The sequence below is a fragment of the Lipotes vexillifer genome, unplaced genomic scaffold (genome assembly GCF_000442215.2).
Source record: "Lipotes vexillifer unplaced genomic scaffold, Lipotes_vexillifer_v1.1 scaffold1594, whole genome shotgun sequence".
In the NCBI taxonomy this organism is placed as follows: domain Eukaryota; kingdom Metazoa; phylum Chordata; class Mammalia; order Artiodactyla; family Lipotidae; genus Lipotes; species Lipotes vexillifer.
The window spans coordinates 590,218-655,067 of record NW_006788783.1 but is presented as its reverse complement, the minus strand read 5'-3'; the positions used below and the strand labels follow the sequence as shown (position 1 = coordinate 655,067).

At 40.0% G+C, this 64,850-nt stretch overlaps 1 protein-coding gene across 1 annotated transcript; it reads right to left on the bottom strand.

The window, feature by feature from the left end:
- Positions 1-21,646: 21,646 nt before the first annotated feature.
- Positions 21,647-56,955, bottom strand: RSPH3 (radial spoke head 3). Its single transcript, XM_007461775.1, is given in 11 exon segments — positions 21,647-21,686; positions 21,688-21,958; positions 22,373-22,459; positions 24,850-25,012; positions 26,591-26,794; positions 28,138-28,283; positions 29,853-29,994; positions 35,840-35,927; positions 40,936-41,438; positions 41,440-41,600; positions 56,919-56,955. Coding segments are annotated over 11 exon segments (1,842 nt in total).
- Between the last annotated feature and the right edge of the window lie 7,895 nt (positions 56,956-64,850).

Genomic DNA, 64,850 nt, shown 5'->3' with positions numbered 1-64,850 from the left:
AAGAGTGTATCTTATTGATTCATCTTATTAAAAAAGTGATCAGATACTAGAAATTTAGGAAAATCCAAAGTCATAAGAAAGCATGAAAATTGGTTGACACAAAAATATTACTAGGTATATGAAAAAGTAAACAAGGCATTGGTCATTTGGGCAAGCACTGTTCATACACTACAAGTGTGAATGTATGAGTTGAGGTGAATTATAAGAATGGGTACCGGCAAACCAAGGGGTCAGAAAAATACGGAAAACAATTAAAGTGAGCTTGATGTAATAGCTTTGTTGAAGTTTAAGCCAGACGAATGTTGGCTAATCCTTCCTTGGTTTTGTTCACGTGGTGGACATTTGTTGATGCCCACGATGTGGATCCAAAAATTCAAATGTAAAGCGTATCTTGGTCCTCAGGGAGCTCACAGTCTAGTGGTAGAAACCGGCTGATGAACAGTGATACCACCACGTGATGGGGGCTGAATCTGAGGTAACATAGTGCCAGCAATGGACCTTTGGCCCTGGGGCTGAGCAGGCCATGCTCAGTCTGCCAGGATGACAGGGACGCCACTGGAGAATGCTTGAGGGCAACACTGCTGACCTCAGAGAGCCCATTCTCATGGCATCGCTGTGCCCACTGCTGGGGAGAATGGCCACTGACCAACTGATCCCTGTGACTACACGTGACACTTAACCAGAGCAGCCGGCCCCCGGCCCCAGTGTGAGTGAGCAACCTTCCTGTGATGGTGGAATATTCCGGTGGAATATAGGAGACACCACAATTGCTCAAGTGGCTTCATTCTTGGCTGGGGGTAACTGAGCTGACAACAGTGATACCGATCTGTTAGCTGTGCTTAGACAAAGAGCCAGTGAGATTTTCCAAGGCATAAAGATCCAGCAGGTTGGCCTGCTTCCTTGGCCAGGGTGGTTCTAGATGAGAGGATCACTCCTGACATTCTGCTGGCTGCCTAAGGGTGTGCCTGTCTGCCCACTGGCCAACACGTCATGCTGAATATGGATCAACCCAGCAGTGAGTTAGAACAGTCAGTCTCCCACGTGTGAGAATGAGAAGGACGCTTGTTTCCGATGTTCCAGGGAACACCCTGGACAGGACTGGCTACATTAGTTTGCGGGTGCAATGCAAAATAAAAATGTGGCGCCCCTGTGCAAAAACTATTAAAAATTTCAAGATAGTGACAACAGGGCATTAAATCAAACTCGAGCCCCTATAAAAGCAATGGGACACAGGTGCCACAGCCATGATGCTGGCTCTGATCTTGTGACCTGTCTTCTTGCCTGGATCTGGATCTTATGGCCTCTAGTCTGTTCTGCAATGCCCCTTTAGAGTATGTCAAGGACTGGCATCTCAGTCCTCATGAGTGAAATGGCATGAGATGCTGATGGAACAAGGAATGAGGCAGCTTTTGGATGTAGGAAGGTGAACGGAGGTAGGGGTCAACCTACCAGGACTCCGCCTCTGCAGAATTGGCCTTTCAGAGACAGAGTTGGCTTTCCATGGAGACCACTGGGATCTTCATGCGGCGCTAAGGAAACTGGCCATAGCTGAGTGCTTAAGGCAGTGCAGTCAGTCCTGATGGAATGCCGAGTGGCAGATCAGAGCTGGAAATCACGGATCCACCACGTTATACAGCCGCAGCTATAAGGCCTGGATCCCAGACCCTGATCATGCTAGGGGAGGGCCCAATACTTACCCTATTATGCAACTGATCAGATGCATGTCATAACACAGGGCTGAGGTTTCTCTCCTGGAGTCTAATTACAGCTCTGCTCAATCCCTGTCAGCTCCCCCAGATTGTGATGGAGAATATGGGGAAACTCTGCACTTCACTACTCCTGTTTCTAAGTTTTTCTCCCATAAGTACTATTCAGGCTGGTATGTGTGCTGCCAGAACGCTACAGTCCTAAGGCAGGCTTCATGAAGTGGGGACACTTTAGCTGAGTATTTAAGGATGAGAAGTTTGCTAAACAGGCAAATGGTGTGTGTGTATGTGTGTGCATATGTGTGTATGTGTGTGTGTGGCAGTGGTTGGTGGCGGTTTATAGGCAAGAGGAACAACACGTGCAAAAGCAGAGAAGCAAACCAGAGGAAATAAAAATCAGGAAGTCATTAGTAATTTGATTTGGTAAGGACAAAGGGTTATGTGTGCGAGAGTCATGGGAAATGTGCCTGGAAAGATAGGAAGAGGCCAGATCACAGAGGGCCTGGCGTGTCCTATTAAGGACTTTGTACTTTGTACACTATGGTTAAGACAATGAAGGATTTTCAGGAGGAAAGTGACACAATCAGATCTAAAGTTCTGATGGATTGCCAGAGTACAAGTGAGAGGACGGTAAGACTGGAGGCAGGTGGTTGCAATGGTCTAGAAGAAAATGATGGGAGAGGGAACGCTGTCGAGTTGAATGACTGCACGTGTGATTAAGCCAAAGAGACCCTGAAGCCACAGGATTGTGTAGCCACAAAACAGGAACAGCCTGGATATTTGATTTATTTTTTTGTAAGGGAGATTCTCAGGAGAGTCACCATCCCAGGAACATCTGAACTGGGTTTTACAAGAGTAATATAAAGTTTTATTGGGTTTAAGCCATTGAGATTTTTGGATTTCTTTTTAAGTATTTCAGCTTTTAGCCTATATTGATGTATAGAAGTAAGGAAATCAATGGTGGGTAGTACCATTAATTCAATATAGTGAAGACAGAAAGGAACCAATTCAGAAGATGATGATGAATTTGTTTAACTATGTCTTGCATTTGAGTGGCTGGTGTGAGAGCAAAATGGAACTTGTACAGAAACAGTTCTCTGTGAGTCACCTGTGCATCTTGAGAGCAAGTCATGGACTGCCCTTTGCTTCAGACTCTATCTTTTTAGGGATGTTTAGATAGCAAATAACCTTTGAAGAAAACTTGAACAACATTTTTTTTTTTTTTTTTAATGTGGACTGTTCTTAAAGTCTTTATTGAATTTGTTACAATATTGCTTCTCTTTTATAGTTTGGGGTTTTGGCTGAAAGGCATGTGGGATCTTCGCTCCCCAACCAGAGGTCCCTGCATTGGAAGGTGAAGTCCTAACCACTGAACCATGAGGGAAGTCCCAAAACACTTGAACAACTTTTTTTTTTTTTTTTTTCCACTTGAACAACTTTTGAAGAAAAAGACAGTGTCTCCCTCTGGAGCAAAGAGCAGGCATGCTTGCTGCCCACTATAGAAGACTGGAGTTCTCTAAGTTCACGTTCCTCTCCCATAAGGCCACTCACCTCATGTGCAAGTTCCATCTGGCCTTCATTTTGCTTTGTGGGAACTAGAGCTCCAGAACCAGCACAAAAACGCTGATATTCTGGGTGCAACTCTTGCTGTGAGTAACATATCACCCTATGTCTCTGACTCAGGAGTCTTATGTCAAAATTTACCAGCACCCATGAATCTCTGGCAGGCTAATTTGATAACCTGGAAGCAGTTCATAGCTCTGGACAGAGCTGTCTAGAGATGGTTAGAGATACAGATTTGGAGCTTAGGCCCGAGGTCTCATCAGAGTGTAGGTGGGTTGAGTCGTGGGTGTTGATGAGATTACCTGCGATTTGGGGAGTAGAAGCACTAAGTGAGAGATGAGAGAGAAGAGAGCCTTGAAGAACACTGACTACTGGCAGAGAAAGGAAGGGAGAAGCGCATGTGGGACAGACCAAGACAGAGACACGTGAGAATTAGCTTCAGCTTCACACAGGACGGCTTAGGAATGTTAATTACCGTGAAAGTCAGTAAGATAAGCAAGTCTGTATCTGAAACTTGAGAAGTCACTGGAGACTTTAGGATGACCAGTTTCAGGGGAGTGATGAAGACAAAATCCAGATTGCCATGGGTTTGAAAACAGTAGGAGGTAAGAACACGAGGACAAGTGCAGTCCCTGTTTCAAGAAGTGGGTGTGAAGGAAAGGAGAGAGAGGATTGATTATACTAGTGAGGTGCCTAAGGTTTGGAAAAGTGCCTCTGATATGATTTTATATACATATATATATAAAATACACACACACACACACACACACACACACACACACAGACAGACACAGACACATGGCTATACCTTATCCTTATATCCAAGCTTTTCCAGCCTGGCTCTAATTTACTTTTCTTTTTTCTTTTTATTTGGCGTGGCTTGCAGGATCTTAGTTCCCTGACCAGGGATTTGAACCTGCGTTCTCAGCAGTGAAAGCAAGGAGTCCTACCCACTGGACGGCCAGGGAATTCCCTCCAATTTACTTTTCTAAACCAATTTCATACTGGTTTCCACCATGAAATGTTAGTGTAAGTCTCATAGGCTTACTAACCCCATACTTCCTTCCCAAGTATTTTGCTTATTCCTACCTTAATGCCAATACAAACCCTAACCATTGTTCAATGCCCTGTTAAAATCTCCCCCTCTACATTAAAGGTTTCCCTGTTTCTCTGCAGTCCACATTGATCTCTCCTCCCACTAGCACTGCAGGCTCTGGTCACTATCTCTCTTCTGGCATTTCGTATTTCCAGATGTGTCTCATACCTTATAGTCCAAATAGATGGGAGGCAGCTCAGTATAGGGAGTTGAGAGCCTGGGCTTGAGGATCAGGCAGAACTGGAATCAGGTACTGGCTCTGCTGTGAACGAGCAGGCCAGCCATCGGCAAGTCATCTAAGTTCTCACAGTCTCAGTTTTCTCTAATGTAAAATGGGAATTCTTATCTTATAGGACTGTTGTGATAATTAAATTGATGCATGCAAAAAGGCTTGATATGGTGCCTGGCATATATTAAGTATGCAATTTTGTTCTCAAAGGTACTCATAGACCTTTGCTGAGTAAACATTTAATTATTTATTATCAAGGACAATTTTTATAATTTTTGCTTTAAACAGCTATAAGACTTATACTGTATAAAGAATTTAAAAGTGGAAAAAGCAAAAAGAAGAAAATCATCTTTTACATGTCTCGATATTTATCCTTTCTCATTCTCTTTATTATTTTTTGAGGATCCAACTTTCTATCTGGTATCATTTCCCTTCAGCCTGAAGAACTTCTGTTAGCATTTCTTGAAATGTAGGTTTCTTGGTGATAAATTCTGTCTTCTTTGGTCTAAAAATGTCTTTATTTCACCTTTATTCTTGAAGGGTATATATTTCCAGGTCATCTGTTTCTTTCACACTTTAAAGATGTTGGTCCATTCTCTTCTGGCCTGAATAGTTTCTGATTTGAACTCATTTGTTAATCAAATCATTTTTCCCCAGTATGTAATGTGTCATTTTCCTCTTATGACTTTCAACATTTGCTATTTATTTTTGGCTTTCAACAGTCTGACTATGATGTGCCCTGGTGTGAAATTTTTCCTGTTTATTCTGCTTGGTGTTCACTGACAATCTGATATCTTTCACTTTTTTCTCTGTTCTTCACACTGAATAATTTCTATTGATTTCAAGTATACTATTTATTCTGTCATCTCCATTTGTCTGATAAGTCCATCCAATAATTTAAAAACTTCAGAAATTGTATTTTTCAGTTCTAGAATGTCATTTTGTTCTTTCTTTAATCATTTCTACTTTTCTCCTAATATTTCTTAGGTTTTACTTACTGAAAGCATCTTTTATTTTACTTCATTGAAGAAGATAGCAGTTTAAAATCACTGTCTTCTAGTCCCAGTGTCTGGAACATCCTGGTGTTGGACTCAGTTGATTTTCTTTCACCTTGAGGATGTGTTCCATTCTCTTGGTTCTTTATATGACAAGTAGGTATCGACTGTATCCCAGTAATGATAAATATTAAATTGGGGAAATTCTGGATTCTTTTATTTTTTTCACATGATTGTTTCTTTTGTTGAAGCAGGCAACTACCTTGTCTGTGCTTGAATTGTAAAATCTATTTTTTGGGTGACAGTTCCAGTCTCAGTTCAGATATTTTTTCCTTAGATGAGCTGCTCAGTTTGGTTTATATATACATGGTTCAGGGGTCACTCAGATGTGAGTAGACACATTTGGTGGAACCCTTTCTTGTTCCTTCCCTTCCAAGATTCCTCTACTCTCTTCAGTGGCCATGATTCTCTGGCCAAAGAGATTGCTGTTTTCAATTAGCACCTCCTCCAAGACCATGTACTACTTACTCATAGACCACGTTTAACCCCAGAATAGAAGCCATAAAACAGGGAACTTACTTTGTGCAGCTCCCTCCTCTCCTACTCTGAGCTTGTCCTTTCCACCAAATTCTGTCTGCTCTGTTCACTCTCCAATTCACTGAGATAGTTGCTTTTTGTATTATGTCTAGGGCTTACAGTTGCTTTCTGTGGGGAGTTCTCCAGTCAGGTCTTATTCTGTCATTACTGGAGGTTGAGATTCCTATTTGCCTTTTAGCTTAAAGGTGATTTATTTCAAGAAGGGAAAAATATAACATCCAAATTACACTGACCTTGATGGGAGGGTAAAAAGCTGGGACAGGGCTTCCCTCGTGGTGCAGTGGTTGAGAGTCTGCCTGCCGATGCAGGGGACACGGGTTCGTGCCCCGGTCCGGGAAGATCCCACATGTTTGCGGAGCAGCTGGGCCCGTGAGCCATGGCCGCTAAGCCTGCGCGTCCGGAGCCTGTGCTCCGCAATGGGAGAGGCCACAACAGTGAGAGGCCCGCGTACTGCAAAAAAAAAAAAAAAAAAAAAAAAAAAAAAGCGGGGGCAATCTTTCTGGAAAGCAGTTAACATCAATATGTATTGAGCCTAAAGTTCTTCAAGGACCAACAGTAGGACATCATTAAACCAGTAATTGCACTTTAGGTACTGTTTGTAAAGAATACTGAATAAAGTGTGAAATGCAAGAGAGATTAAATGATAATAGCAGAAAATGAAACTATATTCAACATGATCCCAATTTGGTGGAATTATAAACATACACATTCATGTTAAAAAAAAAAAAAGACTGGAAGAAAATATTATAGGTGATAACTCCTATTAGCTTTTGGTGGTGAGACTATAGGTGATCTTTTTCCTTTTTAATAATGTTTAATAACTCCCAAATAGTCTCAATGAAATAAAATAATGGAATAAACAACAGCAAACTGGGGCTTCTCTGGTGGCGCAGTGGTTGGGAGTCTGCCTGCCGATGGGGGGGATGCGGGTTCGTGCCCCGGTCCGGGAGAATCCCACATGCCGCGGAGCGGCTGGGCCCGTGAGCCATGGCCGCTGGGCCTGCGCGTCCGGAGCCTGTGCTCCGCAGCGGGAGGGGCTGCAGTGGTGAGAGGCCCGCGTACCGCAAAAAAAACCCCTAAAAACCTCCCAGCTAACGAAAGTCCAGAACTGGATGGCTTCACAGGGGAATTCTACCAAACTTATAAAGAAGAGCTAATACCTATCCTTCTCAAACTATTTCAAAATATTGAAGAGGAGGGAACATTCCCAAATTTATTCTATAAGGCCACCATTACTCTGATAACTAAAATCAGACAAAGACACAACAAAAAAAGAAAATCACAGGTCAATATCTATGATGAATACAGATGCAAAAATCTTCAACAAAATACTAGCAAACAGAATTCAACAAGATTTAAAAAGGATCATATACCATGATTAAGTGGGATTTAATTCCAGGGATGCAAGGATGGTTCAATATCTACAAATCAATGAATCTGACACACCATATGAACAAAATGAAGGATAAAAATCACATGATCATCTCAATAGATGCAGAAAAAGCATTTGGCAAAATTCAACATTATAAAAATTCTTAACATATCTTAACATAATAAGGGCAATTTATGATAAATCCATAGCCAACATTATACTCAATGGTGAAAAGCTGAAACCTTTTCTTCTAAAATCAAGAATAAGACAAGGATATCCACTCTTGCCACTTCTATTTGACATATTATTGGAAGTCCTAGCCACAGTGCTCAGACAAGAAAAAGAAAAGTCATCCAAATTGGAAGGGAAGAAGTAAAACTGTCACGTATTTGCAGATGACATGATACCTTATATAGAAAACCCTGAAGTCTCCAAGTCTCCACCAAAAAACTATTAGAATTCAGTAAAGTTGCAGGGTACAAAATTAATATACAGAAATCTGTTGCATTTCTGTACACTATAATGAACTATCAAAAAGAAAAAGCAATAAAACGATTCTGTTTAAAATTACATCAAAAAGAATAAAATACCTAGGAATAAACTTAACCAAGGAGGTGAAAGGCCTATACTCTGAAAACTACAAAACACTGATAAAGGAGACTGAAGATGATGCAAAAAAATGGAAAGATATCCCATGTTTATGTATTGGAAGAATTAATATTGTTAAAATGTCCATACTACCCAAAGCAATCTACAGATTTAATGCAATCCCTATCAAACTTTTCATAGAACTAGAACAAATAATCCTAAAATTTATATGGAACCAGAAAAGATCCTGAATAGACAAAGCAATCTTGAGAAAAAAGAACAAAGGTGGAGGTATCACATGCCCTGACTTCAGACTATACTACAAAGCAACAGTACTCAAAAAGTAATGGTACTGGCACAAAAACAGATACGCAGATCAATGAAACAAAATAGAGAGCTCAGAAATAAACCCACACAATTATGGTCAATTAATTCATGACAAAGGAGGCAAGAATATACAGTGGAGAAAAGACAGTCTCTTCAATAACTGGTGCTGGGAAAACTGGAAAGTGAATGAAATTTGAACATTTTCTCACACCACATACAAAAATAAACTCAAAATGGATTAAAGACCTAAATGTATGACCTGAAACCACAGAAGAAAACACAGGCAGAACACTCTTTAACATAACTCATAGCAATATCTTTTTGGATCTGTCTGCTCAGGCAAAGGAAACAAAAGCAAAAATAAACCAATAGGACCTAATTAAACTTAGAAGCCTTTACACAGCAAAGGAAATCATTGACAAAATGAAAGACAACCTACGGAAAGGGGGGAAATATGAAAATATTTGCAAATGGTATGGCTGATGAGGCGTTAATATCCAAAATATATAAACAGCTCATAAAACTCAATATAGAAAAAACAAACAACCCAATTAAAGAACTGGCAGAAGACCTTAATAGGCATTTTTCCAAAGAAGACATACTGATGGCCAATAGACGTATGAAAAGATGCTCAACATCACTAATAACCAGGGAAAAGCAAATCAAAACCATAATGAATATCACCTCACACCTGTCAGAATGACTTTTGTCAAAAAGACCACATATAACAAATGTTGGCAAGGATGTGAAGAAAAGGGAACCCTAGTGCACTGTTGATGGGAATGCAAGTTGGTGCAGCCATTATGGAAAACAGTATGGAGGTTCCTTAAAAAACTAAAAATAGAGCTACCATATGACCTAGCAATTCCAATCCTGGGTATATATATCCAAAAACCCCACAAAACACTAATTTGAAAAGATACATGCACCCCAATGTTCATAGAGCATTATTTACAATAGCCAAGATATGAAAGCAACCTAAGTGTCCATCAACAGATGACTGGATAAAGAAGATCTGGTATATATATGATGGAGTATTATTCCAACATAAAAAAGAATGAAATTTTGCCATTTGCAACAACATGGATGGACCTGGAGGGTATTATGCTTAGTGAAATAAGTCAGACAGAGAAAGACAAATACTGTGTGTTATCACTTATATGTGGAATCTAAAAAATAAAACAAATGAATGAACATACCAAAACAGAAACAGACCCACAGATATAGAGAACTAATCAGTGGTTACCAGTGTGGAGAAGAATGGGGAGGGGAGGGGCAAGGTAGGGATAGGGGATTAAGAGGTATGAGCTACTATGCATAAAATAAATAAGCTACAAGGACATATTGCACAGCACGGGATATAGCTAATACTTTATAATAACTTTAAATGAATTACAATCTATAAAAATATTGAGGGCTTCCCTGGTGGCGCAGTGGTTGAGAGTCCGCCTGCCGATGCAGGGGACACGGGTTCATGCCCCAGTCCAGGAGGATCCTGCGTGCCGCGGAGCCTGCGCGTCCGGAGCCTGTGCTCCACAACGGGAGAGGCCACAACAGTGAGAGTCCCGCGTACTGCAAAAAAAAGTCTAAAGATCTTGAAAATGATAATAGAAAGTAAAATTTCAAGCCTCCTCTCACTCCCAATGAAAAGAATTTTTGCTAGTTTCATTTATAGGATAGGAATTGTCAGGAGTTATTAATATATGTACCCTACTCAAGAGATGAGGGAGGTCTGGACAAATATTCCTACAGTTTTAGATTCCACAGACTCATAACTTTTAAAAAACAAGTTTAAGAATGCACATGTAGAGGGAAAAATACCAAGCAACTACCCTCTATTACCTTTATTTCAATTTCTTTCATCACCCCCTTCCCAAATATAATCTCAGAATTAAAGATCTTTAAACAAAAAACTCATAGCGTTGTCCTTATTTTTCGACATTTGCCATGCTTAATGAAGAGTTTTTGTGGACTGAATCGAATTTTGAGATCCACAGGATTAGAAAGGTTCTCAAGTCTCTTTCTTTTTTTTTTTTACAGTACGCGGGCCTCTCACTGTTGTGGCCTCTCCCGTTGCAGAGCACAGGCTCCGGACGCGCAGGCTCAGCGGCCATGGCTCATGGGCCCAGCTGCTCCGCGGCATGTGGGATCCTCCCGGACCGGGGCACGAACCCATGTCCCCTGCATCAGCAGGTGGACTCTCAACCACTGCGCCACCAGGGAAGCCCGATGGTGTCCTTTGAAGAACAACATTTAAAATTTTGATGAAATCAAATTTATCTGTTTTTTTCTTCTGTCATTTATGCTTTTGATGTCATATATAAGAAACCATTTTCTAATCCATGGTCACACAATTATACTCCTATGTTTTCTTCCAAGAGTTTTAAAGTTTTAGCTTTTTACATTTAGGTCTCTGACCTAAATCCCCATGACTTCATCCATTTTGAGCTAATTTTTGCATATGGTGTGAAGTAGGGGTCAAACTTCATTCTTTCACATGTGGATATACAGTTGTCCTAGCACTATTTGTTGAAAAGACTATTCTTTCTCCATTGAATAGTTTTGAACACTTGTTAAAATGAATTGGCCATAAATGTATGGGTTTATTTTGACTCTCTGTTGATCTATACATCTATCTTTATCCCACACTACACTGTTTTCATTACTGTAGCTTTGTAGTAAGTTTTGAAATTGGGAAGTGTGAGTCCTATGACTTTGCTCTTCTTTTTCAAGATTGTTTTTTTTTTTTGGTCCTCCTGAAATTCCATATGAATTGTAGGATAGGCTTTTCCATTTTTGAAAAAGACTGTTGGGATTTTGATTGGTATTGCATCGAATTTGTGGCTCACTTTGGGGAGCACTGCCATCTTTCCAATATTGTCTTCCAACATGAACATACAATGTCTTTCTATTTATTTAGGTCTTTAATTTCTTTCATCAGTTTTGTTGTTTTCATTATATACATTCTGCATCTCTTTGGGTAAGTTTATACTTCAGTATTTTATTCCTTTTGATGCTATTTTAAATAAAACAGCTTTCTTAATTTCCTTTCTGATTGTTCATTGCTAGTGTATAGAAATACAATTGACTTTTGCATACTATTGATTTCATAGGCTGAAAACTTGCTGAACTCATTTATTAGTTCTAGTAGTCTTTTCATAGATTCCTTAAAATTTCTGTACACAAGACCATGTCTTCTGCACTTAGAGATAGTTTTACTTTTTCTTTCCAATCTGGATGCTAGATGCCTTTTATTTATTTTTTCCCGCCTAACTGCCATGGCCAGAACTTTCAGTACAATGTTGAATAGAAGCGGCAAGAGTAGACATTTTTGTCTTGTTCCTGATCTTAGGGGGAAAAAGCATTCAGTCTTTCACATTACATTATGACGTTAGCTGTGGGGTTTTCCTAAATGCCTTTTATAGGGCTGAGGGAGGTCTCTATTCCCAGTATTGTTGGCTGCTTTAATTTAAAAAATTGAATTTTATCAAATGCTGTTTCTGAATCTACAGAGATGATCAGGTTTTGTTATTTTATTAATATGGTATACGACATCGATTGAGTTTCAGATTTCACAACTTTGCATCCCTGGGATAAATCCCACTTGGTCATGATACATAATCCTTTTTTTTTTTTTTTTTTTTTGTGGTACGCGGGCATCTCACTGTTGTGGCCTCTCCCGTTGCGGAGCACAGGCTCCGGACGCACAGGCTCAGTGGCCATGGCTCATGGGCCCAGCCGCTCCGCGGCATGTGGGATCTTCCTGGACTGGGGCACGAACCTGTGTTCCCTGCATCGGCAGGCAGACTCTCAACCACTGCACCACCAGGGAAGCCCTGGTAGTTATATTTTTGTTTTCATTCATCGCAAAATACTTCCTAATTTTCCTGTGATTTCTTCTTTGGCCTATTTATTTAGGGGTATGTGTAATTTCCATATTTGTGAATTTCCAAAATGTCCTTCTGTTATTGACTTCTAATTTAAATGTATTGTGGTTGGAGAACATACTCCGTACGACTTTAATATTCCAAATTTATTAAGGCTTATTTTATGGCTGAACGTCACCTATCCTGGAGAATGTTCCACGTATACCTGAAAAGAATATATATTCTGTTGCTGGGTGGAGTGCTCTACGGATGTGTAATCCTAGGTGGTTCATAATGTAGTTCCTATGTTCTAATTTTTGTTGATCTGCTGCCTAGTTGTTTGATCCATTACTGAAAGTGGGGTTTTGAAGTCCTCAACTGTTGTTTTCAAATTGTCTGTTTCTCCCTTTAGTTCTGTCAGTTTTTGCTTCATTATTTTGGAGTTCTGTTGTTATATTCCTATGTGTTTATAATTGTTATGTCTTCCTGATAACTGATACTTTTATCATCATATAATACACTTCTTTATCCCTTGTAACAATTTCTGTCTTAAAGTCTATTTTGTCTGATATTAGTATAACCACTCCAATTCTCTTTTAGTTACTATTTGCATGTCATATCTTTTTCTATCCTTTTACTTTCAACCCATTGGTTCTTTCAATCTAAATTATGTCTCTTATAGATAGTATAGTTAAATTGTTTTTTAAAAATCCATTTTGCCAATCTCTGCTTTTTGATTGTAGCATTTCACCCATTTAATTTTGATGTAATTACTGACCAGTTAGCATTTCCATGTGCCATTCCATTGTTGTTGTTGTTGTTTTTTTTTTTTTTTTTTGCGGTACGCGGGCCTCTCACTGTTGTGTCCTCTCCCGTTGCGGAGCACAGGCTCCAGACGCGCAGGCTCAGCGGCCATGGCTCACGGGCCCAGCCGCTCCACGGCATGTGGGATCTTCCTGGACCGGGGCACGAACCCGTGTCCCCTGCATCGGCAGGCGGACTCTCAACCACTGCGCCACCAGGGAAGCCCCCTATAATTCTTTTTATACGTTGTTGAATTCAATTTGCTAATATTTTCCTGCAGATTTTTGCAACTAGGTTCATGAGAGATATTGGTCTGTAGTTTTCTTGTAATGTCTATGTCTGATTTTGGTATTAGAGTAATGCTGGTCTCATAGAGTAGGTTAGGAAATATTCTCTCTGCTTTTATTATGTGAAAGAAATTGTAGAGAATTGGTATAATGTGTTAAATGTTTGGTAGAATTCACCAGTGAACTCATGTGGGCCTGGTGTTTTGTTTTGTAAGGTTATTAACTATTGATTCAATTTATTTAATAGATATAGGCTTATTCAGATTGTCTACTTCCTCCTTTTTTTTTTTTGCAGTACGCGGGCCTCTCACTGTTGTGGCCTCTCCCGTTGCGGAGCACAGGCTCCGGACGCGCAGGCTCAGCGGCCATGGCTCACGGGCCCAGCCGCTCCGCGGCATGTGGGATCTTCCCGGATCGGGGCACGAACCCGTGTCCTCTGCATTGGCAGGTGGACTCCCAACCACTGTGCCACCAGGGAAGCCCCCTCCTTCATTTTGTAAGAGCAGTTTTGTTGGATATAAAATTCCTGAATGGCAGCCTTTTTCTTCTGGCACTTTTGAGTACATCATTCTACTGCTTTCTGACCTCCATGGTGACTGAATAAAAATAAGCTGTTAATATTGAGGAGCCCTTGTATATGATGAGTTATTTTTGTCTTGCTGCTGTTGAGGCCCAGGGCATGCTGCCCCCAAATATGTCTCAAGTGGTATATTGATTATTTTGAATTAAAGTTACTTGAGAAACAGTCAGTGAAAAAAATGATGTAAAAAAAACCCACTATGGGGCTTCCCTGGTGGCGCTATCTCAAAATTGTCTTTGTCTCTGTCTCTTGGCAGTTGGACTATGATGTGTGCAATTGTGGATCTCTTTGAGTTTATTATACATGGAGTTTACTGAGCTTCTTGGATGTAAATATTAACATTTTTTCCCCATCAAATTGAGGATGTTTTCAGCCATGGTTTCTTCAAGTGTTCTTTCTGCCCCTTTCTCTCTTTCCTCTCCTTCTGGGATTCCCACTATGTGTCTGTCAGTGTTCTTATAGTGTCCCACACGTCTCTGAGGCTCTATTCAGTTGTCTTCATTCATTTTTCTTTCTATTCCTCAGAATGGATAATATCAATTGATTTAACTTCAATTTCATGGCTTCTTTCTTCTAACAGTTCACATCTGAGGCCCTCTGGTTAATTTTTCATTTCAGTTATTGTACTTTTCAACACCAGAATTTCTGTTTGGTTCCTTTTTATGATTTCTACCTCTTGATATTCATTCTTGGGTGAGAATCATTCTCATACTCTAAGTCTTTAGACATGGTTTCCTTTAGTTCTTTGAACATATTTATAATTGCTGATTAATGTCTTTGTTAAATAGGTTCAAAATTTGGACTTTCTCAGGGACAGTTTCTATTGACTGCTTTTGTTTTTTCTTCTGCATGGGCCATACTTTCTTATTCTTTGCATGTCGTGTATTTTTTGTTGAAATTTGAACATTTTATTTTACTTATTTATTTTTGGCTGCATTGGGTTTTTGTTGCTGTGCATGGGCTTCTCCCTAGTTGCGGTGAGCGGGGGCTACTCTTTGTTGCGGTGTGTGGGCTTCTCACTGCAGTGGCTTCTCTTGTTGCAGAGCATGGGCTCTAGGCGCACGGGCTTCAGTAGTTGTGGCATGTAGGCTCAGTAGTTGTGGCTCGTGGGCTTAGTTGTTCCACGGCATGTGGGATCTTCCTGGACCAGGGCTCGAACCCGTGTCCCCTGCATTGGCAGGCGGATTCTTAACCACTGCGCTACCAGAGAGGCCCTGAACATTTTAAAGAATTAAAATGTGGTAGCTCTGGACATCAGATTCTTGCTCTACCCCTTCAACCTGTGTTTTTTGTTGGTGTTTGCCTGCTTAATGGCCTTCCTGAACAAATTCTGTAAAGTCTGTATTCTTTGTGTTGCCACTGAAGTCTGCTCAGTTAGCTTAGTGTTCAGCTAACGATCAGAGAGATTTCTTAAGTGCCCTGAACCAATAAGTCTTACACCCTTTGCTGAAGGGCTCTATGTGTGTCAAGACACACCCTCAGTATTTCAGCAGTTTACAACTCTGACTTAGCTTTTAACTCCTGCTTGTGTAGATCCTCAAGGTCAGCCAGGGATGAGAGATAAGGGCCTTCCCAGGTCTTTCCTGGGCATGCAAACAGCCCTACAAAGCACCCTATACATATAGATTCCCAGGAATATGTTGAAGCTTTTCAAAACCTCCTGTGGACATCACATTCCTCAGATTTCCTTTTCAAGTTTTTTGGCCAGCCTCCTGTTTGCTCCAACTGGCATTTCCACCTCAGGCAGCTGTGATGTTAGACAATTACTGCTAATTATTTATTTATTTTGAAACAAATGCCCTGGTGTTGGGACTTTCCTCACCCAGCAAGCTCTGAGTCAGGTCAAATAAAGATAAGCCCTGTAAAAGGACTTATCCAGGGAGCTAGCCCCCAGACAGGTCAAATACTGACAGTTTTCTGGGGATATGGCTTTTCTGGAGAACTCTAGGGCATGTTTTGCTCCCTCCAGTGGCTGATAGGCTGTTTGTTTTCTCAGTTACTGTGGTTTTGAGTCTGTCGGTTTTCAAGGCTATTGTGGAGCTGGGAAGAATGAGACGGGAGTAGGGTAAGTTAAAATGCCACAAAGCTTACTCTTCTGTGATTCAGCTCCTTTTCTTGAATAAATACTCTTCATTGTTGCAAGCCTTTGGTTAATTTCCAGAATTCTGAAAATGTTATTTTTTTGAAAATTTTTGCCCGTGTTCTCATTGCGTTTATGGAGGAGCTGAGTTTCAGAGGTCCCTACTCCACCATTCCAGAAGTGCTTCTTCCATAAACATTAATTTCTGTACTGTGCTGTAATGTAATCATGTATTCAAAAGCTGATGAGGAATATTCAATTTTGGCCCCAGACTGCTGTGTCTTTTGAGCTATCTATTTTTCCCTGCCTTTCTTCTACCATTTTTTTCTTATAAATGTTAGCCCACGGTCTTCCCATAGCAGTCTCTCTCTCCTTGTCAATATGCTACTTCTAATACACTGTGGGGTTAATAAACAGCCAAATTGGGTAGCAAGGTTAGCATAGCTTTAGATGGTCCATGGCAAAATGTGTGGACCCTGACATTGTGACTGCTCAGAAGTCACTTTGGCTTTCTTTCTCTTATGCTCTAAACATGAGGTTTCTAGATATCTGAATTTAGAAGAAGTGAGTTGGTGATGTCCAAATCATAGGAGATAATAGTCCCACAATACTCCTTGCTGAGTCAGATTATATTTATAGTAGTATACCTAATTTTGGGAAACATGTTTTAAGATGACTTTGACCAGATAGGAATTTCAGGGTAACAGTAACCAGGACGGAGAGTGAGTAGTTCTAAAACTATGCCATACAAGGAATAACTGGGAAGAGTGGTGGTGCTTCATTGGGAGAAAGAAAAACTTGGAAAAAAGAAAAAACTATTGGAGTACCGGACAGGGCTGGTATGGTAATAAAATTATTCTGTCTCCCTCCACCATAATCATGCCAATTGATTACAGGTTATAAACGAAAAAGAATAGGTTATAATGGGACAGATTTTGACTCAGTATAGAAGAGATTTCTAATAATGAGAACTGTCAAACAATGTAATTGACTAAGTCTTTACCATAGCTTGAGCCTGGGGAGACAAAACTGAATAAGATAGAATCACTATTCTAGGGCAGCTCATAAAGGGAAAGCCCCATCCTTAGTGATTAAACAAAGACTAAGTGACCACCTGTTAAGGATGCTGTATTGGATAGAAGACTGGAGTACATACAGCTAAAGTCCATTCTAACGCTACCATTTTAAGGGTCTGAGGTACAGGGTGGAGTCTGCTGCAGTCCCTACAGAGCTGGCAGATGACTTTAGGGCAAAATAAAATATTCAGTGTGAGTCTAGAGCAGCAGTCCCCAACTTTTTTGGCACCAGGGACTGGTTTCATGGAAGACAATTTTTCCAGGGATGGGGGAGGTGTGAGATGGTTCAGGCGGTAATGTGAGCGACAGGGAGCGGCAGATGAAGCTTCGCTCGCTGGCCCGCTGCCCACCTCCCGCTGTGCAGCCGCTTCCTGGCAGCCTGAGGACCGGTAGTGGTCCGCGGCCCAGGAATTGGGGACGCCTGGTCTAGAGTCTCCAAGGAGTACAATATATTTTTGAACTCTTTGTCTACCAAGGTCTCTTTAGGGTCATTAAATTATGTATGACGTTGGAGGCAAGTCAACTTTACTTTAGGGATTTACTGACACCTAGTGGTAAAAATAGACATCAATATAATCCAAAATGTTAGAAGTCCATACACACAAGTTCATTATAAAGATGTATAACAACAAAATGTATAATTTACAAAAATTATAAATGCACATTGTGATAAAAATGTATTAATGTTTCAAATTCTATTTTCAAAAAGAATTTTAAATTCTTTAAATGTATTTTTATACTGAAATTTCAAACTTCAATACCTTGATTGATTTTATTTATAAGCAAACCTATAACACCATTACTGTATCTTTTAACTCATATATTTCATTTATTCTATTTCCATGGTTTATGAAAAACAGAAAAACATCACCTAAGCTATCAATTTATTAAATTTTAATCTGTAAGTTGAAAGCACTAAAACAGAAAGGTTAATATGCTCTAATTCAAAGGGAGAATTAGAGACATCAATCTAATACCATTAACAGTAGTTTTTCATGATAGTGACACCTGATCTGTAACATTTTTGTTTGGGTCTCTGTGAACAAACTTGGAGAAGCTTGGAGAAGGTTGGTTCTGGTTAGACCTAGGAGCTATGGCTAAAAAACAATAGGTGTTAATTGGGCTATGGGGAAATCAAACCCATATTTGGGCCTCTTCAGAATGCCTTTTTGCTAAATAAACTGAGATAAATGGCTATGGCTACTGAGCTATAGAATACATAATAAAACTTTCTGTGATTCACCTACAAACAAAAGAGAAAAGCAGAATGTAACAAATTTTGCATAGTAAATAAAACATATGAAAACTAAAATTATAGATAAAAAATTTAGCTGATGTGGTTAATATGTTTGAACAACATGACAAGAAAATGAAAGTTTTTTAGGTTAGAAGAAATGAGTACCATTAACATTCGGATTGATATGATATGCAAAATGCCACTTCTCCCACACCCATCATGAGTTTTAAAGGAACTATCATGTCCAAATACTTTTTCCTTCTGCAAAACCTCCACTCTCCTACATGTTTTCAAAATAAACCACAGTCTGATAAAACAGTTCTTTTTCCCAACTACAGAGGCAAACCCCTTATGCGTGGTGAAGAACTCAGGACCAGGCAGTCTGGCTCTGGTGTCTGCTTTCAGTCACCACCGTGTGATGCTCTGAGTGACTTCTCAGCCCACGCCAATATTCCTCAGCTCAAAAGAAGTCAGAATGGCTTAAACACCATGATACCTACACTAGAGAAAATCACTTCTACCTTTTAGATCTATTACAGTGATGTGGGAATTTTTGTCAGGGATGACAATCTCTATAAAGTTATTACATATTATCCGTTTTGTTACTATTTAGCTTCTGTTAGCTTAGTGTTGGTTGAAAATAGAAAGGAACAGAACTCGTAAGAAGAGGATTAGCAAATGTGAGCACAGCCAATTTAAAGTTTCCATTCAGTATTTTTTTTCTACAGATAATATATAACCGGCTTCACGGGGCAGTGCCCTAACTTCTCAACTATTTTTTCTCTCTCTAGGATGGAACAGGATGGCAGTTAAGCTCAACCAACTTCAGTGTGGGGTCTACAGATGTAGGTATATTTAATAAACTGAATTAACTTATGGAATTATAGAGCTCAGAACTGGATGTTTAGCAAAACATCTGCAGAGTGTTTAACGGACTGGCTACTGTACACGAAGGTTACAACTGTAGAAGACCATCAACCTCAAGTCCATCTAGAAAAGCATATCCTTAAAACTGTGGGTATTTAACATATGCCACAATAAAAGTGGTCCACGACAACCCCAATTAAAAAAAATTTCCTGGTCTTACTACCAAAATTAGTATTTTGTAAAGTTTAGGAGGATCATAAAGACTGTTTAACAAGATGGAACTAACCCAGCAATGAATAACAGAAGTGATTCCAATTTTTAAAATGCTGTTAATGCAATCACTTATTTGAAGTTATTCTTTGCACCTCACAAAGGTTCAAGGTTGTTCAGAAGAAAGTATAGTAAATTAGAAGGAAGGAGATTTGGGCTCCAGCTTTCATCCCATTACTTACTAGGCTTGTCACTTAGGGCAAATCACTTAAAACCCCTGAGCTGTGGTTTCCTCATTTTACCCCTGCTTCACTCAGCTCCACTGCTAGGCTGTATCTGCAGCCTCCTCAAGGTGCTCCACACCCAGAAGGCACTCAGTGAATGTTTGCTGGCTGCACAAACCAAAGATTGATTGAAAATGAAAATAAAAATATTGTCACATACACCGCAGAAGTTGCTCTGAGGTTAAAATGGTGTGGGGTTATAATATGTGGGGAATTAGCTTGAGAATCATGAAAAATGCTATAGAGACATACAGTGCAGTTCTTTTTACAAATGGAGAAAGATTTTCTTTATTATATATATATATATATTCCTTCATATGTCCTTGAATAAGAATATTCAGAGCAGACCCTAGAAACTCACCTTACAAAAGTAAGATTAAATCTAATGGGCAAGGATCTTCCCAAAACGGGGCACGAACCCGCGTCTCCTGCATCGGCAGGCGGACTCTCAAGCACTGCGCCACCAGGGAAGCCCTCTTATATATTTTTAATACCTAATTTAAAAAGAAACTAAGGTTGGGACTTCTCTGGCAGTCCAGTGGTTAAGACTTCGCCTTCCAATGCCAGGGGTGCAGGTTGGATCCCTGGTCGGGGAGCCTAGACGATATGTGTTTTGTGGCCAAAAAACCAAAACACATAAAACTGAAGCAATATTGTAACAAATTCAATAAAGACCTTAAAAATGGTCCACATCAAAAAAAATCTTTAAAAGAAGAAAGAAACTAAGGTAAGTGTGTTAATAACTGCAAGCTATTTCAAATAGCTTATATATTTATAAATATTTGTATATATTTATAAATATTCTGAGAAAAACAGACTATATCTACCTAAAGCTTCAGAAGACTTCAGTGATTAAAGATTAACATAACTTCAGAAATAAAATATCTGTGATTTTCAATAGTACAGGTAAATTCACCAGAGAAGTTCAGATTAAAAAGTCAAATGGTAATTCCCTACAACACAGTCATACTAGGTAATATCTTACCATATTTTAAAAAGAGATTTATATGTACTAATGTTGAAAGGTCTAATATATACTGTTAGGTGAAAAATGCAAATAATACATCCCATATATTTCCAGGTGTTCAAATCTATATCTATAAAAATATCTTGAAAAAGGCCTGGAAGGTACACACCTGATGGATGACAGTGGTCGTCTCTGAGGAGGGACTTTTAGCTTTATTGGCATTCCCTGAAATTTTTTAATAGCAGGAATGTGAAAAACTAGATGAGAGCATATTACTAATTCATAGAATCCCTTGAGCGTTACTTGAATATTGAAGATTGAAGGGGTAACTATCTGTTTAATTTTATACAAATATGGGTATACTTCTTGGTCTTTGCAAGGAGAGAGCACTATAGCTTTCAGTTACCCAACATTTAGGGATTCTTGGTTAGAGTAAGTTAAACAGTTTTTCTGCAGAGAAGAAAAGCTCAATGGCTGACAGCGCTGATATCTAACATTAAATAGCATACTTACTAAAAAAAGAACGAAACCACAAAACTAAGGAAAAATATATTAGCTATATATAGTGGTAATGGGAAGAGTAAGTAAAAATATATTAGTTACACAGTGGCGATGGAAGGGCTAAGGAAAAATACATTCATTAGTTATATATACTGGTAATGGGAAGCTTGTAATTAGACATAATTCTCATTAGACTTATAATATAGCTTCTAAATAGTCTACTATTAAATAAAGTTTCATTTTAAAAATTAGTTTTATTATTTCAACGTATTTGATTTGCTCAGTCCATTAGACAAGAAGACATGTTGACTAAACACAACCTAGTGCATAACCTGAGGGGACTCGCGCATCATTACCTGATTGCTCGCAAAGCTGACTGGCTGCTGATGGGTTCCATGGCTCCGAAGCTCCCCTCTATTGCAACAGTTCTTCACTCCTGAAGGATTTCCTCATTTGTTTGCTCATCCTCTTCTTCCATAAGCTTCCTGTCTTGGGATGACACTCTCTCCATATACCTTGCATCATACAGTGTTCTTTGCAGGGAGTCTGTGTCTGGAAGTGGCCTCTGTGCCTGTGATGCACCGTGATCCTGGAACTCGTAGCCCACCGGTGGGTCTCTCATTACTCCAGGATCACTGAGCCCATCCTCAGGTTTCAGAGAAGAGTGCCTGTCCTCCTTACGCTCATACAGACTCAGTCGTTTCCCAACCACCTCACGAATCAACACTGAGAAATTATAGGTGCAGAAATCACTGTGATTTTTCGTATTTTGGTAGTTAAAATGCTGACTTACAGATGAGTACAAAATATTCACCAGCCCTCGTCCCTTCCCTGTATCATCACCTTTTATATAAAGTCAACATACTTACCTTCTGTGCCACTTAATGCGCTAAATATGCATTATATTCAATGCCCATTTTAACAGAATATAATTTATAAAGTAATGACAGAAGATATTAATTCTGATCAAATTATAAAAGAACCAAAATTAATATTGAGGGTAAAAATATGTACCTTTGTTAATATAATTGATATACTGAAAATTTAAGAACCAAAACTTTAAAATATCTTTCTTCTATATATTCTTTCTACTGAAAAATTTCAGAGATGACTTTTCAATAATAAAATAAAAGAACTTACTGTCAACCACTGTTCTTCCAACCATGCTGCACTCCATGGTTTTGTCAACTTCATTCATTAGCCATGGAAGGAATCCTATCTCAATATCTGTAATTTAAAAAGTTAATTAAGTGATTTTTAGGAATCATTATAGATTGGAAGAATCTGTGCTTTCCCCTAATGTTACAGATACATCAATATTGTTTTCTTATTATAAAATGTCAAATAGACTCATACAGCATCACTTTTGTTGTTACCACATTCTCTATATATCTTCTGGTCCATTTCCGTTCAATTGCAGTAGAAACAGTATTTTTAGAACTATGAGGCCTTCCTTGGCGTCAAAGCTGTTAGAACTGACTTTATAGGTGCAACGTGAGATGAATCAAGGAGGCGGGGGGTGGAAGCAGGGGGTGTGGAACTGGGAGCAGAACTCCAATCCAAATGCAATGCAAAGCCAGGACTGAGCAATGCTGGCACCTCCACCTGAAGCCCAGCTGAAGCCTGGGGACGACAGAAGCTGATCAAGATTCAGAGGAAAGGGTCAGAGGGCATCTATGATAGGGCCATGTAGAAATGGGTCGGAAACAAGGTGTTTCCATTAGTGATAAATTTGTTCAAACTGAAATGGAAATCTACTCTACGGTGTAAGCCTTTAAAAAATACGGTCCCTGGGCTTCCCTGGTGGCGCAGTGGTTGAGAGTCCGCCTGCCGATGCAGGGGACACGGGTTCGTGCCCCAGTCCAGGAGGATCCCACATGCCACGGAGCGGCTGGGCCTGTGAGCCATGGCCGCTGAGCCTGCGTGTCCCGAGCCTGTGCTCTACAACGGGAGAGGCCACAACAGTGAGAGGCCCACGTACCGTAAAAAAAAAAAAAAAAGGTCCCTTACAATATACATTTTAATGTTTTAAAATGGCTTTTTTGGAGGACTTTTCTGGAGGTGCAGTGGTTAAGACTCTGCACTTAAACTGCAGGGGGCACAGGTTCGACCCCTGGTTGGGGAACTATGATCCCACATGCCGTGCGGCATGGCCCAAAAAAAAAAAAAAGGCTTTTTTTGGGGGCAGGCACCTAATTGTTATTTTTCAATGGGTGACAAGAGAGAGTGTGATAGAATATATATTCACTACTATAAATAGTCTTAATCTGAAGCATGAATCTCCTTTGCAAGCTTTTAAATGATCTATAACTGACTTTTCCAGCAACCCATGAATGCAGAAATGGTTGCTGGCCTCTGTGACTAACAGCAAGAGGCCCAGCTGGACCCTGGGAAGCTGGCAGCAGGGCAAGGGCACTGGACCTGGAGTCAGAGTCCCAGTCAGTCCAGACCTAAGCACCCACCGAGTGTCCAAGAGCAATTCAAGTTCTCTGAGCTTCAGTTTCTACTTCTGAAAAATGGGACTTAATCTGCCGTACTCCCTCCCTCACAGCCCTTTCGGATGGGCCAAATGGTATCATGTGTGAAAAACACGACAAAAATTGCAAAGTACAATAGAAATGTAAACTAATAATATTTGTCTGTAACCTGACCCTTATGTATTGAATTCAGTGTGTCATCGGTGAAAACTGACATTGCTAATATCTGCCCTCAGACAGTAATAGCCATTTGAAATAGGACCTGTGTACAAAGCAACATGGATGTAAGTGCTTTTGAACCCGAGGAAGGAGGGCGGCAGTGAGAAAGTGCCAACTCTTCCCCTCCGTTTGGCCACACTAAGCTGAGAAGAGTGGCTCTGAGGGGATGCTGGGAGATGGCTAACGGGTACGGGTTCTATCAAGGCCGAGATCAGGTTGGTTTGGCTGTTGTTGAAGCCTCCAACACTTAATACAATGCCTGGGATAGTATAAACACCTCATTACATAACTTCACTAGCTGTCCCCAAAGAGATTTTGATTGGAATAGGAAGTCTACTGAGAAAAACTTAGCGACAACTACTTACACATACAGATTACATATACAACTGACCCTTGAAGGACATGGCGGTTGGGGCTGCTGACCGCAGGCACAGCCAAACATCTGCGTATGACTTCACAGGCAGACCTCTGTATCTGCAGGTCTGCATCTGCGGCTTCAACCAACCACGGGCTGTACTATGCTGCAGTACGTATTGGGTGAAAAAGTCCGTGTTTAAGTTTTATTTACATTATGACGTTTAGCTCCTAAATAATCCTCGTGTCACACAGGAGGAGACTGAAGGTCATAGAGCTTAGTTAATGATAAAACTGGGATTCAAGCTCAAGTTTTTGACATCAAGTCCGTATTTCTTTCTACTATCCAATGTTGTTTCTCAATGAAAGTAAACATCCTAAAATCAAGATCTTTATAATGCACCTCTGACTAGTAACAGTTCTTTCTTAAAACAACTGTAATTGATTTTAAAATTTGTTTCAGAGATAGGAAGATTCCAATTCAAAATAAAAATGGGCACGCGATAAATCTGCACCATGAAGAGGATGCTTATTGTGACAGTTAATCCAGCAAAGACCTCCACAGACCTCTTTCAACAGGATCATAAAAGTAGCCACCATCCCTGAGGCTGCTGAAAACAGAAGGGAGAAGGTCGGCCAGGTAACGCTGTGCAGACGCTTGGGCGGCGATTTTCTGTGCAGTCTCATTATGCTTGTGAACCACTTGCCACTGCTGTTGCTTACGACGTTCCTGCCCAGAGAAAAACGCCGCCACAGGTGGTTATTCAGCTATTACATCTTCCCCAAATAGTGACTCTAGTGAGCGGAAGAATTTGGACTCATATTTGTATCCAAAGATGAACAGTGAGGTGCCTATTACCAGTTGACGTTTTTCACCAAGATTTTAATGAATTTCAACAGCTAGGTAGGTACTGAATTCAGAGGACATGAAGCTTAAGGTAAAATTTGTTTCCTGATCCATTTTCAAGTAAAATAATTTCAAGATATACATGTTTGACTGTATGGCTGATATCAAAGAATAATAATAGTTATATGTATTCTTAATTAGTATTTTAAAGTATTGCTGATATGAAAATTACAGCTGCTTATATATCTTTGTTTAAAAACTTGGGCCAATAAATTATCTCATTTGTAATGATTCTTTGAGTTCATAAAGTTCAGAAAATTATAAAACCTCTTTCTGTTGTTGTTGCTTCTTGTAGCTCATATGAAATCTGTGAAGCTAATGAACTATTCTCTACTCCTATGTACAAGTGGGAACATTAATATATTTTCTAATTAAATCTACTTTCAAAGTTTAAGCAAATATAACTCTAGATGATTTGTAGGCTTCATTTTTTAAAATATATTTCCTAACAGTAAATAAACACATTTAAATATTTTTTGATAAAGTCTTCACCAATTATTTCAACACTGCTAATTCTGTCAGTGTTCATTTTATAATTGTGAACAAATAATCGTGCATTTGCACAATCTTTACCATCAGCCCCATGCTCTTTACACAATTAATTATTCACTTTGGAAGAGAACTGAAAGTCCATTTGACTAGGTTTTGGGTAGAATGTCCCAACAGCTAAGCTATTCTGTGTGGTAAGCTAGACTCTTTGAGCCCTTTCAGGTGTTTGGGAACTCTTTCATCATTTATCCAGCCAGTGTTTAATACAGGGTGACAGTTATTGCCAAACCCAGACAGACTCTTATCTAAAGATTACTGAGCCTCGTGCTTCCTAACTAGAGGTTTCTGGCATATTTAAAAAATTGGATTCTAAAACTTTTCTTATTAAAGGTTCTAAAAACCTATAATCTAGAGAAATATTCTATAAAGACCCAAGTATAAATATTTTATAAAGACCCAAGTAGTAGCCTCTACAGATGTGGAGCAAGGCTCACCACAGAGAAGGAGATCCAGAATTCTAGGCAGATCCTCTGCTTCTTGCCGCCCACCTACCCAAAGATACTCCACTTTTTCCTGCCACCTTCTCTGCCACTGACTTGGGGCAAATTGACGTTATTTCTTTCTCTAGCACTCTGGATATTTAAGAGTGCCTTTCACTGGAACATATGTAATTGAAATTGTTACATTTAGGAACTTTGGGAACTCTGTGTAGGTACATTTATGTAAACTGGAATTTAAAAACGTAATTCAGTCCAGGAAAGATCTGTGATCTACAGGAGAGACCTGAGCAACAATTACTACAGGTCTTTTCTATATGTTTGCAAAGATCTTGAGCTCTGTTCATACTACATGTGATTTTGAACATAGTCTATTAAATAACCAAAATCTAAGAGAGAAACTAAAATTCTATACTTTTTCCTCTCGGTGTCGTCTCTCTCGCTCTTCAAGTCGCTGAACTTCCGCAAGCTCGACGTTGCGTAACTCCGCATGTGCGCGCTGACGGGCCCGCAGGCTCGCCAGCTCTTCTTCTTCCATTACTTCCAGAAGAGACTGCTCGACGGTCTTTCCCACCAAAACTTCTAACATTGGTTTAACTTCAAGGTCAAAGTCAAAGAGCTTAAACACACAAAACAAAGCAAGTTTAAAATTGTAATCATGAACCAAAGCCTCAGTGAAAAAATATCCAAAAGAGTGGCAATAACAGGATACTATTTATTGAGTGTCTTCTGTGTGCCAGACACAGTGCTGGTGTTTTATTATGGTTTCTGATCCTCAAAATAGCCTGAAGGGCACACAGGCTGTTTACAGGCAAAAAATGATTGAGTCAAAGTTATAAAAAGACCTATGCAATCATCAGAATGAACCTTGATACTCAACAATTTTCAGATAAAACTCTGAAACCCAAGGGAAATATCTGTCTTTCTTATTCTCTGCTTTTTCTGCTCAATTTTTACTGGTTGTTTTGATGACAGTTTGAAGAACAAAGGAACAAGAATAATGGATATTTTGGTGATTCATCTCTAGGATTTTGAGGCAAATATACCCTTCTACGTAGATTATGAAAACTTACTTTATTTCCCAATTTCAACGACAGTACTTTCAAGTTCCTTCGAATCTTAAATCTCACTGAAGTCATTAGGCACATAAGGGTTGCCTTCTCTTCTTCAATTTCATAAACTGGCCTATTTATGCATATTCCACACTGATATGAAAATGTAATTATTTTAGGATTATTTTCCTAACATTGATTATCTTCATAAAATTTATGTAATCTACAAGGAACTAACAGTGGAACATTTTATACCAGAGATATTACTTTTCTTTATTTGGTACAATCTACTTTATATTCCTACATTAAGCAAGTATGCAAACACACAAAAATTAAACATGTAAATATTCTAAAAACATTTCTAAAAATTTTTATTTCTGAACAGCAAAGAGGGAAAATGAGATCATGGTATTTAAAAACATGCAGACCTACTAGAGAATGGACTTGAGGATACGGGGAGGGGGAAGGGTAAGCTGGGACAAAGCAAGAGAGTGGCATGGACATATATACACTACCAAACGTAAGGTAGATAGCTAGTGGGAAGCAGCTGCATAGCACAGGGAGATCAGCTCGGTGCTTTGTGACCACCTAGAGGCGTGGGATAGGGAGGGTGGGAGGGAGATGCAAGAAGAGATATGGGGACATATGTATATGTATGTACTTTGTTATAAAGCAGAAACTGACACACCATTGTAAAGCAATTATACTCTAATAAAGATGTAAAAAAATAATTAAAAAAAACATTTCTGGGTAGCTCAGGATAAAACTACTATAGATAAATTTGGAAAGAAATGCAGTAAGTAGAATCTTCTTGACTGTGAAGTGGTTTGTATTCATGCTAAGCTTTTAAGTAAACCTAACGTTAACTATTTATAAAGAAGATAGAGGGAAGTCCAATAATGTACTATACCTCTCCTTCTAGAATTTGGGTGGCCACATCTTTGCCAGTTTTGGCAGGAATAAAGAGCAGTGTTGGTGGTTTGTCCAAAAATGCATCTGTTTGGCATTCCATGTCAACTTCTATTATGCGGTCAGCAATTTCTTCAAGGTATAATTCTAAGAGAACACCATATACATTGAGTTTGAAATTCTGGTCTATTTCAAGTATTTGAAACTACAGTCCCTTCAAAATAGAATTGAATGGATCAGAAAACAAGTCGTGGAATAAAAGTACTCAAATGTGGGGTTCAATTCACATAGTGTACTAAGCGTTTTTATAAATATTTGGAAGACTACAGAGTCACTCAGGCTAGGACATTAATTAAATGTTGAGAAAGCACTGTGCTTTGTATTTGAAAACAGAACTAAAGAAGAGCATGAAACCATAGATGTACGTAAGACACGAAGTATAACACAGGATGCAAAGTTAACAATCCATTTATTTAACGAGTCCTAAGATAGTCAACTTATAAAGATTTGAAAATTCCTGGATATTTAAAAAAGCTATGCACCATGTCACTGTGTTACCTGATGCTCCCTCTAGCCTACATATTATAAACAGACATATGAAACCAAATTTCACCTTAGGAATAATTTATATGAGGCAAGGGCAGTATGGTATCAGGCAAAGAACATGAGAACCGGAGTCAGATGTTGAACCTAGCCAAACCTAGCCAAATTACATCCTCTTTGGGCCTCAGTTTCTTTATGTGTAAAAGGGATCATAATTATCAGTCACATGGAGTCTTCGTAATAATAAAGGAGATACATAGGAAAAGGACCTGGTATAGTCTCTGAGATATAAGAAATACTCAACAAAAAGTACCTGCTATTCCATCACTTAATATTCTGATGGTATAAATAAACACTAAAATTTAGCTGTCTCAGAATTACAACTATGTTGGCTAATCACAGACATATACTCATTCTATACTTGGCCTCAGCGTAGGGAAAAAACACGGAATGGTCCTCTTCCTTTCATCCTTATTATCCAGAAATATCTCAGATGAATCCACTCACCATCTTGGCGGGGTGCAAGGTGAAATGCCGAGTAGTTACACTGGTCCAAGGAGAACACCAAGTATTGTTTGAATATCAAGATTCTGTCAACAACACAGCTAGACCCTATAGGTCTAGGTAAGCCTCCACAGCTGACAACAGTCAAACAAGCAGGAAAAGCCTGGCACTAGCCTAGGAGAGCCCGAATGGCCCTGGGGAGTATGCAAAGCGAATGGAGAACAAAAGGAGAGACAAGAAGAGGCCATGGTGAGAGAAGTGGGGGACTCAGATCTAAATGGGTTTACTCTCCTCAAAAGACAAAACACCAAAATAAAACTAGATTGCTGTCCTCTCCTGTTGGTCCAACACTGATTCATGTTGGGCTATAAAAAGTAAGAAATAATGCCAGTTTGAGAATAGAATATGTGAAAAGGGCTAAGAGAGAACTTAATTTGGTCATTAAATTCTTTTTTCAAAAACCCCATCTCATACTTTCAGCCATACCCAATATAATAATAATATATAGTCTATGAGTTTGTTTAATGAAGGGACTTCTCCTACCATGTGACTGGGGACGTACTGGACAGCATAACAGATACATAAATAATATAAAGGCCAAATAAAATGAACTGACTTAGAAAACCAAGCACACCCAGGAGCCACCATGCCAATGGCGGGCCCACATACCTGTCTGTACATCTACATGCTTTCTGCCTTCCACGGGTTCAGGCGTTCGTGGTCTGAGCTGTTCTTGGGCTCGTTTTTTGGCAAGAGCCCTCCTCTTAGCCTGCTGCTGTCTCTGAATCTCTGCAGGATCGGGCTGCCCAGGCTGAGTGACAGAAAAGGCTTCTAAAATTTAGAAAATATTTCTCAAAACATATAGGACTGCTGTTCCAAAAGTGATTCCTGGATGGTATAAAAGCCTCTGTCATAGAATGCCTCCTGATTATCAGTGACTTGACGATTAAAAATTTATTTGAACTTTGTCTGGTAATTACAAAGGTATCTGACAAAACATATAAAGTAACTTCAATTTATGACTGTTAATTAAAATGGGTGCAGAATCCCATCTAATAAATTGTTTTTCCTCATTCAAGGATTTTTACCATGAACTCCTCTGGTGCTTAGTAAACCGATACAACCATTCAGTCACAGTAAATTTTAATGTGTAGTTAAGAAATTGAAAAGCGCTCGAGTTTTTTAAAAATCTGATTTCATGGACAGAATTTCCTTAAAAAAATATATTCGCTCACAAAGAAAATATCCTCAGTCCAAACGAAGCCTGTCCAAGTACACAAAATAATAGCTGACTAAGGGATTAAAAGTATAATTATTCACAGTAGTTCTGCAATATGTGGCGGTCCTTGATTTCATATTCATATCTAATTCTGTAGTCCTTCTCTATAGCTAACTTGTCTTATCTCAAGGTAAATATGAAAAGAAAAGGAGAAATATAAAAGTACTTTACATGAAAACTTTTAATATTTAGACTTCTAAAAACATTTTAATTGAAATTGTAGTTTTTTTAAAAAGAAAAAAGAAAATTACCTATAATCCCATCTTCCTAATACAATGACTATTGCTATTTAAATGCATACAGTTTTTTTTTAAGTTGTGGTGATACCATACATTTTATACTGTTTTCCTAACTTAACACTACCTATCGTAAATTTCCCCCATATTCACATTATATAGTGGAAAGAAGAGCATTGGCTCTGAAGCTCAAATTCCAACTCCTTAATTTATTAATTACTAGGATTAGTAAAGCTTGGACTAATAACCCACATTTTCAGATATTCAGTTTTCTCATCTGTACAATGGGAATAACATCTGTTAAGTTTTAGATTATAAGGAACAAATCAGATGATAATGTAACAAGTCTAACACAATTCCTGTCATAGAATAGCTCTTCCCTTACATAGTTATCATTTCCTTTTATTATAAAATAACCACCCAAAAGAAATAGCTTTACCAAAAAGAAAGAAATATCACCTACAGTTTTGTTTTTCTAATACAATTACTAATATCATTTTAGGATTCTTCAGTGGAGGGCTTTTCCTTTGTATAATGTGTATATTCTACATTATTATAAATATCATGCTTGATTTATTTCTATTTTTTAATGTAATAGATTATAAATGTCAGCCTTGAAAGATTTAGGGTAAGAGAAATACAACAAGTGCATTTTAGAAATGCATTGCCTAACTTAACTGTTTCAGATCTAGTTATAATCTCTTTTTAAAAATGTTTTATTTTGAAATAATTCACAGAAATTTGCAAAAACTGTACATAGCGTCCTGTGTATGCTTCACCCAGCTTCTTTCAATGGTGACATTTTATACAATTATAACAAAACATCAAAATCAGGAAATTAACATGTAAGATATTAACAGATCTCACTCAGTTTTCACAATTTTTACAGGCATTGATTTGTGTCTGTGTATATTATTCCATGTGATTTTATGTATAGATTTGTGCAACCACTACCACAATAAAGATAGAGACCTATCTCATTGCCCCAAAGGAGCCTCTTTTATATTTCTCCAAGTCCCACCTTCAATTCTGTTCTCCATCTCTAGATTTTGTCTTTTTAAGAATGTTATATACGAGGAATCATTCAGAATGTAACCTTTTGAGAGTGCCTTTTTTTCACTAAGCATAATGTCTTTGAGGTCCGCCCAGGTTGTTACCTGTATCAATAGTTCATTCCTTTTTAAAAAAAAATTTATGTATTTCATTTATTTATTTTTGGCTGGGTTAGGTCTTCACTGCTGCACTCTGGCTTTCTCTAGTTGCTGCGAGCAGGGGCTACTCTTTGTTGCGGTGCACAGGCTTCTCATTGCAGTGGCTTCTCTTGTTGCAGAGCACGGGCTCTAGGCGCATGGGCTTCGGTAGTTGCAGCACATGGGCTCAGTAGTTGTGGCTCACGGGCTCTAGAGCGCAGGCTCAGTAGTTGTGGCACACAGGCTTAGTTGCTCCGCGGCATGTGGGATCTTTCCAGACCAGGGCTTGAACCTGTGTCCCCTGCATTGGCAGGCGAATTCTTAACCACTGCACCACCAGGGAAGCCCTCATGGCTTTTTGTTAGTAGTACTTGATTGCATGGATGTACCAGGTTGGTTTAACCATCTACCTACTGAAAGACACTTGGTTTTTTTCAGTTTTTTGGCTATTATGAATAAAGCTGCTATGAATGTTCATTTGTGAATAGGTTAATATGTGAACATATGTTCCCATTTCTCTGGGATAAATGTCTAAGAGTTAAATTGTGGACTTGAATGGTAAGTGCTTGTTAGTTTTTATAAGCAGCCACTTAACAATTTTCTAGGGTCAATGTACCATTTTACATTTCAAACTGCAATCTACCAGAGCTCCAGTTGCTCTACATCCTCACAAGCACTTCATCTTACTATTATTTTAAAATTTTAGCTTTTCTAACAGGTGTGTAGTTACATCATTGTGGTTTTAATTTGTATTTCTCTAATTTGTATTTCCCTAATCTTGGTTTCAAGACTTTTTTTGTTTTTTGCTTTTGGAAGTTTGATTTTGATGTGTCTTGGTGAAAATTTGTGGGTTTATGCCTTTTGTCAAACTTGTGGAATTTTCAGGCACTATTTCTTTGAGTATTTTTTCAAATCCCACACTTTTCCTCCTTTCCTGGGACTGAATTTAGATATTTTGTAACATGAATTTAGATATTTTGTTATTGTTCCTCAGATCTCTGAGGCTTTTTTGGGGGCAGGGGTCTATTTTCTACCTGTTCTTCAGACCAGGTAATTCCACTGATTTGTTTCTGTATTGACTGATTGTTTCCTATGTCATCTCCAATAAGTCTATCTGAGAGGTTTTTATTTTGGTTATTGTATTTTTCAGTTCTATATTTTCCATTTGGTTCATTTTAATCTTGTCTGTTTCTTTGCAAACATTTTCTATTTTTTTCCATTTGTTTCAAGAAAGTTCATAATTGTTCATTTTTTATTGAAGTATTTTTATGATGACTGCTTTAAAAGTCTTGTCAGGTTACTCCTACATCTGAGTCATCTTGGTGTTGTCATATCTTGATTAAATTTTCTCATTCAAGTTGTGACTGTCCTGGTTCTTGGTACAATTGAGTGATTTTTAAATTGTATTCTGGACATGTTGGGTATTATGTTGTGAGGCTATGGGTCTTAATCGTATTAGCAGGAAGTCACCCCTTTTGTTGTAGTGCACAGGTGTGAGTGGAGAGGGAAGTTTACCACCATGCAGCGAAAGCAGGGTGCCAACCTGCATCACCTCACAGGTGCCAGGTGGGGGTGATAGTTCAGCTCCTTGCTATGCTCCACTGACACTAGTATTGGAGTGTAGGGGAGTTGAGTTCTGGCTAGCACTGCCTCTTACTACCTTGTTCCTCCTTGTTGCTGTCAGGTTGGGTTGAAAATTCAGCTCCCTCCTGGCTCGGCTGATGCCACCCCAGAAAACGTAGGAGATCCATTTATACCATCTCTTACCACCTCACTGCCCCTGGGTGAGGGTGGCACTTCAGCCTCCTGCTCTGCCCTTGTTGACACCAACTCCATGGATGAATCAGAGGACTGATTCGTATTGTTGCTGCCACGTAGAAATCACGTGATGTTAAAAGGTCCAGCTCTCCACCTTAGCCTCACCAATGGCCATGCGGAGGGGCAGGGCGGTTTATCCATTGGTGTGTGGCTGGAGGAGGGCTACTATGGTAAGAAGGTTTCTGTTCCACGAGGCCACCCTCTACCTTTGGATAGAGGGAGCAGGCTTTTCTTAGGGTGTGCCAGGTTCCAGGGTGTTCACGGTTGCAGGTTGCAGCCTTCTCTGGCACTCTGGGATAAGTGAGAGGCAAAAAAACCCCCCATGGACTCATTGCCATGTTGTTCAAGTCCAGAGGTCCCTAGCCAGTCCACTTCTTTCCACCTTTCAGAATCTTCCTATGTTTGTTTGTGGTGCTACATCCAGGGTTTTTTAGTTGTAAGAGGAGGAATAGGAAGGAATTAGTGAATTCCTACTTGTCTGGAACTGGAAGTCTGAGTATACTTTTAAAGTGAGGTGTTGATGAACTGACTAAAGAACTTTAAAAAATGTACCAAATCATCACAATATTAATTTTTTTAAAAAGGGCTAAAAAAAAGCAGTGATTCTTCATTCTACTCTTGTTCGAGGTCTGGCAGTACTCATTGCTACTGCCACAAGAAAATGCTGGAACATGTCTATATCACGTTTGAGCTATTGTTTCTAAATGCTGGCCCCTGAACTGGCTGTACCAGAATGGCCCAGGGAAGTTTATTAATACTACATACCCCTGTGTCCAACTTTTGGAGGTTCTAATGCAGTAGATGCATGGTATGCTGAAGCATATATATTTTTGAGTTTTCTAGGTGATTTTGATATATGCTGATTCAGAACGTCTAACATCCCATACATCCCATGTGGTGTTAAGCATTTATATGTCAAACAGTGTTTACAAGTTAACTATATTTTATTTCTGTGCCAAGAAATCATTATTTTTTTAAATTTAATTTAATTATTTTAATACAGCAGGTTCTTATTAGTTATCTATTTTATACATATTAGTGCACATATGTCAATCCCCAAGAAATCATTCTTAATATCACACTACATCTTACTCATCTCTGTATCCTACATACCCAGCACAGGACTTAAAACTCAATAAATATTTGTTGAGTGAACTAAAGAAGCATAATTCAGATTTTTTGGTTAAATAATGATAACAGTATTGGAGCATGAGATAATTTAAACAAACCTAAATATATTAGACCAGTGTTACTGAAAGTGTGGTCCTCAGACTCGTGTTGTCTGTGAGCTATTTGAACTGGTCTATAACAATTTAATTACAGAAATTGAGAGTAAACATTTGGAAACTTTTAGAATAGATCTCCACAGTTCTATTAACCTAGTAAAAAATTGGGGTTTGGGCTTCCCTGGTGGCGCGGTGGTTGGGAGTCCGCCTGCCGATGCGGGGGACGAGGGTTCGTGCCCCGGTCCGGGAGGATCCCACATGCCACGGAGCGGCTGGGCCCATGAGCCATGGCCGCTGAGCCTGCGCGTCTGAAGCCTGTGCTCCGCAACGGGAGAGGCCACAACAGTGAGGGCCCCGCGTACCGCAAAAGAAACAAAAAATTGGTACGCGGGCCTCTCACTGTTGTGGCCTCTCCCGTTGCGGAGCACAGGCTCTGGACGCGCAGGCTCAGCGGCCATGGCTCACGGGCCTAGCCACTCCGCGGCATGTGGGATCTTCCCGTACCGGAGCACGAACTCGTGTCCCCTGCATCAGCAGGTGGACTCTCAACCACTGCGCCACCAGGGAAGCCCCATCTTAACCATTTTTAAGTGCACGGTTCAGTGGCATTTAACTACATTCACATTGTGCAACCATTACCACCATCCATCTCCAGAACTCTTTTCACCTTGTAAAACTGAATCTCCATACCCATTAAATAACTACTCCCTATTCCCCCACCCCTGGCAACCACTATCTGGCTTGTACTTTGCATGTCTTTTTTTTTTTTCATTTCATTTTTCTAGCAATTCATCTTTATTTTATTTCATAAATGTGTTAGTCTATAACAGATTAGAAATTAAAAGAAACAAAAATTGGTCCTTCACCACATGAACGCTCTGTGTTAGACTATTCAAATTATACTTACCAGTGGTACTGTCTGCAGAGCATAAGTGTTGCCTCGGATCACCCTTCTGTCATACATTATGTTTCCGTAATGCATAGGTTCTTCAGCTCTGTAAAAAAGCAAATTCTAAATAGTGACTGTAATAGAGTATTGGTATCTATGAAGTCAATTCATTTTTTAAAATTGAAGTTTACTTGATTTACAGTGTTGTGTTAGTTTCAGGTGTACAGCAAAGTGATTCAATTATACATATATATATGTATTTTTTCAGATTCTTTTCCATTATAAGGTATTACAAGATATTGAATGTAGTTCCCTGTGCTATATAGTAGGTCCTTGTTGTTTATCTATTTTATATATAGTAATGTGTATCTGTTAACCCCAAATTCCCAATTTATTCCTCTCCCCCATTTCCCCTTTGGTAATCATAAGTTTGTTATCTATGTCTGTGAGTCTATTTCTGTTTTGCTAATAAATTCAATTATATCACTTCTTTAGATTCCACATATAAGTGATGTCATATTTGTCTTTCTCTGTCTGAAGTCAACTTATTTTTAATAGGATTTAGAAATGAAAATATTTTCATTGAAGATGAAAATATTTTAATTGATTTTTTTTTTTTAGCACAGTCCATAAGGTAAGGAGACAAATGGCTGCCATTTATGGAATGTTTATTATAAAGCCAGGCGCTTCACAGATATTATTTATTGCTCACAATAAGCTTCCAGTTGGGAATGATGGTTGCCATTGGACTGAAGAGGAAGTAGACCCAGCAAGGAATCCGACCGAGGTTACCTAGCTAGTGAGAGGAGGAGCTAGATTTAGGATGTAAATCTGTTAGGCTACTTAACAAACCTGAAAAGAGCCCCGGTGAAATGGGGCTTGCTCTAAAGGACTGAAAAAATTTTGATTCCAGAATTGAAAAGTTACATTAATAGAATCAGGCTTAAAAAATAAGTTAAATTTATTATTGTTCTTTAACCTCAAAGATATTTTAAAATGATACTTTAAAAATATTAATAAAATTTTAACTTCAGAGGTCAGGATGATCAATAGTGAAAAATACACAGCTGATATTTTCATTTGAAATTCTTTAAACGATATGCCATTTGTGGCTATGAAACCAAATAGCGACCTATACCAATAACAGTACTCTCTCAGAAATGATTCTGTTAAGGGTAGTAAATTGCTTGTTTATCACATACTGAAACCACTACTGGATAGCCTGGCATCATATTACTTAAAACCCAGACATGCTTCACTGCTCATCTTACTTGACTCCTGGACAGTGTTCGGCTCAGCCGGCCACTTCCCTGCTGGAGTACTCTCCATCCCAGGCCTCCCTGATACCACCATATTATTCTGAAGGCTCTTCTGCTTTTTCTCTGACTCCTTTCTCAGCCAGGTGTTTGCTAGTTCCCCCCACTGAAGAATTTCCTCATGATTCAGCCTTCTCTTGTCCTGAGTTGACCTCATCCACTCTCAAGGCTTCACTTAATGTCCATATACCTAAAACTCCCAATTTTATCTTTAGCTCAGAACTCTCCTCTGAGCTCCAGACTGTACAGCCAGTTGACATGCCTGATGACATCTCACTCAAATGTCTCAAAGGCAACCTCAAAATTGAACTAATTATCATTTTCCCACTCCAACTTGTTACTTCTGTAGTGCTCTCTATTTCATTAAATGGTACTACTAACCATCCAATTGGTTTAAAAGCCTGGGAGTCATCCATGACTCTTCCCTCTTCCCCATTTTCTATATCCAGAAAATCCTATTGATTCTACCCCCCCAAATCTTTCTGGCATCCATCCACTGCTCACTGCCACCACTATCGTTTACTGGGACTGTTGCAGAAGTATCTTAGTCTCTTAACTGTGTGGAACAACATTTCTTTCCAACATTTCTATCCACTGTAGCCAGTGATCTTTCAGAAGGGAAAAATCCAAACATAATGGTTACTTGATTAAAGCCTCCTAGTGCTAATTAAAAGTGATAGTGAGGGGCTTCCCTGGTGGCGCAGTGGTTGAGAGTCCGCCTGCTGATGCAGGGGATGCGGGTTCGTGCCCCGGTCCGGGAGGATCACACATGCCGCGGAGCGGCTGGGCCCGTGAGCTGTGGCCGCTGGGCCTGCGCGTCCGGAGCCTGTGCTCCGCAATGGGAGAGGCCGCAGCGGTGAGAGGCCCGCGTACCACAAAAAAAAAAAAAAAAAAAAGTGATAGCGAGGATAAATTTTGGTTTTGTTTTTATGATATCAAAGACAAAAAGAAAAAAAATCCATAACACCTATTGCTGGAGAGGATGTGGGAAAAAGGATACGTTTAAACATTTCTGGAGGAAAGATATTTTGTTCCATCTGTCTGTATTAAAAAAACACATGACTTAACAATCCCACCCTGGGAATCTGCCTCATAGATATAAAAAAGCCAGTACATAAGGCTATTTACTGAAACTTCCTTCTTTGTGGTAAAAACTTGAAGTGAACTGAATATCTATCAATAGTGGAGAATTTTAATAACATATGGTATCAGGGGATATCATGCTGCTATTAAAAATAATTGGAGGAATTTCCACAAAGAATTAAGTGAGTGAAGGAAGATGTTGAGAATTGTGTATGCTACCATTGCTATGAAGTAAAGCCCTTGTAGCTGTGTATGTGTATGTATATATTTATACACGTGTACATAAACATGTGAGCCTGGAGAAAAGTACAAAAGTATTCATTCAAAGTCATTAACATGGTTTGGGGGCAGGGGAGGGAGAGTAGGTTTGCAAGGGAAGGGGCTGGGGAATTAGGCTGTACTAAGAAAACCCACAGGTATGAGTGATAGGATAATTATTAAAAGATTAGATATGTATGTGCATGTATACATAAAAAATTAGGGAAAAAAGGAATTAGAGCTTATAAAATGGGGGGGGGAGCCAAATGCAGATTAATATTTGTAGTATGATTCTACTTTGGAAATAAACCTTCTATACATATGTGCATATGCTCCTGTATGTGTGAACAAGCAAGGAGGCGTGGAAGAATAAGATTTTTTTTAAATTTATTTATTTTGGCTGCATTGGGTCTTCTTTGCTGTGCGCGGGCTTTCTCTAGTTGTGGCGAGTGGGGGCTACTCTTCGTTGTGGTGTGCGGGCTTCTCATTGCGGTGGCTTCTCTTGCTGCGGAGCACGGGCTCTAGGCGGGCAGGCTTCAGTAGTTGTGGTGTGTGGGCTCAGTAGTTGTGGCTCACGGGCTCTAGAGTGCAGGCTCAGTAGTTGTGGCGCACGGGCTTACCTGCTCTGCGGCATGTGGGATCTTCCCGGACCAGGGGAAGATCGAACCCATGTCCCCTGCATTGGCAGGCGGATTCTTAACCACTGCACCACCAGGGAAGCCCAAGATTGTTAAATTTGGTTACAACAAGAAAGTGGGAGTAGAGGTCGGTGGGAGATAATTAACTCTGCCTTTATTCCCCCTTATTTTGTATTCTTCATTTGCTTCAACAAGCATATATTACTTTTATAAATTGAAAATCACCAATAAGGATAATTTTAAACTGAAAAATCAAAGACATAATATAAAAGAACTCCTTCCAAAGGCTTGAATCAACAGATTACTTGAATATACCAATCAACTAACTCTATAAAAAAAAGAAATTGTTCCTAATGAACAACCATTGATTCTTATTTCAACTGTTGGTGTGATTTAATAGGAAGGATTTGTAAGCAACCACGTAAAGGCACCAGGAAGTATTTCTCAAAGGAGTCCCTTTTAAAATTGAATCCTTTTATAATATAAATAATTTAAATTTAAATTTTCTTGTTTTGGCTTTCTTAAAGTGGTAGACATTTCTTATAAAAGAACTCTTGGGCTTTCCTGGTGGCACAGTGGTTGAGAGTCCGCCTGCCGATGCAGGAGACACAGGTTAGTGCCCCAGTATGGGAAGATCCCACATGCCGCAGAGCGGCTAGGCCCGTGAGCCATGGCCGCTGAGCCTGCGCGTCCAGAGCCTGTGCTCCGCAACGGGAGAGGCCACAACAGTGAGACGCCCGCGTACAGCAAAAAGAGAAAAAAAAGAAAAAAAAAGAAGTCTTTATTGTCAGAATAAGATAATTATGAATTTAGACTCTGTTTGAAATAAGCATCAAGAGCTACACTGCTCCTGTTCAGTCATTAATTCAACAATTTGTGTTGAGTGCTATGTGTCAGGCAGAGTCTTAAGTGAACAAAAGTCACAAAGGTTCCTGCTTGCATGGAGCCTGAATTCTTGGAAAGTTCTGCTGATTCCAAAATTTGAGGCTTATGGCAAGAATTTTAAGAGAACCATAACATTTAACGCCCTTTCCAAATATGGATATTTGAATATTTGCAAATACTGATGAATGTAAAAGTACAATTTGGGGTCCAGCATGTTAGGATAACCTGATTCCTGTCCAAAGACTGCTGTGGAAACAGCTTTAGTTGGCTCCCATTTTGGACACGCTATTGTGTGTGACACCTTTTTTTTTTTTTTGCCGTACGCGGGCCTCTCACTGTTGTGGCCTCTCCCGTTGCAGAGCACAGGCTCCGGACGCGCAGGCTCAGCGGCCATGGCTCACAGGCCCAGCCGCTCCGCGGCATGTGGGATCCTCCCGGACCGGGGCACGAACCCATGTTCCCTGCATCGGCAGGTGGACTCTCAACCACTGCGCCACCAGGGAAGCCCTGTGTGACACATTTTTACCTCAGTTTCTTCATTTGCATAATGGAGTTATAGACCAAGTTCACAGCACTGGGGACTACGTAAGAAAATGTCTGTAAATGCCCCTAGAAGGTGCTTGCATGGCACATAGTCACCCAACAGTAAACATCACTTGACTCAAACTTAGTGAAATAAGTCGGTTCCGTCCACATGTTATCAATCATGCCAGCATCATCATCATCAGTAAGAGTTAACTAATGCCCTTTCTTGCTTCAGTTCTCCACACCACGGGAGAGTTCTTTAGGGGAGGAAATTTTATATTTCGCAGAGTGTAGAGAAGGGAAAGCAGCATAGGCAGGTTTTGCCAGGGCGAAGGGGCCAGGACCCCGCGGCCCCGGGACGTGGGGCGGTGGGGGTGGAGACCACAGAGGAGTTGGTTGGCTCACTCACCGCTGCATCTGGTCGTCCCGGTAACGGCGGCGCCGGCAAGGCAGGGCCCGGGGCCGGCTGGTGTAGGTGTAGGTGGCCATGGCCGGAGAGGCGCGGTCCGTCAACGTGCAGGCCACGCCCAGGGTCAGACCGCTTCGCTTTCGGTGAAGCTTGGCTTCGAAGCAGGTGGCCACGAAAGTGTCTTGGGAGCCGGAGAGGTGCACGTAGTGCCAAGGACAGGGATTCCGCGGCGCAAGGAGAGGCGGCAAGAAGCGAAGCGGGCGGGACGAGAAGTTGCCAGGGCAGGAGGTGGGAGCTACACTCGGCTTACTCGGTGCAGCACTGAGCCCGCCGGTTGCCCGGCAACCCAGCGTTCCGGCTGGAAGCGGGACCTCAGGGAAGTTCCTGCTGGCGGGTTTCGGGGGAAGACCAGTGCGCCGGGGCACTTCCGGCCCTTGACTCCGCCCACCAAAGTCTACCTTGTAGATGCACCTGCGCGTGAAAGAGCCGGGCATGGCGGACCCCTGCGGAGGCTTGAGGAGGACGGCGGCGGTCCCCGGCCTCACTTTTGAGTGTGGCTTTGCGGGGCCTGTGTTGGCGCCGTTCTCGCAGGCCTCGTTTCTCGGGGGCCGCCCTCGGCTGCTTCTCCCGGCACTGACGCCGCGCCTTTACTTCGGGCTGTCCACCTACGGTCGCACACGCGTGGCACCCGGGCTCCTAGCTCTGTTACGTGCCAGGGCCGGGCCAGGGCTTCCCTGGTGTCTCCCAGCACCGCCACCTCTCCCGCCCCAGGGGCCGCCTGCTGCCGTCCTCCGCAGCTGGTCTGCATTTTCCGCCTTCTCTGCTTACCGCTCTGTTGCTACTCCTACAAGGGACCCTCGGACACACAGAGCGTAAAGGCCTGCACCACCGACGTCTCATTTTGGGAAAGGGTGGGCACTTTCTTGAGTCTTTTAGGCCCCCTTTGCCCTGAAAAATGAAGCATCATGGGGTGAGTCTACCCTTAGAAACGCAATGGATTGGTTTTAGTACTGGCAATGTAAAAATATTGGTTTGTGTAAGTGAAGTTTAAGCATTCCTGAGCGATCGGTTATTTGCACTTGCGTTTGCGTTCTTCAATTCAGTTAAGTGCTGTGTGGATTTAAATCCAGGTTCTGCAACGTACTAGCCCTGTAACCTCTGGTAAGGTAATGTTTTTGTGCTTCATCTTGCTAATTTGCAAAATAGGGGTAATAGAATTTATCTCTTAAGAGTTTGTCATGAGGATTAAAAGAGTTAAGAGTAAAATACGTAGAACTGTATCTGGTAAATGATAAGGCATTCTATTAAGATCGAGATCCCTCCTGTGCTTTGAAGCTTATGGTCTAAAGCAGATGTAGGCATTGTATAAACACTAACATAAAGGTATATGGTAAATGCTAGAGGTAAAAACACTGGGTGAAGATCTTAGGTCTGATCTCTTAATTTTGAGGTGGTTTCTGAATGGGCCAAAGGAGAAAGTGACATTTAAATTGTGTTTGATGTGCGTAGAAACAGATGGACTAGAAATGGGGGGCTAGAGAAAGAAACGAGTTAAAGATCACTCTAAGGGTTTTGATTAAATGTTGGGCATTGTATAGAAAAAAATGCAGAGATGCTCTGGCTTATGTTGTTTTTCTTCAGAGGACTTAATGTTATTCAACTGGCAGAGTTGACATTTAATAAAGGATTCAGGCTTTGGGAGGACTGATCGATTTCTGGTTTGCCCTTATTCCAGACCATAGGCCTTTAAGAATCTCAACAGAAAACCTAGCATTTTAACAGGTCCCCATCTTGGGGGACCTTGAACTCTGTAAGTTTGTATTCCCAGCTCTGTGAGATTGTGGAAAGGTCTACTTAGCTTTTTGACCACTTAGCACCTGCTTGGTATCTTGATTTCTAGTGCCCTTGCAGCTTAGAATTAACCAAATGTCTCAAGGATAAAAGGATAATAGTCAAGCACATTGTCCGATTTACTGCTCTGTGGTCCTGCTATCTCTGGGGTTTTGTCCCTTCAAGACCTGTCTAAAGTTCTCAACTTTAACTTTTATCTTCCCAGATCTGAAAGACTCCTGACACTTCTGGGTCACTGCTTTCTGCTTGCACTAAGTGCTGTGCTCAGAAACTCAGTAAATGCCCCAGGAGAAAAAGCAATGTATTGCTATGTATTTTTCTTCTCCCTGGGATCCCAATCCCTTATGTCCTCACTGGCTTGGTTGCTCTCCAGTGCCTTCAAATCACCTGTGTGATTTTTGTTTTGTTTTGCTTTTTCAGATTTTCTTGGTTTTTGTTTTACTCTTATCCTTTGGTTTTATTTTTCTTTTCAGCAACAGATATTCCTAATTCCTGTAGAAGTGTTGGTTTGATTCAAGCTACTAAGTCATAGCTAGAAGTTATGCCAAGAATGACGTTTCCGTTTACTGATACAGGGAACACTGGGAAGGAACAGATTTGGGGGGCAGCATTGGAAGCTCAGTTTTGGGCACATTAAGCTTGAGAGACATGTTAGTCATCTGAACGTAGAGATGTTGAGTAGGAGTTGGATATGGGAGTCTAGGGTTTCAGGGGATTGGTCCAGAGTAGAGATGTGGATTTTTGACTCAATAGCATATAGGTGGCCTAAAGCCATGAGACTTGATGAGATTATCAAGGGAGTATAGAGAGATGAGCCTTGAGCATATTTAGAGGTTGGAAAGTTAAGGAATAAGCAAAGGAGACTGAAAAAGGTGATCAGAGAGATGGAGGAAATTGCAGACGGTTTGGTCACCTGGGAGTCGAGTGATGAAGGTGTTTCAAGGAGAAGGGAGTAGTCAGCGATGTCTGATCCTATTCAGAAGTTAAGCAAGATGTGAACATTGGATCTAGCAACATAGAAGTGATCTGGGAAATTACACCTTCAGTAGAGTTATGGAGAAGAAATGTCAGTTATAATGGATTCAGAAGAGAATGGGAGGAGAGAAATTTGTGACTCAAGGAGGTTTGCCACAAAGGAAAAGAAGGAACTAAGGTAGCTAGAAGGAAGTTGGGTCAAGAGAAGGTTTTCTATTTTTTAATGGGACAATTAACTGTATATATGTTTATTTAAAGGAGTGATTCAGTAGAGAGGGCAGAATGGATGATGTAGGAGAGAGAGGGAATGGATGTAAGGATGTAGGCTTTCTGCTAAGAAGGGATGGGCTCTTACCCACAAGTAGAGGGATTGGCCTGTCTAGAAGCATGGACAGTTCATCCATAGCATTGGAGAAAAGGTAGGTATATGATCACAGATTCAGGTAGATTGGTAATACAGATGGTCCCCAACTACAGTAGTTCGACTTATGATTTTTTGACTTTACAATGTTGTGAAAGCAATAGCATCCAGTAGAAACCTTACTTTGAATTTTGAATTTAGATCTCTTCCCAGTCTAGCAGTATGTGGGACCATCCTCTCTCATGATGCTGGGCAGAGACGGTGACCCACAGCTCCCTGTGAGGCATGATAGGAGAGTCAACAACTGATACAATTACAACCATTCTGTTTTTTACTTCCAGTAAGGTGTTCCACAAATTACATGAAGTTCTCAATACTTTATTGTAAAATAGGCTTTGTGTTAGATGGTTTTGCCCAACTGTAGGCTAATGTAAATGTTCTGAGCACGTTTAAGGTAGGCTAGGATAAGCTGTGATGTTTGTTAGGTTATGCATTTTCGACTTATGATATTTTCAACTTACGATGGGTTTCTTGAGTCATAACCCCATTGTAAGTCGAGGAGGATCATAATTTTAAAACCCCTTAACAATTCATGGAGGTTTCTGATATAGCAGGCGCTATGCTAAGCACTTTGCATACATGATTTCATACAATGACCCTTTGAGGTTAGTTGTCATATTGTTTCTATTTAACTTACAAGGAAATTGAAGCTTAAGGATGTTAATGTAACCAAAGTGATACAGCAAGTAAGTGACCGAACCAAGATTTAAACCCTTATCTGTCTGACTCTAGAACCTGTGCACTAACATATCAGCTTACAGTGGTTGTTCTCTTCCCATCCCTCCACCTCTTTTGCTGTGTATCTCTCTCTCTCTCTCTCTCAATATATATATACATATATATATATATATATGTATATATATATGTATATATATCTCCCAAATAATCACCAAGTCGTGCCCATTTTACCTCCTAAATGCTTCTTGATTCTGAGTCCTCTTCTTTGCATTCTTACTATTCTTACCAGCCTTTGACGAGACCCACAGCCTAAGTTGTATCTTCTGTGCAACCAGAGAATGGTCCAGCTGATCGTGCTGTTCCCTCCTCAAATATTTCTGTCACCACTTTGCCCTATGAGTTCAAACTCCTTAAACATGCTGAGCCTTCACTGTCTGGTTACTGCCTGTTTTTCCAGTCTCAAATATTGTTAGACTCTCCATAGTCCTCAAGCAATTTCTATCTTTTTCTTATCAAGTGATATTCATAATGATGTGTTGACATGTTTGCCTCCACAACTAGGCCATGAATTCCTTGAGGGTAGGGATTGTATCCTATTTGTGTTTGTAATGTTTGTCTATAATAGTTTGTTGAGTGAATGTGTGAATGAATGAATGAATAGCACAGTTGTATAGTTTTTCCAAGGAAAAGAAAAGGAAGCATCTTATCCTTTTAGAGTTTTAAAAAAAATGAGTGAATGGCTGTGGTTTCTGAAATTTTCTGAGCATAGGTAAGAGAATGCAAGAGAGAACTTATGACAGTTCATTATTCAAGACACATCAAGCACCTTCCTTGTACCAGACACTTAGTGAGAGCTAGGGATAGGTAGAGGCAGATAACAGGTAAGTAAACCAAAATAGAAAGAGGAAAATTTGGGGGGAATGATAAAAGCTGTGATGGAAACAAAGCAGGGTGTTATGATAAGGAGTGCCTTAGCAGCTGCTTTAGATTAGCTCGAAGAAGGTAATACTTACCTTGAGACCCGTATGACATAAGAAGGAAGCAACCACATGGAGTTTGGGGGACAGCAGCACAGGCAGAGGGGAGGAGCTGGTGCACGGTCCTGTCCTGAAGGCGGAAGAGAGCTTGGCAGTGAGTTTTTAGAGGTGGTAAGGAGTCAAAGCCCGTTAGGGCCTTGTAGGATGGGAGAGGACTTTGGATTATGGGGAGCTGTTCAAAGGTTTTAAGGTGGGGGGATGACCCGATCTGAGTTAGCGGGTACAAAGGTCACCCATCGCTCTGTGAAGAAAGGATTGTAAGAGGCAAGGGTACGAAATGAGTCAGGAAGGCATTGCAGGTTAGAGAGAGGGTGTGGCTTGAGTCAGGGTGATGGCAGGAAAGGTGGAGAGAAGGGGTGCATTGGGGATACTTTGGAGAATGAATTTACGTAACTTACTGATGGATTAGATGGAGGGGAGGAATAAAGGAGCAAAGGGTGACTGCTAAGTTTTTGGCTTGAGCAAAATGACGTGATAATCATGTCATTTACAGAGACGCAGCCAACTAGGTGGAAGGAGTAGGAAATCAGGAGTTCTGTTTTGGGCATGCTCATTCTGAAATGCTTTGGGCATCAAATGGATGTGTCACGGGAGTAGGCTAGAGATGTGAGCCTGGAGTTTGGTGGAAAGGTTGGGGCTAGAGATAAGAATTTGGTACTCATGAACATTTAGAGGTTTTAGAGACTTTAGAAGTTAAAAAGAAACAGTGTGGTCTTGCTGAAACCAAAAGTTTCAGGACTGGTGGGGTCAGCCTGCTCAAATATGAGAAGTTAAGTAAGATGAGAACTGAGAAGTAACCATTGGGTTTGCCAACATGGAAGTTGTCTGTGAACTTGACAAAAATAGCAGTTTCCCTGAAGTGGTGGGAACTGAGCCCAAGTGGAACAAGGGGAGGACAGTTTTAGTTGTGAGAAGCAGAGTCTACAACCATAGATTACTCTTTCCAGAAGTTTTGCTATTGTCTTAACTACTTAGTGAAGGGCATAAGGCCTTTGGACAAGTCTCTCAACTGAAAATGGATGGTAGTAGCTCACAAATTAATGTGTTTTTGCCACAGGGTGTCACTAATTCTTTATTATCTTCTCTTAAGTAAAATTATTGCAGCACAAGCATACCTTGTATTAAGGAAATACTGTTTTTTTTTTTAAAAAAATCACATTTACAAAATAGGCCAATTAGAAGGTAGCTGTTTACACTGGGGAAAGGTTTCCTTTCAAGAGCCAGTCTCTCTAGAATATTGAACATCTGTGCACAGGCCTAAAGGGACACATTGAACATGAGGCTGGGAATCAGAGGGCCAGGATTCTGGACTTAGAGCACTGGATTGAGAGTTAGAAGACTGGGGTGCAACTCCAGTTTTGCACTCACTAGCTGTGTGACCTCAGACAAAATTTAAATGATCCTTTGTCTTATTGATTTTTTTATCTTTCATTATTATTTTAAAATAACAGAGTAGAGGCTACTTTACCCATCTCACCCAATTATTTTTACACGTCAAAAGAGATGTGTATGGGCTTCCCTTGTGGCACAGTGGTTGGGAGTCCGCCTGCCGATGCAGGGGACACGGGTTTGTGCCCCGGTCCGGGAAGATCCCACATGCCGCAGAGCGGCTGGGCCCGTGAGCCATGGCCGCTGAGCCTGCGCGTCCGGAGCCTGTGCTCCGCAACAGGAGAGGACACAACAGTGAGAGGCCCACGTACCGCAAAAAAAAAAAAAAAAAAGATGTGTATAACAGAGATGCTCAGAAAATGGTGAAGTGCAATGTAAATACAAGATTTAAAACAATTTTTATAAAAATCATTTATGCCCAACTTTATAGCCATGTAGGCATAACGTTAGGCAGTTATATTAGTGAAGACTCCTGACGGCAAATGGTAGAAACCCAGTTTGAACTTGCTTGGCAAGCGGGGTATGTTTTGATGTTTCTAAGGGCAGTTCATGTGACTTCCAGAATGGCAGCACTGCGGGGATGGGAGGGCTTCGGGCGTCACTGGAATCAGGGATTTGACTGGCAGCAATGTGGGCACCCCTACTTTCCTCTTTCCTTCTGTATGATGTCTTTATCTCTTTGGTTCCAGCTTGCTTCCTCCACCTAATAGGGAACATGTTGATATTATGAAGGTTGTGGGACATCCACATGACAGCAGCCCGTAGGTTGAGAAGACAGAGCTGGAGAAGTAGATGCTATAAATTACCTGGATTTTGGTGACGAGAATGTGAATTTCAAATTTATGAAAGCCATTGTCAATACTGACTTTCAAATTAAAAAAAATAAAACCACATGTTCTGAAACAGTCTAGTATCTTTGGGTCTGCATGTCTTTATTTAAAAAAATTAGACAGTCTTTCATTATTATCTTCAATAAGTTCATATTATAAAGAGTTAAGATAACGGGATCAGTGTACCCAATTTAAAGAAATCAGAGTTTTTTCTAAATTACCAAAAAAAGAGGTATAATTTTTTAAAAAGAAATCTTCATTTTAAACATTTCAGAATGGTATTCTTTTAAAAGGCATTCTGATCTGGAATATATGTTAATTAAAACCTATTTTTACATAACTCTTCAGGAACATATGTATCACAATTTTATGAGGTGTATTTGCTAGTCATGTATGATGTATTTAATTTCTTTTAAACCCCCCCAAGTATGCCAATTCCTTTTAACCAAAAAATCTTAAAAAGAACTATTACTGAAGTTTTCCCCTGCATATACATTAATTAATCAAAAGTCACTTTAGTTATCCATGAGATTTTATCTGAAAATAAATTCTGAGCTGAATTCCCTTAGCAGAAGCAGAAGCAGAAGCAAGTTTTATAAACGTTCTTATATTGAATGGATGGAATCTCTCTTCCCAGCCCTGAGATTATATTGAAATCCAGGAAATGCAGACACTAGCACTTAAGTCCCCTGTTTTGAGGGAAACATCTCAAAAGCAGAGACCATTCCCTTTCCTGGGGGACTGGTGTCTCCCTGCTCTCCATACAGCTCACGCAAACATTGACAACATTGGTAGAACTGTGCTTTATTGTATATATGCCCCAGCTGTTTATGAATATTGTTAAATATTTAGATCTCTATAAGAAACTCTAATACAACATAGGGCATAACTAGGTCTTCTAAACTGTGTTCAAGGATATTTCCTGAAATTATAACATCCTTGTCCCTGAGATTTGTTTTAAAAGGACAGGGTTAGGGACTCTTGGTTTAAAATGGCATTGACTGAAGTGAGAATTTCTTCCAAGTACTAGCTACATATCTGTGGCAGCAGTGATAGGGTTTGTCCATTTCTGTTTAGAAGAGCGCAGTAGAGGTAAGCAAGGGGCAGAGGGTAGGAGTTGTGCATAGCAGTGTGTTTCAGCTTGAGAAGGAGATTTAAAATGCACCCAGGTAGACAACGAGTGAGCCCGGGGGGCAGTTATGATGCTGTTTGTTGGCAGTTATGATGCTGTTTGTTTGTCTGGATTTATTCCCTTTTGCCGGAAGGTAAGAGTGAGGAGGAAGAGGAGAAACAGGGAGCTTCTGGAAAAAGTGCTGTCAGACAGGGGAAAGGAAATATGTATTTGGACAGTCAGAGGAAGACGCATCTCTAGAAGTGAGACAGTTTGGCATCCCTAAAGACATTGGCACCACCCATGAATAAAAGCAGGAAGCCACAAGAGAAAGAATACTTGAAAGACAATTAGATGCGATTGAAAGGGAGTGATATTATAGGCAAAAATACTTTCTGAATGCCAGGGATTGTGCTGGGGGGCTGAGATTAGGATGATGAATAAAATTGCCATGGTTCTTGCCCTCACGACTCTAGTGGGGTAACCAGGGGAACAGAAACTTCCAATCCTGTGTGATATGAGTGATAACAGGGTGGGACAGGGTGCAATAGAAGCACGAGGACCCCTAACCCATGCTGGGGGTCATGGCAGGCTTCTTGTGTGTGACATGATGCTGGAGATCAGGCCGTATGAAATTGTAGGAGTTTGCCAGATGAAATGAGGGGGAAAGAATACCAGGTGTGAAGCCCAAGAGGTGAGAGAATGCCTAGAATTTTGAGGATCTGAGCGCTCAATGTGTCTGAATCAGAATATGAGGCAGGGGGTATTAAAAATATGTGATTAAAAGGAGATGAAACCTGCAGTTACAGAATTCAAATCCACATTATGGAGAATGTTGTTGAACATCAAATCAGTGATTTAAAGAACCATCCTGAGAAATGTTCCCAGAACTAGAGGAAAGGATTAAAATATTGACCCAGCATGGGAGATGATAGGTATTGATATATAGGAGAGCAGATAACAATTCAACCTAAAATATAGGTCCCATATTCCTATGGGACCATAGAAGTAACAACAAAAGATGTAATTTAACAAGTGTTCCCTGAGTTGAAAAAGTACTTGAATACACAGATCAAGATGGCTCTCCACAATCCAAGAAAAACTAATGGCAACATTTTTATACTACAGGGATATAGAAAACAGATCTTACGAGCATTCAGGCAAAAAGAAGCAAATTACCTTGCAAGAATGAAAATCCCACTGACCTTAGGCTTTTCTGCAACAAGATCAGAAGACAATTTAACAACATCTAATAGAGTTTTCAGGGAAAATGTTGGGAACAACCTCACCCTCAAAAATTCCATTATTTTTCAAGACAATAGCATTTACTTGCAGACTTGCAAAGCCTTGCACTATAGACCATCCTGTCCCTCATTAAAAAATACTCACAAAAGAGCAGTCAAAATGAAGAACTCGGTAATGAGGAAATTATGATTCACAATGACTTACGAGACCAACCTTACTCACTTTGGACCAAAATACAGCTACTTGGTTGACCTCCATGTGGTCTGGTCGGTTCTGGGGACTGAGGGTGAAGCTTGGCCTGCAGAACTTCCCTGAGCTATTCCTCCTGAGGCAACTCTCACGTCCCAGAAAATGTATTTCTTGCCTCACATGCTTTGCCCCTTGTTTCAGAAGGAATGTCATGTTTGATGACCGCTTAAAACTGATATGGTTTCCAACGTCTGCTAATATTGGCTTAGCTACTTACCTGGTTGAGATACAATGTCGAGAAGAAATAAATGCTCCCCTTTTCTCAGAACAGAGTCATGTAGCTTATTGATCATTTTCATGTCCAAGATCTTGCGGTTCTTTTAACTGGGCAAGACTAGTAAACTGTGTATTAGCAGCCGTTGAGTCCTGAATCTTCGCCTTATCTCATCTGGGACTTGTGAATGTCCCTGTGTTACCTATGGTTGGAACCAGCATGTTCATTATATACATATGATGCTGACGTTTAGAAATGTAGCCTATCTCTTTTTCTATTTCTTACAAAAAATCTCAGAAGCAGATACACAATTTATCATTTCCTTTTGATCAAGGAAGTTAGTGACTCATTTCAGTAAGACAGATATTCTTAAAGGCACAGAAAAAAACCTGAAAATCATAACATTTCTAGTTACTATTGCTGCGTAACTAGTTCCCCCAGAAATGAGTGGCTTCAGTAATAACCATTGTCTCATGCTCCCAGATTTTGTGGGTCAGGAATTGGAACAGGATGCAGTGGGGATGGTTTGTCTTTACTCCGTGAGGCCTGGGACCTCAGCTAGTAAGACTCAAACTGGGGATGACTTGACAGCTAGGGGCTGGAAACATCTGGAAGCTCTTCCACTCTTCTGTCTGGTGCCTGGGTTGTGATGACTTGAATACTAGGACCACTGAGCAAAATAGTTGCTAACTTGCCGAGACTCAAGGAAAGGGGACATAGATCCCACTTTCAATGGGAGGAGTGTCAAAAAATTTGTGGCTCTATTTTAGAAACTACCTGATAATAAATTGCTAACATTGGTTTTCTTTGGCTCACAGGTTTTGGAATGGTGCTATGGGTTGAATTGTGTCTCCCCACAAATTCATCTGTTAAAGTCCTAACCTTCAGTACTTTGGAAATAGGGTCTTTGCAGATACAATTAGTTTATTTAGAATGATGTCATACTGGAGTGGGGTGGGCTCCTAGTCCAACATGATTGGGGTCCTTTTAAGAAGGGGAGTTTGAACACAACCCCCCCCCCCACACACACAGGGAGAAACCCTGTGAAGCTAAAGACAGAGATTGGTATGGTGCTGCTACAAGCCAAGGGATGCCAAAGACTTCCAGGGAGCTACCAGAAGCTAGGGGAGAGGACTGGAATAGACTCCTTCACAGCCCTCAGAAGAAACCAACCTGAGTAACACCATGAACACCATGATCTTGGACTTCTAGCCTCTGCAACTATGAGACAATAAACTCCTGGTATTTAAGCCAATCGATTTGTTACAGCAGCCCTAGAAAACTAACACAGATAGTTTTTAGTTTCTTTATACTTTTCAATATTTTTCATATTTTTGACAAGGAACATATGTTTCTTTAAAAGTGAGGGAAATAGATTTATTTAATATAATAATTTCAATTTCTAGGTTCCATAAAACATGGAAATATACTTTGGTTGTATCTGGGTAATGCAACTATAGGTAATTTTTAAAAAAATTCCTTCTACTTCTCTATACTGAAAATGGTTTCTATCATAAGTGTGTGTCATTTTATTATGGGAGGGAAAAGAGACCGCAGGAAGCAGCCATTGAAAGTAGAAAGAGTAAGGGCTTCAGGGAGATGACCCTGGGTCCTGCTCTGCTACTTAGTAATTCTGAGCCTGTTTCCTAATCTGAACATGGGAGGACTATTTCTCAGTGTTGCTGTGAGATGTCAATGAACGGACACATCTGAAATCACCTAACCTGGTGCCTCATAAGCTTCGCCTTCACTCTCTACAGTTTAACTGACAACCTCCATGACTGTGATTATGGTGGTGGGTGGAGGACTGAGGTAATTTAAGAGCTCATGCATGATTTTCCCTGATGGTTAGTGGGAGACTAAGGGCGTGAAAAGCTAGGGAGCCTAGAGGTGGCTTTTACTGTGAAGCGGAGGCCGCTTGAGCTAATAGTCTCTACTTACCCAGCTCCCTCCTAAGGTTTTGGGAAGGGTCAAGGTCAAAAATGGATCAAATGGTCATGTGGCTTTGAAAAAATCTGCAAAAGGTATTTTAACTGCAATCAGTTAGGACTTGCGGTGTCCTTCCACTCTGACCCTCTGCCCCGACCCCCAGCCACTTGGATGGCCTTGGAGTGGCCATGGGGATTTGGGGCCTGGGCTAAGGGAAAGTTGACTTATGGATACATTTAATTTGGGTTCAGTGAGATGTATTTATGTGGTTTGCAGTCACCTCCTTGAATATGTAAGCTGTTAATAGCTAATCTGGGGTACAAGGGTCTTGCAGAGGTATTCCCACTGGCCACTGTGCCTACTCACCCAGCTTTTGAGACGAATAAGAACACATATAAGGGGCTTTCCTAGTGGCGCCATGGCTAAGAATATGCCTGCCAATGCAGGGGACACGGGTTCAAGCCCTGATTCAGGAAGATCCCACATGCTGCAGAGAGACTAAGCGCTTGCGCCACCTCAATGAGAAGTCCGCACACTGCAACGAAGACCCAATGCAGCCAAAAATAAATAAATTTAAAATATATATATATAATATGTTTAAAAAAACACATGTAAGAACACTTTTTACAGAGCCTAGCACTGACGCAGTATGTGCGTACTGGAGGAGAAAAAAGGTTTGAGATATATGGAGCCAGAAAGTTGCCTGTGGGAAACATTTCCAGATTTTACAGCTTCTATATGAAAGAAACTTGATAGAAATTTCTCCAAGTTTGACAACAGTCTTAAAAATTTAAATGACATTACCAATAATGAGTTAAGAAGCTGGAAAAATTATTCTAAACTATTAATGTTGACGAGAACACGATTTTAATCAGGTAAGCTAAAAAAAATCAGGTATAAGTTTTATTCTTTCTACACAAAATGTTACAAAATCTTTATAGGAAGAAGTGATTTAAAAGGGTATGTGGAGGGGCTTCCCTGGTGGCGCAGTGGCTGAGAATCTGCCTGCTAATGCAGGGGACATGGGTTCGAGCCCTGGTCTAGGAGGATCCCACATGTCGCGGAGCAACTGGGCCTGTGAGCCACAACTACTGAGCCTGCGTGTCTGGAGCCTGTGCTCCGCGGCAAGAGAGGCTGCGACAGTGAGAGGCCTGCACACCGCGATGAAGAGTGGCCCCCGCTTGCCACAACTAGAGAAAGCCCTCACACAGAAACGAAGACGCAACACAGCAAAAATAAATTAATTAATTAATAAACTCCCACCACCCCCCCAAAAAAAGGGTATGTGGAAAAAATCTTATTAAAAAGTGATTAAGAAACTACAATGAGGTATCACCTCACACCAGTCAGAATGGCCATCATCAAAAAATCTACAAACGATAGATGGAGAGGGTGTGGAGAAAAGGGAACCCTCCTGCACTGTTGGTGGGAATGTAAATTGATACAGCCACTGTGAAGAACAATATGGAGGTTCCTTAAAAAACTAAAAATAGAACTACCATATGACCTGGCAATCCCACTACTGGACATATACCCTGAGGAAACCATAATTCAAAAAGAGTCATGTACCACAGTATTCATTGCAGCTCTATTTACAATAGCCAGGACATGGAAGCAACCTAAGTGTCCATCGACAGATGAATGGATAAAGAAGATGTGGCACATATATACAATGGAATATTAGCCATAAAAAGAAAAGAAATTGAGTTATTTGTAGTGAGGTGGATGGACTGAGAGTCTCTCATACAGAGTGAAGTAAGTCAGAAAGAGAAAGACAAATACTGTATGCTAACACGTATATGTGGAATCTTAAAAAAAAAAAAAGGTTCTGAAGAACCTAGGGGCAGGACAGGAATAAAGACGCAGACATAGAGAATGAACTTGACATGGGGAGGGGGAAGGGTAAGCTGGGACGAACTGAGAGAGTGGCATGGACATATATACACTACCAAATGTAAACAGATAGCTAGTGGGAAGCAGCCGCATAGCACAGGGAGATCAGCTCGGTGCTCTGTGACCACCCAGAGGGGTGGGATAGGGAGGGCGGGAGGGAGACACAAGAGGGAGGAGATATGGGGATATAAGTATATGTATAGCTGATTCACTTTGTTATAAAGCAATTATACTTCAATAAAGATGTTTAAAAAGGTGATTAAAAAGTGTATGCAGAAAAAGCATTAATGAAATGTGTAGAGGTTGTTAATCAAAATACTAATATTTGAGGGGGGATTTTATTGTCAAACCACTGTTTCATTAAATTTATAACTTCTCTAATATGAACATTAAATTTATAATTTGTGATTTGTTCCTCTATATAAATATTTGTATTCATTTTAAAGTTTGTATTTGTAAGTTTGCATCCTTTTTCTCCAAGATGACAGAAGGCCCCTCACTACCTGGGTCTGGCTTAAAAGAGCCCAAGTTTCAGATTAATCCTTGTTCTTCTGCAAAGTTTACTTGAATCTGATGCTAATATTTAGCATTGTAGCTTCTGCTTTTCCATTTCCTACAGCAGAACTGAAAATTGGAGGAGCTATTTACCGATCATTTCCTTTTGATCTAAAAGGTTTCAGTGGCTCTGTCTAGTAAGAGTTTGAGGATGCTGTTCACCTAGTCAGAGTAAAACCATGACTCAGAGTGTGAGAAAATGGCTCTCATCTTCCCAGGAAGCTTTAAATATAAAAACATGTTGTGCTTTTGAATAAAAAGTACAATTTAAAGCCAGTGGATGGAAATTTCTTGTAAGAAGATATCAGAACCCTCTCACTCTTCCTATTCTTAAAAATAAGAGTTATTTTTGTCACAGGAGCTGAGACCTGAATACATTTTTGGATATGAATTTGGCAGATTGTGATAAGGCCCATGAGTCTGTACATCTTTCCTTGGGGCAGCCCCTCCAGTACCCCCCTTTTGCACCCACTGTGCTTGGGTGTCTTGCTGTTTGAAAACACAGGAAAAATGGACTTGCATAATAAAATTACTTTTGCACATATATGATTTTAATTTAAAGCCAGGAACTACTCTGTTGTTTTAAAAATATTTCAGGTCTGTGAAGCTCTATTACAGATTTATTACAGATTTATTTATAGCAGATTTATTACAGAAAGAACATAAAACCAGTATCCAGCCTCGAGTATGGTCCTCAACCCCCATGCTGGTATGGAGAAAAAGAGCGCGTCTTCAGAATATCCATGTTCAAATGCCAACTTCATTATGGGGCAAGTTACTAAATTTTCTCATCTATAAAACATAGATATTAATATTCACCCAGAAAGTTGTGAGAATTAAATGAAACAGAGGTAAAACTTTTAAAAAAACCTTTCCCATCTAGTCCCCTGGCACCAAGAAGGGCTAAGTAAATGCTTAAAGGAAAAGAAAGATAAAGAGTTTGGGATCTAGAATATAGCAGAAAAGAAGGATCAAAGGAAAAGGATTAAATCATCGAGCCCTTGAAGTTGATGAATATTGAAGGAAGTTGTAGAAAGATGAGTGATTATAGTTTGGAGAAATTCTACTAAGATGTAAGCAGATAAATTATGTGTAAGGAACCACTGTTAGATTTTCTTGCTTGAATTAAAGTTTTCACATTCATTTATTTGTTTGTTCTTTCATTAACTCAACAAACATGTAACGAACATTATAACATATGCCAGGAAGGTTTTTAGGACGGGGAATACAAAGAGAAACGCAACCCGTTTTTGCCCTCAGAGAAGTTACAGTCTACATGGGGGAGAGTAACGTGACAAAAATAAGGACTTTAAAATGTGGGGTACGGAAGAGGAAGGATCAGTTTTACATCAGAAAGGAGGCGGGCTCAGCGAGGGCTTCATGGCAGAGGTGATTCTTGAGACGAGAAAGTGTCTGCACAGCTGAGGAGGTGAGGAGGGTGGACGGTGTAGAGCGCAGGCAGAGGAGCCGGAGTGAACAAAGGCACAGGCATGAATCAGCTTTGCACGCGTGTGGGAGGGGCAGGTGGGGTGATGGCAAGCGGTGCAGGGGCGCCTGGAGCCGTGGGCTGGAGAAAGAGGCAGGGTCAGATGGTGGAGAGCCTCACCCGCTATGCTTTGTGGCAGGGCCATGAGGGGCCCCATGAGCGGGTAACGACAGTGGCAATGGAGGGGACTCCAAGAGCAAAGAGACCACCTCTAGTGGGCCAGGCAGGAGAGAGGAATGTGAAGGTTTTGATAAACACGATGAAGTGAGGTTTGAAAGGTGAGGCTTCCCATCACTGCTCGCTGTATCAGTTGCAGGGGGAGCACAACTGAGGCGTCGAGCACAAAACTGAGCACAAAATTAAGCACAAAACTGAGCACTTCTGCCCGGAAGACAGCCTCTCCGATCTCTCTAAGGGATGGCTCCCAAGAGGTAAGGGAGGAGCCAGGATATAGAGGAGTTTTTGCAAGAAAGACCAGGTATTCAGAACATCAAAAGATTACTGTTGATTAAAGAAAACATGCTTTTCTATATATGGGAAGATGCAAGAGTCTGGGCTCATTGAAATCCTTCCTTTGATATGTACCTTAGGACCAGTATCCTGCTTTTCTCCAGCCTGAATCCCTTCAGGGTGCACAGCTGGGGGCAGCTTCAGTGGATACTGGCTTGACGGCCACAACATCCTTTGTATAAAGATACGTCAGCAGGCAGAATTTTTTCATCAACAGAGGCAAGGATATTAAATAAGATGACATTTTTAAAGCCTGGGCATTTGATGATATAGACTTGGACCAGTAGACTGTAGTTTAAATTTTGCCTAATTTCTAACTCTGATTTCTAAGAATGGCTGGAAAATTTGAAAAATGACTATCTCTGCTATGGGGTTGCATAGTCAGATACCAACGTTCACAAATTAGATCTGAAACATGACTCCAGCAATTTGTTTAAAAAATGATGTAACAAGAGGAACTGCACACATGCAAATGAACACCTGTGAAAATTCTTCGGCAAGATCTGCTAAGTTTAGCAACATCAGTTTAGCAATTTGAGAGAAGGAATCTCTTTTGGGGCCAAATGCCCAGTTTTACAGATTGCTTTGCTGCTTGGCTCTGCTGGAATGTTTGTTGAACAAACAATTCCTTTCTTTAAAGGAGTTATTGAACTTTATAATTAATAATCCTGGAAGGAATACATTTAGATGGTGTGCATCTCATTGGGTTCTGAGGCCTGAAGATGTTTGCTGTACCTTTCAGGATTTAGACATATAAACCTCGCTGTATAAAAATTTTCTTAGCAACTAAGTGCATGCAATTCAAGTGTTGTGTTACTTACAAGTCTGCCAGAAACCAAGTTACACTTTTTCTTATTTCCAATACAATGAAAACCCCATCACTTTTTGCTACAGATTCACAGATAAAAATAATTGGGGTCACGAATGAAATGCCCAGGTGACTTCCCTGTCACTCTACAGAGAGAGCCCCCACTTGACATGTTTCTGGTTCCTTAAGACTTTAAAATAGTTTTCTTTCTTTTTTCTTTTTTTCATACTTTCCTAAAACTAAAAAAAGAAAAAGAAAACATGGAAAGAAAAAAATAGAAGATATATACCAAGAAAATATTAACCAAAATAAAGCTGATATTGACACTGTTAATATTATACAAAATAACATCAAGAAAAAGCAGCATTAAGGACCTTATAAAATGATTAAAGATTCAATTCATCGAGAAGGTATAACAATTCTGAACTTGTATCCTTTTTTTTATTTTTTAAATTTTTTTGATTACCAAAGCAAAGACACTGATAAAGCAAATACAATCTGCAATAACAAATACATCTGCAATAGATGCTAAATGTCATTAAATTATTATATAATTTAGACAGTAAACATGGTCTATTTTTGCTTCTTTCCAATAGAATACATTTGATCACTTTTTTTTTTATACAGCAGGTTCTTATTAGTCATCCATTTTATATACATCAGTGTACACATGTCAATCCCAATCTCCCAATTCATCACCCCTCCACCCCCATCCCCCCCGCCACTTTCCCCCCTTGGTGTCCATACGTTTGTTCTCTACATCTGTGTCTCAACTTCTGCCCTGCAAACCAGATCATCTGTACCATTTTTCTAGGTTCCACATATGTGCATTAATATATGATATTTGTTTTTCTCTTTCTGACTTACTTCACCCTGTATGACAGTCTCTAGATCCATCCACTTCTCTACAAATTACTCAATTTCGTTCTATTTTTATGGCTGAGTAATATTCCATTGTATATATGTACCACATCTTCTTTATCCATTCGTCTGTTGATGGGCATTTAAGTTGCTTCCATGACCTGGCTATTGTAAATAGTGCTGCAATGAACATTGGAGTGCATGTGTCCTTTTGAATTGTGGTTTTCTCTGGGTATATGCCCAGTAGTGGGATTGCTGGGTCATATGGTAATTTTATTTTTAGTTTTTTAAGGAACCTCCATACTGTTCTCCATAGTGGCTGTATCAGTTTACATTCCCACCAACAGTGCAAGAGGGTTCCCTTTTCTCCACACCCTCTCCAGCATTTGTTGTTTGTAGATTTTCTGGTGATGCCCATTCTAACTGCTGTGTGGTGATACCTCATTGTAGTTTTGATTTGCATTTCCCTAATAATTAGTGTTGTTGAGCAGCTTTTCATGTGCTTCTTGGCCATCGGTATGTCTTCTTTGGAGAAATGTCTATTTAGGTCTTCTGCCCATTTTTGGATTGGGTTCTTTGTTTTCTTAATATCAAGCTGCATGAGCTGTTTATATATTTTGGAGATTAATCCTTTGTCTGTTGATTCATTTGCAAATATTTTCTCCCATTCTGAGGGTTGTCTTTTCATTTTGTTTATGGTTTCCTTTGCTGTGCAAAAGCTTTTAAGTTTCATTAGGTCCCATTTGTTTATTTTTGTTTTTATTTCCATTACTCTAGGAGATGGATCATAAAAGATCTTGCTGTGATTTATGTCAAAAAGTGTTCGTCTTATGTTTTCCTCTAAGAGTTTTATACTGTCTGGCCTTACATTTAGGTCTCTAATCCATTTTGAGTTTATTTTTGTGTATGGTGTTAGGGAGTGTTCTAATTTCATTCTTTTACATGTCCAGTTTTCCCAGCACCACTTATTGAAGAGACTATCTTTTCTCCTTTGTATATCCTTGCCTCCTTTATCATAGATTAGTTGACCATAGGTGTGTGGGTTTACCCCTGGGCTTTGTATCTTGTTCCATTGATCTATGTTTCTGTTTTTGTTCCAGTACCATATTGTCTTGATTACTGTAGCTTTGTAGTATAGTCTGAAGTCAGGGAGTCTGATTCCTCCAGCTCCAATTTTTTTCCTCAAGACTGCTTTGGCTATTCGGGGTCTTTTGTGTCTCCAAATTTTAAGATTTTTTTGTTCTAGTTCTGTAAAAAATGCCATTGGTAATTTGATAGGGATTGCATTGAATCTGTAGATTGCTTTGGGTAGTATAGTCATTTTCACAATATTGATTCTTCCAGTCCAAGAACATGGTATATCTCTCCATCTGTTTATATCATGTTTAGTTTCCTTCATCAGTGTCTTATAGTTTTCTGCATACAGGTCTTTTGTCTCCCTAGGTAGGTTTATTCCTAGGTATTTTATTCTTTTTGTTGCAGTGGTAAATGGGAGTGTTTCCTTAATTTCTTATTCAGATTTTTCATCATTAGTGTATAGGAATGCAAGAGATTTCTGTGCATTAATTTTGTATCCTGCAGCTTTACCAAATTCATTGATTAGCTCTACTAGTTTTCTGGTGGCATCTTTAGGATTCTCTATGTATAGTAGCATGTCATCTACAAAGAGTGACAGTTTTACTTCTCCTTTTCCAATTTGTATTCCTTTTATTTCTTTTTCTTCTCTGATTGCCGTGGCTAGGACTTCCAAAACTATGTTGAATAATAGTGGTGAGAGTGGACATCCTTGTCTTGTTCCTGACCTTAGAGGAAATGCTTTCAGTTTTTCACCATTGAGAATGATGTTTGCTGTGGGTTTGTCATATATGGCCTTTATTATGTTGAGGTAGGTTCCCTCTATGCCCACTTTCTGGAGAGTTTTGTTCATAAATGGGTGTTGAATTTTGTCAAAAGATTCTTCTGCATCTATCGAGATGATCATATAGTTTTTTATTCTTCAATTTGTTAATATGGTGTATCACATTGATTGATTTGCGTATATTGAAGAATCCTTGCATCCCTGGGATAAATCCCGCTTGATCAAGGTGTATGATCCTTTTAATGTGTTGCTGGATTGTGTTTGCTAGTATTCTGTTGAGGATTTTTGCATCTATATTCATGAGTGATATTGGTCTGTAATTTTCTTTTTTTGTAGTGTCTTTGTTGGGTTTTGGTATCAGGGTGATGGTGGCCTCATAGAATGAGTTTGGGAGTGTTCCTTCCTCTGCAGTTTTTTGGAAGAGTTTGAGAAGAATGGGTGTTAGCTCTTCTCTAAAGGTTTGAGAGAATTTACCTGTGAAGCCATCTGGTCCTGGACTTTTGTTTGTTGGAAGATTTTTTTTTTTTTTTTTTGCGGTACGTGGGCCTCTCACTGTTGTGGCCTCTCCCGTTGTGGAGCACAGGCTCCGGAAGCGCAGGCTCAGCGGCCATGGCTCATGGGCCCAGCCACTCCGCGGCATGGGGGAGCCTCCCGGACCGGGACACGAACCCGTGTCCCCTGCATCGGCAGGCGGACTCTCAACCACTGCGCCACCGGGGAAGCCCTCCCTCCCCGCCTTCTGGATTTTAAGTCATGTTATAAAGGCCTCTCCTACTCTGAGATTGTATATGAATTTTTCCTTATTTGTCCTAGAAATTTGATTCTTTCACTTCCCGCATTTAAATCTTTGATCCATCTAGAATTTATCCTGGCATATATTTGAGATATGGTTCCACCTTTTTCTCCCCAGATGGTCACTCATTTATAACCAATGCCATTTATTGAATTACCCTTAGAATCCCCACTGCTGTGAAATGCCACCTTCATACACTAAAGTCCTGTGTGCCTTTGCCTCTGTTCTTGGGCTCCCTGTTCTGCTCTGTTGGTTTGCTGCCTATTCATGCTTCAGGACCAACCTGTTCATGGACTGAGCATGGCTTAAAGTCAGCAGGGCTCGTTTTCCCTCACTGCTCCCTTTTCCATGGTTCTCGTGCCTATTTGTTTACAGCTTTTAAAATATGACCTTCAGATTCAGTTTGTTTGGTTTCAGCAAGCAGCAAAAACAGCTCCCCACCCCAAAAAATTAAAAAACCTTCTGTTGGTGCCTTTATTACCATCACCTTAAGTTCATAAATTAACATAGGAAAACTTGACATATTTTATGACTTTGAATCTTACTAAGAATATAGTAAATTCTTCTATGTTTATTCAACTCTACTTCTTTGTCCTGCAGGAACATTTAAAAATTTGTGTCAGATTGGTTTGGTTAAGTTTATTCCTAGATATTTTATCTATTTGTGGCTAATGTATGTGGAGTGTTTTCTTTCGCTGTATTTTCTGACTCTTGTTAGTATGTGTGGAGCCTTTTGATTTCTGTATATTAATTTTACACCATTCTAGCTCAGCTTGTTTTCTTATCATTTCTAGTAGGTTTCGTTCTTAGTTGATCCTCTTTAATTTTCCAAGTATCTAATCATATAATCTGCGAACAGTAATAGCCTTACCTCTTCCCTTACAATATTTATTCCTCTGATTTCTTTCTCTTGTCTGGTTGCTTTAGAGAGTACGTGTACGTCCAGAGCACTTTTAGGTAGATGGAAGTATTACCAACCTGACATTTTCCCGATTTCAGTGGGAGAGTCTAGTGTTTCCTCATTCAGACTTTTGGTCTGAGATTTACAACTTTAAAAAAAATCATATTCACTGATTTCTATTTCATTAAGCATTTTTTTAAAAATTTAGTAATGGAGATTAAATTTTGACGGTGACTTTTTGGTATCTACAGGGTTGTATTTTCCCTGTAACTTACTGAAATGATGACTTACATCAGTAAATTTCCTACACTGAATTACACTTGCATTCCTGTACTAACTCCACTTGGTTCAGACATTCCATCTGCTAATACTGGGTTGGCCAAAAGGTTCGTTCGGTTTCTTCGTAAGATGGCTCCAGTAGTGCTTAGTTGTCCTTAATTTCATGAGAAACAGTTTTGTTAGATTGTATCGTGACAGCTATCATATCAGCATGCATTTAAAAAAAAACTTATCAAAACTGGTGGATTTTTGTGTAGCTATTTTAATGTTGAAGATGGAAGAAAAAAAGCAACATTTTCGGCATATTATGCTTTATTATTTCAAGAAAGGTAAAAGCACAACTGAAACGCAAAAAAAAAAGATTTGTGCAGTGTATGGAGAAGGTGCTGTGATTGATCGAACGGGTCAAAAGTGGTTTGCAAAGTTCGTGCCGGAGATTTCTCGCTGGACGATGCTCCACGGTCAGGTAGACCAGCTGAAGTTGATCATGATCAAATCGAGACATTAATTGAGAACAATCAACGTTATACCACGCGGGATATAGCCGACATACTCAAAAATATCCAAATCAAGCGCTGAAAATCATTTGCACCAGCTTGGTCATGTTCATCACTTTGATGTTTGGGTTCCACATAAGTTAAGAGAAAAAAACCTTCTTGACAGCATTTCCACATCCGATTCTCTACTTAAATGTAAGGAAAACATTCCATTTTTAAAACCAATTGTGACGGCCGATGAAAAGTGGATACTGTACAATAATGTGGAATGGAAGAGATCGTGGGGCAAGCGAAATGAACCACCACCAACCACAGCAAAGGCCGGTCTTCATCCAAAGAAGGTGATGTTGTGTACATGGTGGGATTGGAAGGGAGTCCTCTATTACGAGCTCCTTCCGTAAAACCAAACGACTGATTCCAGCAAGTATTGCTCCCAATTAGACCAACTGAAAAGCAGCAATAGACGAAAAATATCCGGAATTAGTCAGCAGAAAACACATAATCTTCCATCAGGATAACGCAAGACCGCGTGTTTCTTTGATGACCAGGCAAAGACTGTTACAGCTTGGCTGGGAAGTTCTGATTCATCCACCATATTCAGCAGACACTGCACCTTCGGATTTCCATTTATTTCAGTCTTTATAAAATTCTCTTAATGGAAAAGATTTCAATTCCCTGGAAGACTGTAAAAGGCACCTGGAATAGTTCTTTGCTCAAAAAGATAAAAAGTTTGGGGAAGATGGAATTTTGAAAATGCCTGAAAAATGGCAGAAGGTAGTGGAACAAAAGGGGGAATATGTTGTTCTGTAAAGTTCTTGATGAAAGTGAAAAATGTGTCTTTTATTTTTACTTAAAGACCAAAGGCACTTTTTGTCCAACACAATATTTTATTTGGAATTTTTGCATTGATATTCATAAGATTGGTCAGTAATTTTCTGTTTCTTATACGAAGTACATCTGTTTAGCTTTTCTCTCTTTTCTGGAATTAGGTTGGTGATTTATGTTTTCCTAGAAACTTGATCATCTCATTCATATTTGCATAGAGTCCAGCAAAGGAGGGCTTTGGTTCTTTGAGTTTCCAGGCTTTGTTATGATTTCCCATGATCATTTCTCATGTGTAGGTTTGATTTCACCCTTTTCCTTGTGTAGGGTAGGCAGAAGTTTGTTTTCAGAGAGCTAGTTTGGTTTTATTTTTCAGTTCTAATCTTTTTCTGTTTTCCAAATGATTAATTTCAACTATATTTTTATTATTCCCTTTCTAACTTCATGAATGGTATGCTGAAGGCGTTCATTTTAATTTTTGTTTATTAATATAATTTTATAAGGACAAGAATTTTCATCTGAACACCACTTTAGCTATCTCTTGGGTTCTGAAAGGTAGTCTACACATATATATTTCATATTAGCTACTGCTATTGTTATTATTTATGTGGAAAGCCACTGGAGAGTTAAGGAAAGTAAGTTTGGTTTCCTAGGATAGGGCTAGATTAAGGTGGGCCTTGAGTGGGAGGTGTTGGTTAGAGATTTTTTTTTTTTTTTTTTTTT